This window comes from Artemia franciscana, chromosome 14 (genome assembly GCF_032884065.1).
Source record: "Artemia franciscana chromosome 14, ASM3288406v1, whole genome shotgun sequence".
NCBI classification, from domain to species: Eukaryota; Metazoa; Arthropoda; class Branchiopoda; order Anostraca; family Artemiidae; genus Artemia; species Artemia franciscana.
The window spans coordinates 28,205,205-28,277,293 of record NC_088876.1 but is presented as its reverse complement, the minus strand read 5'-3'; the positions used below and the strand labels follow the sequence as shown (position 1 = coordinate 28,277,293).

Genomic DNA, 72,089 nt, shown 5'->3' with positions numbered 1-72,089 from the left:
TTTCAGTTTTTTTGTTTGTTTTTTTCATTAATTTGAGTAAATAATATTATACTTCATTGATTTAACTAAGATCGTTATGGTTTGTAACCTCAAGTGTACGAAGCCATGTTGATACAAGGCAATATATTAACTGTGGGAAGATAGCTGAATTTTTGAAATTCGCAGTTTGGGCACTTTTAAGGTATAGGATAATTTTAAGGGTAGATCATAGATACAAATGCGCCTCCAAAAAACCCTATGAAGCAAAGCTAATCCCTCCTAGCGGCCCCTAAAGGGAAAAAAGTGTCCCCTCCCTTGAAAAAAGTTTCGAGAAGATATCTAGAATGCCTTGTTTCATACGAGAAAATTCACCTTAAAAGATGTATAAGCGTTTAGAGGGGTGGAGGGGGGGTTGCATGCATCAGGAGAAAATCATAACAAATAAATATAAAGAATTATACGGAACGTCTTAAAAATCTTTGAGGTTCCATGAGTTTATTATTGAAGCCCCTCTCTTTTTTGTAAGCACATGACCTGCAGCCGATCAAATTCGAAATGATGTGTATCAGCCAAGGCCGCATACAGGGGGAAATTACGGGGTTTGAAATTCCCCTCCTGAAATGTTTGTCCGACTCCGAAAAACGTAAGAAAAATGAATACAAACAAACTTTTGATGCGTTTTCAAATTTTTTTGTCCCCCTCCCCTTGAAAAATCATTTTTTAACCCCCTTCCTTTTCACCCTGAAAAAAACCTAGATACGATCCTGGTATCAGTCACAGCCATGAAACTAAAAGTTTATCCTCTTGCTTGGGAACGCTTATTCTAAATATGTGACGATAAAAATAAGAGTTTGGCTTGTTTGAGTGGCATTTGTCAAAAATTCCAAATACCTCATTGTTTTCTCCTTTTCTTTCCCAGGGAACTTTGAAGTCTTCCCATCCCAGTGGAGATTTTCGTATGGGAAGTTTCAATGAGTTAATGCAAAAGGAAAAATTTTCGGAATTTTCGGACAGGGTTCTTAGATTTTTTGAGAACCTGAAATCAAACAGTTCGTGGTAACGAACTGTAGTAAGGAGCGACCCGGCTCAATAGTAACCAAAACTCTAAAAAAAGGAATTTTGATACCAATAGCTACATCAAAAGAATCGCATTTTAATGCTGATTTTAAATATATAAGTTTCATCAAGTTTAGTTTTACCCATCAAAAGTTACGAGCCTGAGAAAATTTGCATTATTTTAGAAAATAGGGGGAAATGCCCCCTAGAAGTAACAGAATCTTAACGAAAATCACACCATCAGATTCAGCGTATCAGAGAACCCTACCGTAGAAGTTTCAAGCTCCTATCTACAAAAATGTGGAATTTTGTATTTTTTGCCAGAAGGCAGATCTTTATTTATTTTTTTTCCCCAGGGGTGATCGTATCGACCCAGTTGTCCTAGAATGTTGCAAGAGGGCTCATTCTAACGGAACTGAAAAGTTCTAGTGCCCTTTTTAAGTGACCAAAAAAATTGGAGGGCACCCACGCTAATTATTTTACCAAAGTCAACGGATCAAAATTCTGAGATAGCCATTTTATTCAGCGTAGTCGAAAAACCTTTTAACTATGTCTTTGGGGACGACTTACTCCCCCACAGTCCCCGTGGGAGGGGCAACAAGTTACAAACTTTGACCAGTGCTTGCATATAGCAATGGTTATTGGGAAGTGTACAGGCGTTTTCAGGAGGATTTTTTTTGTTGGGGGGAGGGGTTGAGAAGAGGGGGATATACTGGGGGAAATTTCCATCGATAATTTGTCATGGGGGAAGAAAATTTCAATGAAGGGAGCGCAGGATTTACTAGTATTATTTAAAAAAACAATGAAAAAATAAATATGAAAAAGTTCTTTCAGCTGGAAGTAAGGAACAGCATTAAAACTTAAAACAAACAGAAATTATTACCCATATGAGGGGCTCACCTCCTAATACCTCGCTCTTTACGATAAAGTATTTTTAGTAATTTCAACTATTTATTCTACGGCTTTTGTGATTCAGGGGTCATTCTTAATGAATTGGGACAAAATTTAAGCTTTAGTGTAAAGAGCGAGGTACTGACGAGGGGGCGAACCCCCTCATATATGTAATAAAATATGAGAATACAAAAGTTCTTTACGTAAGCTAATTTATAAGTTACGTAAATCTTTTACTAATAAAAAGATTGGTAACAAATTAAAAGTTCTAGTTGCCTTTTTAATTAGCCAAAAAATCGGAGGGCAACTAGGCTTCCTCCCTCGCTCTTTTTTTCTCAAAATCATTCGATCAAAATTATGAGAAAGCCATTTAGCCAAAAAAAAATGCAAATTTCGTTTTAATAATTCCTCTGCGGAGAGCCAAAATCAAAACATGCATTGATTCAAAAACGTTCAGAAATTAAATAAAAAAAACAAGTTTTTTTAAACTGAAAGTAAGGAGCGACATTAAAACTTAAAACGAACAGAAATTACTTCGTATATGAAAGAGGCTGCTTCCTCATCAACGCCCCGCTCTTTACGCTAAAGTTTTTTACTGTTTTAAAAAGAAGAATTGAGAGAAAGAGTCAAACTTTAGCGTAAAGAGCGGGGCGTTGATGAGGAAGCAGCCTCTTTCATATACGAAGCAATTTCTGTTCGTTTTAAGTTTTAATGTCGCTCCTTACTTTCAGTTAAAAAAACTTGTTTTTTTTTATTTAATTAACTAAAAGAGCCTGGCGACTTGTTAACGAGAGAAAAAAATTACATCCAATGCAAGTTAAAGGTTATGATTCTAGAACTATCCTTGATCCATTTACATAGTAAAAAATGTTAGGTTAATCCTAAATCAAAGGTGATGTTAATTAGGTAATGTTTGTGCAAGGTTAAGGTCAATTAGGTAATGTTAATTTTGATGTAATTCCTAGGTTTGTGTTAGCTGCCGTTTTAGGAGATTCAAAGTATGTGCAACAGATTATGTTTGCAACAAATTGAGCAAAAACTTCCATTTAAAGGTTAAATTATTTTCAAATGCAACATTAAATGATTTTTGTAGTCTTTAAAAGACCTTTAGATGTTAAATATTATAAGTCGTGTTTGAAACGTCGAAATTTAACAAAGATAGCATCAGGACAAATGGCCAGATTTGTCCTGATGCCCGATGCCAAAGATAGTCCTGATGTCAAAGATTGTCCTGATGCCAAAGATAGTGATATCTTTGTTAAAATTGAAAAAGCCTTGGTTTTAAAGCTTCCGAGGACAAAGAAATGTAAAAAATCACTATGACTTTAAGTTACAAATAAATGGGGGGGGGGGGTAAGTCAGTTCAGTTTTTCAATGAAAATACCATTAAAAGGTATTTGTCAAAGGATTTCCAGAATCTAGCATGGAGGAGCAAAAATCTAGAAGAGTGGGGGGAAAAGGGTCCCTATGTCCCCGCCCCCCTAGTTGACGCCCTTGAATAAACAGGCTCTTAGGTTGTTAAGATACACTCTACTTTTCCAAGGAGCTATTACCTCTCGTGGGCAGTATTCATGAAGCTTGAACTCATAGTTTTATATCCAACTTAAGTATTTTGAGTCCTTCAAAGTATTCCGTTGTTTCAAAGTGCAACATTACGGATATTCACCAAAGTGGTATTCTCATGTGGATCTAAACAGGTGTATGCTCAGACACCTATATTCAGGCAGTTCAAGAAGTTACAGCTAAGCATCCAGCTCTGCACGCTGGAGCTGTATGTCCAAGCTTCCAAATTTTACTTATCATGTTACTTCTTGGGTCACTATATTTATCATTTGCGATTGAGTGGCGCTCGCATTTATTGTCTGACTGGACGGTCATGCCTAAGCAAATGCATACCCAGACATACAAGTTTGGGCATGGAAGTTGTGCTAGACCTGCATGTTAACACCGCTTATATAAATAATAAAAAAATTACCCTAGTTTATTAGCAGTAAAATTAAGTAAGTAACTACATGCTTCATTGATTTATTCGGGCTGGTTACGGTTTGTGACCTCGACAGAAGAAGTCATATTGACACGAGACGTGAGACAATATATTATATGCCAATATATTAACAAGGTGATGTGACATATGCTTGGGAAATTACTTGTTGCAAGCCTGTTATTATTGTCAATTTTTATGAATTTGAACAAAAGCTTTTCACTTTTTTAATCAACTTCAAGATTTGAGACGTTAACTTTGATTCAATGATTACCTGTCTTTGTGCTGATAATAATGAGTAAATTTAATGAAAGATATTAAAATAAAGGCGCGTAACTCAGTTGCTTAACGCAACCTTGTGGTATGCTACCGTCTTGTAATATTCCCATAATTTCACTAAACATTGATTATATTTTGAGTGGTTAAGCGAAGAAAAATATTTTTAAGACGGAGTCAATTACAAATGCACTCTATTGCCTACTCAAAACTCATCATTCTTTTTTAAGGTATGTCCTACCTAGGCTTTCCAGTAGGAGTTTTGTTCGCTAGATGGGCCAACGCTGTAAAGAAAACCAAAAGTTCCTTACCTGAAGCTCAGGTTAATTCTGCTAGAGTGATAAAAATTTTCATATTGTAAATATTCTCACTTGAATATGCAAAATCATAGTGCTGGAAACCTGAACGGGGAGGCTTGGGGTCTAGCCCCAAAACAAACCTTAAAAGTTATTATAATCATATCTGCAATGTCCTGGAATGTTCATTCAAAGTTCTTGTATTTGCTATTTCTAAATACTTACCGTCCCTTAAACTTATCCCAATGAAGCAAGTCCCAAAGTCCGTTCATGGCTTAAAATCAAGCATAATTAGAAAAAAGCGAGAAACAACAGATGAAGTTTGCTGTCTGGTATTTTTTTTCTGCATTATTTAACAATACACACTTTGAGCCATTTCAATAATTTTTTTTCTATTTTTTCAGAATAAAAGGCTGGTTTCATTCGATTATTGGGTAAAATTGTAAATGGTACAAAAGTAGAAGTTAACGAAACTGGCACAACAATTTATTTTCAAGAATTACTATATGGACAAAAAGAGCACAAATTGTAACAGAAGTAAATTGTAGGCATCCTGCTTAGATATCATGCAAATTCTTGCTAAATCTTTATCCTATTGAAAATGTCCAGCCAAAATCTAGGCAAGGACGTAATATCATCTGATCAGCAGAGATGGATCTTTGCTGGCAAACAACTAAAAGGCGGAAGAGCTTTTTTCTCTTGATTCATGCATCCCCCCACCCCTCTAAGAGCTGATACATTTTTTAAAATGAATTTTCTCGTGTAAACCAATGAATACCAGGGTCATATCCAGAATTTTTTCGGGGTGAAGAAAAAGGGGCTTAAAATATGATTTTCTTAGGGGAGGGGGGCAAAAAACTTTGAACCCCGTAATTCCCTCCTGTATGTGGCCTTGGCTGATACAAATCATTTCAAATTTGATCGGCTGTAAGTCATTTGCTTACAAAGAAGAGAGGGGCTTCAATAATAAACTCCTGGAACCTCAAAATTGTTAGGAAGTTCCCTATAATTCTTTATATTTATTTTTTATGATTTTCTCTTGATGCTTGCACCCCCACTACCCTTGTAAGAGCTGATACATCTTTTAAAATGAATTTTCTGGTGTGAACCAAGGAATATTTATATATTCTAGATATCTTCTCGAAACTTTTTTTAAGGGAGGGGAAACTTTTTCCCTTAAAATGCCACGAGGAGGGATTAACATTGCTTCATAGGGCTTTTTACAGGCGCATTTGTATCCAAGATCTCCCCTTAAAATTATCCTATACCTTAAAAGTGCCCAAACTGCGAATTTCGGATTTCCTTTTTTTCGCTTGAAATCGTTGCGGGTAGAAATTCCACAATATATGTCAAATCTTTTGGTTAAAATGCAGCTATCTTCGCTTAGTTAATATATTGCCTTGTATCAACATGACTTGACTTTCCAATTGACTTGACATTGTCCTTTCTGTCCTTGAAGGTCGTTTTACAGCCTCCTCTTTCACATATAATTGGTGTAACTTCTATATGAACTTTAATTTTCTAACAATTGAAGAAAGTATGGCATATTAAGTGACGGAAATTCTTCTTTCCTTCTCTTTAGGGGGCATCCTCTAGGGCAGAGCCGTATACACTGCCTTCAAAGTATACCTTCTGGGTATGAATGCCTAGCCTATTTTTGGTGTGCCGTAACCATCTAGTTTTCTGAAGTGTGATACTGTCGAAGATATTATGTTTGACCTTGAAACTTTGGAGAAGCTTGATCTTGGAGATTCTACGATGGTAAGTGACACTAACAATACGTCGCAGTGATTGTGTTTCTAAGGCAGTGGGGTGACACTGGTGAGCTGTTTTAAAAGTTTAAGATTCATAGGCATAAATGGGGACATTGATAAGTTTTTGTTCCTCAAGATAAGCATCAGAGCTTTGAAACTAGAGTTCACGATTATGTTCCTAGGGTTGGTTGGTACATGGAGCAAAATTAGTTACCCCCCCCCCTCCCAACTAATATATGAGCAAAAAGGCCAAATAAAAGTGAAAATGTTGATCAAAGTGGGCAATTCCCAACCCTTTCCCCAAGACACGGCACCAAGCGCAACCAACCCGGTTGACCACCCCCCTAGGAGTGGCTCTGCGCATCAAGGTGAGGGAAAGTGACCTAATGTCAAGCAGCTGCGACAAAATTTTTATATTTGTTAACGGGAAACAAAAAGGGGTTAGGCTTGAGTCTTTAGTGATTACTGGAAGTCTAAATTTTACTGTTTGGTCAAGGAGGGTGACCCAATCTGATTTATTATTTAAATGTTTTTCGATTCAGGGTGGATTCTATCCGTGGAATTATGTGGTTGCCACGCTCGTCAGAGAATAAGGATGCTGTAATCCCCCCTCCCTCTCGATAAAATACCCTTCCAAACAAAATCCTGTTACGCCCTCTCTTGGGATCCTTTTTTATGCCAATCCCACACTATTCTGTGCACGAAGTGTGAGTCACCTTTATTGAAAACTGTCGCATTGCTTTCATTTTTCTTAATAGATAAACGCAGCAAGCAAAGCAAGACATATGACCTGCTGTGCCTACTTTTTTTTAATAATTAAGTAAAAATAATAAGTTTTTTTTAATTGAAATTAAGCAGCCATATTAAAACTTAAAACGAACAGAAATTATTCTGTATATGAAAGTGGCTGTTCCCTCCTCAACGCCTCGCTCTTTACGCTAAAGTTCATTTTATTGTTTTAAAAAGTAGAGTTGTGACAAAGAGTCGAACTTTAGCGTAATGAGCGAGGTACTGAGGAGGGGATAGCCCCTTTTATATACGGATTAATTTCTGTTCATTTTAAATTATAATATGGTTCCTTAATTTTAGTCAAAACAACTGTTTTTTTATTTAATTTTTGAAAATTTTCAACAAATGCGGGTTCGAATTTGGTTCACCGTACATGAAAAATTTAAACAAAATTTGCTTATTAATTTTGGCAGATTTATTCCGTATATGAAGGGTTGCCCCCTTCTTAATACCTTCCTCTTTACGCTAAAGCTGTTAGCACTTTAACAAAGCTTCCTATTCTAATTAAACAGCCCCGTTTTTCAGTAGCCGTCTTAAAAAGTGGGATAAACAGTCAAACTTTAGCGTAAAGAGCAATGTACTGAGAAGGGGGCAACCCTTCATACATAGAATAATTTCTGCTAGTTTTTGAAATTTAATGTTGCTCCCTATTTTCAGTTAAAAAAACTTGTTTTCTTAAATTTAATTTCTTGTAATTTTTCAAATAATTCCAGTAAATCTAGCTCACCTTCCATGAAATGTATCCTCCCTCTCTCACGGAGAACTCATCTATGAAAATATAATTAAATGTACAGTGCACCCCCTCTCATTTTCCCTCCACATAGTTCCATCCTCGCTGAAAATCCCCTCCCAGTAAAATTCCTTGCGGACGATTTAGCCTGAAAAATTCTCCTTGGTATTCTTTCATTTGAATAAGACTTGAATCTCTAATCTGTTTCTTGATCACTCCAGAAGTGTCTCCTTCCGTGTAAATTATTTCCAGGAAATCAAAACACACGGAAAATAGCCCCCAGATAATTCCCTTATACCATCTCCACATGCAAGATTTGCCAACGAGAGCGTAAGACAATTAAAAAGAATTTGTATAGTAATTCTGTCAAATCCCTTTAGTGTAACATTTCCCTTGGAAATTTCGTCCCCCAGAAATTTCTCTCCCCAAGGAAGATTCTTCAGGTTAAAATCCACCCAAATACAATGTCCCCCCCCCAAAAAAAAAATGTCTCTATAATTCCCAATAACAAATACTATGCGTGAACAATTGGCAACTTTCATAAATTACATAACTTACAGGCCTCTTCCCACGGACCGCGGGGGATCATTTTAAATTTAAAGACAAAGTTATTTGATCTTTCAACTATTTTGAACAAAATGGTTAGCTCAAAATTTTGATCAGATAACTTTGGGGGGAAATGGGCGTGGGAGGGGGGTTTTCGTTCAAATACACCTTCTCCTGATTTTTTAGGACCATTATTTCAATATTATCACCCTGGGGAAAAATAGTAAAAACGCATCCGTGATCTGTCTTCTGGCAAAAATTACACAGGCGTGATTTTCATTAAGGTTCCTTGAATTTTAAGAGATATTTCCTCCCTATTTTAAAAATCAGGCAAATATTCTCAGGATCCTAACATTTGATGGGTAAAACTAAACTTGATGAATCTTGTATATTTGGAATGAGTATAATAAGTTGATTCTTTTGACGTATTTACTTATATATAATTCCGTATTTTAGATTTTCGGTTACTATTGAGCCGAGTCGATCCTCACTTACAGTTTGTTACCACGGACTGTTTCATCAAACTTATAGTGAAAATATTCACTGTAAAAGGAAAGCAATCTCTTACTGGGTTCTTTTGAGGCTCGGGCCTAAGGGATACCCTCTCTCGATAGTCCTGGATTGACCTAATACAAAGCTGTTTTGATTAGTGAAAAAAGAGCTGTTAATTGAAAGATTAATATCAGAGCCACGGTTGGTGTTTTACGGTGAATACATAAAATTACATTACAGTTGCTCTTTACGCTAAAGTCTGACTAAAGTTGCTCTTTACGTTAATGTCACTCCTTATTCTCAGTTAAAAAAAAACTGTTTTTTTTTAATTTCTGAAAGTTTTAAATTAATACATGTTTTGATTTTGGCTCTCCGCACATGAATAATTAAAACGAAATTTGCATGTTATTTTTTTTTATTGGCTAAATGGCTTTCTCATATTTTTGATCGGACGATTTTGAGAAAAAAGGAGCGAGGGTGGAGGCCCAGTTGCCCTCCAATTTTTTTGTTGCTTAAAAAGGCAACTAGAACTTTTGATTTTTTTACCAATGTTTTTATTTGTAAAAACATTTACAGAACTTACGAATTAACTTACGTAACGAACAACTATATTCGTATGTTTTTATTACGTATATGAGGGGGTTTGCACCCTCGTCAATGCCTCGCTCTTTACACTAAAGCATAAATTTTGTCCCAATTCCTTAAGAATAACCCTTGAATCACAAAGGCCGTAGAATAAATAGTTGAAATTACTAAAAATAATTTAGTGTAAAGAGCGAGGTATTAGAAGGAGGTTAACCCTAGATGCGTAATAATTTCTGTTCGTTTTAAGTTTTAATGCTACTCCTTACTTTCAGTTGAAAAAACTTTTCATAATTATTTTTTTAATTGTTTTTTTTTTCAAATAATACTAGAAAATCCCGCACTTCCTTCATGAAAATTCTCTTCCCCCATGACAAATTCCTCCATGAAAAGATCCCCCTATAAACCCCCCTCGACCCCCCCCCCAAAAAAAAAAAACCACCCTGAAAACCTCTGTGCACTTCCCAATAACCATTACTATATAACACTGGTCAAAGTATGTAAATAGCAGCCCCTCCCACGGGGACTGTGGGGGAGTAAGTCGTCCCTAAAGACGTAGTTATTAGGTTTTTCAGTTATGCCGAATAAAATGGCTATCTCATAATTTTGATCTGGTGACTTTGGGAAAAAATTAGCGTTGGAGGGGGCCTAGGTGCCCTCCAGTTTTTTGGTGACTTAAAAAGGGCACTATAACTTTTAATTTCTGTTAGAATGAGCCCACTCGCGACATTCTAGGACCACTGAGTCGACACGATCACTCCTGAAAAAAAAAAAAAATAAACACGCATCCGTGATATGTCTTCTGGCAAAAAAAAAAAAAAATCCACATTTTTATAGATAGGGGCTTGGAACTTCTACAATAGGGTTCTCTGATATGCTAAATCTGATGGTGTGATTTATGTTAAGATTCCGTGACTTTTAGGGGGTGTTTTCCCCTATTTTCTAAAATTAGGCAAATTTTCTCAGGCTCGTAACTTTTGATGGATAAGACTAAACTTGATGAAGCTTATATATAAACAAGTTTGCGTCCTCCAGGAAAACAAGTTTGTGTCCTCCAGTTTTTTTTAAAGATGTGCCAGCGAGAACGTATTCATGATTGTATTTTCCCAGGGGGGAGGGTAAAATAAAAAACTTCGTTTATATTTTTTTGTTACATTTTTACGAGTCAGACAAACTTTTCAGGGGGGGGATGAACTTTTAAGAGTTCAAACCTCCTAGACCCCCCCCCCCTTTGATACGGCCTCGTGTGCCGGTGATATTGATCGTGAGGGGATTTGTTGTTTTACCATATCTTTAGCAAGATCAGCAAGATCAATGAGTTCATAAAGGCAATTTCCCTATTATTCAAATACTGGAAATTTTATACTTCACTATCAACTAGATTCCTTAAATCAAATGACGAATTCCTCCAACAAAAAGAAACTTAACATCAAGCCAAGTTTCTTTTATGAAATAATTTGACAATCTTAAGGTGTCCATTCAACACTTAGTCTCGCCACCTAGGTGGCCGCCACCTGCACCGAATTGAAATTGGTACTAATACTAAATATAAAAAAATGGTCAATGTACCATCATGCCCTTGTATAACCGATTAAAGCAGATAATTGTGTTTAATTTTCCTTTTAAAATTCTAGAAAAACAATTGATACGGTATAATGACCGCCCGTCTAGCTTTGAAATATTTTCAAAACTTTTGCACAAGCAACCTTAAAGGAATTATAGATTCAGTCTTTTGACAGATCAATTGCGAATATATTGAAAAAGAACATGCAAATACAGTTTGCGAATATACCATGCCACAATTCTTCACGCCTTTGTTTTCGATATGGAATTATGCATATTTAAAAGACAGGAAACTAAATGACTCTATTGCGATAACCCAAAGACTCAATGCACTGACATTGACAAAGTAAAGAGTGAACCGCCTTTCATATATTATTTATTTTACTTTCCATTACAACTACTTCGTGCAGAAGGGGTGATCATACAGAATGGGAGGGGTTTAATTTGATTGCAAATAAAAAGTCTTAGTGTCTTTTTAGGGTTGAAAACGGTTGGAGAGGAAAAAGCAACCTCCCATGCCCTCTTTCCCCTGGATACCCTTCTAGCCCCATCATGTCATTGGATCCAAATTTCTAATAGCTGTTTTTCTCAAAATACTCGAAAGGTCTACCCAATAGATTAACCACACTGGGGAAATGTTTAGATTTAAAGATACCTTTAAGTGGAATATTGAAAAGAATATTCAGGATTTTTTATTGAGGGGGGGGGGTGTTTTCTTGGGATTTTAACAAAAAATTACAAACGCATCCAAAACTTGTTTTATGCATTTTTGGTTCTTTTTTATGAGCCAGACAAAAATTTTGCGGGAGAGGGAGGTTTAAAACCCGGTAATACCAAATCCGAAAGTCCAAAGATCGTTGGAGACTGATCCTAGGCACACGCCGTTTAATTGCCCTACATAGAAAGTTATTTTTGTGTTTTTGCTAAATTGGTCGGCTTTCTTTCGTGTTAATAAATCATGATGAAACACGATAAAATACTTTGAAAAGAATTATAATAGGGCTTTTCTGTCCTATCCAACGATCAGTTCTACCGATTTGTATCGTTGATGTATCGCTTGTATCGATACAACGCTGATTATTGTTTTATCGAAGCGAATTTGCCTATTGAAATTAAGAAAAATTATTGTAATTCTCTTTTTTATTATAAGGAGCACAGGAAAAACAATGGAATATCCCGGAATAAAATGAGAAAGAAAATTTTTCCTGGACTTAGATTATGCTGATGACTTAAGCATCCTAGATGAAAGTGGGGAAAAATCAATTAACCTTTAGAGGTTTTGCGAGTTCAGGGGGCTAGAAGAGGTTTGAACATTCATGTTAAGAAGACTAAGTCGCTAAGGCTAAAATAAGTGAAGATGGAAAGGTGACTTTGGATAACGAAAAGATCGATCAAGTGGACAGCTTCACTTACCTTGGTAGTATCAAACAGTTCGTGGTATCGAACTGTAGTGAGGAGCGACTTGGTTCAATAGTAGCCAAAACTCTAAAAAACGGAATTTTGATACCAATAGTTACATCAAAAGAATCGCATTTTAATGCTGATTTTAAATATATAAGCTTCATCAAGTTTACTTGATGAAAAATTACGAGCCTGAGAAGATTTGCCTTATTTTAGAAAATAGGGAGAAACATCCCTTTAAAAGTAATAGAATTCCTAATGAAAATAACATCATCAGATTAAGCGTATCAGAGAACCCTACTACAGAAGATTCTACAAAATCTACAAAATCCTATCTACAAAAATATGGCATTTTGTATTTTTTTTGCCAGAAGACAGATCACGGATGCGTGTTTATTTATTTTTTTTTTCGTTTTGTATATTTTCCCCAGGGGTGATCGTATCGACCCAGTGGTCCTAGAATGTCGCGAGAGGGCTCATTCTAATGGAAATTAAAAGTTCTAGTGCCCTTTTTAAGTGACCCAAAATTAGAGGGCACCTATACCCCCTCCCACGCTCATTTTCTCCCCATAGTTACCAGATAACAATTCTGAGATATCCATTCTATTCAACTTAGTCGAAAACTTAATAACTATGTCTTTGGGGACGACTTAATCCCCCACAGTCCCAGGGAGAGGGGCTGCAAGTTACAAACGTTGACTATTGTTTACATATAGTATTGGTTATTATTAAGTGTATAGACGTTTTCAGGGGGGCTTTTTCGCGTTGGCGTTGGGGTGAGTCGGGGTTACGTGGGAGGATCTATCCCTGGAGGAATTTATCATAAGGGAAGAGAATTTTCATTAAGGGGGTGCATGATTTCCTAGCATTATTTAAAAAAAAACAATGAGAAAATAAATACATTTTTTTCAATTGAAAGTAATGAGCAGCATTAAAATTAAAAACGAACATAAGATATTACGCATATAAGGGGGTTTGTCTCCTCCACAATACCTTGCTCTTTACGCTAGAGTATTTTTTAGTAATTTCAACTATTTATTCTACGGCCTTTGTGATTCGGGGGTCAATCTTAAAGATTTGGGACAAAATTAAAGCTTTAGTGTAAAGAGCGAGGTGCTGACGAAACTAAAAAAAATTCGTTGTATTTATTCATTTGCGGTGAGCCAAAATCAAAACATGCATTAATTAAAAAACGTTCAGAAATTAAATAAAAAAACAAATTTTTTTAACTGCAAATAGGGAGCGACATTAAATCTTAAAACGAACAGAAATTATTTCGTATATGAAAGGGGTTGTCCCCTTTTCAACGCCTCGCTCTTTACGCTAAAGTATTTTTATTGTTTTAAACGGTAGAATTGTGACAAAGAGTCAAACTTTAGCGTAAAGAGTGGGGTGTTGAGGAGGGGACAATCCCTATCATATACGGAATAATTTCTGTTCGTTTTAAGTTTTAATGTCGTTCCTTACTTGTAGTTAAAAAAACTTGTTTTCTTTAGTTAATTATTAGTAAAGACGGTGGAAGCAGTAAAGACGTTAAAAGAAGAATAGCCAAGGCTCAGTGTGTTTTTTTTTACAATTGAAAAAAAAGTTTGGAAAAAAACAAATGATTCATGCTAACGAACTCTAAGTAAGCAGCGATGATGCTCAATAGTAACCGAAACTCTTAGAAACAGAGTCTTGATAACAGTATATACATAAAAAGAACTGAATTTTGATACTTATTCAAAGTATATAAAACTCAATAAGTTTAATGTTGGCTATCAAAAATTACGAACCTGGGAAAATGTGCCAAATTTTTAAAAAGGGGGGGGGGGGTGGAAACACCCCCAAAACATCAACTGATCTTAATGATAATCACACCATTAGATTCAGAATATCAGAAAACCGATTATAGAGGTTTAAAGCTCCTATATACAAAAGTGTGGACTTTGCATTTTTTGCCGGGAGAAAAATCACAGATGCGTGTTTTGTTTTTTTTTCTCCAGGGGTAATAGTATCGAGCCAGTTATCCTAGAAGATCAGGAGATGGCTCATTTGATTGGAAATCAAAAGCTCCAGGGCCCATTTTAAGTGACCACAAATATTAGAGGGCAGCCAGCCCCCCTACCATGCCCCTTTTTCTGCGAAGTCAACTCATTAAAACTATGAGATAGCCATTTTGTTTAAAATAGTCGAAAGGTCTAGTAACTATTTCTATGAGGACTACTTGACCCCCGAAGTCCCCATACATAAAAGTACATAACAAATGTGCTTTAGGAAGAAGCCATCTATTTCTGAAGATTACGTTTTCTGAAGTTTCAACAATTTTTGGAAAGCTACCATACATGAGTCTGAGTAAGTTCAGATTCTTTGGGTATAGTTTGCCAAGTAGGGTAAAGTGTCATCCTAAAGTATGATTCTTCTTATAAATATTTAAGATTTTGCCAAGTTTGTCAACTGGACATATTTTATGTCCAAAGGACCTATTCCTATATATCAGGACACAATTACTTAATAAGGGACATATTTTAGAAATTTTGGATATATAAATGGACACATTTTCAGAGCTTCCACTTCTAACGATATTTGTAACTTTCGTTTTTACAAATGGTCCATCTGTGGTCTTGTTATTTCTGCCACTAGTCGGTTTTAGGATTTACATCAGCCACATTCAAGAACAAAAGTTATGTTCTGTTAAAAGTTGCTGATTCTGTTCAAATTCTTATATTCTTTTGCAAAAATCGTTGAAAATTATCGCGACGCTGCATTTTGATTGTTAGTAATTCCTGTTGTTGCACAGTGAAATAGTTTTTCTTAAAATTACCTACACGTGCGCCAACAGGGAGATGGGGTTGGGTGCTTGCAGCCTAGATTTTGAAAAATTCTTTTTTGTATCTTCGTTAAGATGAATCGGAAAAATAGAAAAAAAACCTTCTCAGCAAAATAGAGAAAAAACCGTAGGCTTAAGAAAGACCTGTTTACCCTTACAAGCCCTACTTTGATTATAAAAATAAAACCGAAAATCCAAACAGTCTTCCTTTGCTCCTTCTGTCTCTCTCTTTTTTTATTTTTTCTTTTTTTTTATGTGTTTGTGCTGTTGCATTGGTGATTTCTCTTTTCATAATATATATATATATATATATATATATATATATATATATATATATATATATATATATCAACTATTTCTGATGAAAAAAAAACAAAAAAACAACCGCTTTGTTCCTGGTGGACATTGCAATGTAATTTGAATAGAACCGAAAATCTAAATTAACCTATATGTATATACATATATATATACGACTATTTCTGATGGGAAAAAAAACCGCTTTGTTCCTGGTGGACATTGCAATGTAATTTGAATTTACTTTAAATTTGATGTGAATTGAATGTGAAACTGGAACTATTTATGAACTAATTCCCTAGTCTAATACACATTATAATGATTATTAAAGTATGAGTAATTTTAAAGACTAGCGAGTAAAATGCTAAAAATATGAGTGTTGAGGCTTCATTCCTCATTAATTCTTATTATATTAGTCATTTGCCTCAATTTTCTCCGATTTGATGATGACTATGCAGAAGTTAACACATTATAGATACTAGTTCACCACATTCACAAAAAATTAATACAAAATTTCGTACTAAGTTAATTTTTGATCGTTCGAGCTGCTAATTCGCTCTCACCTGGAGCAAAAATTTGATTTTTATTAAGTATTACTAACTTTTTGTCAAACCAAGAATGGACCCTTTGTTTTCGTGCTTATATGCCATTGTTACACCAATGTTGACGAAGGTTCTGGAGCAAAAATTTGATTTTTATTAAGTATTACTAACTTTTTGTCAAACCAAGAATGGACCCTTTGTTTTCGTGCTTATATGCCATTGTTACACCAATGTTGACGAAGGTTCGAGAAGATGACACGGGATCTGTTGATTTTACTCAGTAGCTAAGCTCAAAGCCTCCATGAGAGTTTCTCAGTGAGCCATGGTAAGTAAAGCTATCAGTCTTTCTCTAGAAAGTATAGCTGGTAATCTGACTTTATTTAGGTCTATAACTTTAGTTTTGGCCATGTTGATTTTGATACCCAGCAACCAAACATAGTTTTTTGGTGGACAGTTGCTGGATCAGCAATGAAGGTTACTGCGTCATTTGCGCAATTCAGGTCAGACACGTTGATGCCCAAATTACAACACCGTCAAAAATATAGTGCTGGAAATGGACTGAGACTGGAGTTGATTAGTCAGAGGTTTTTGAAATATAATGAAAAAAGAATTTTGATAGCTTCTTTGGTTGTTGTTGGGAAGAGGTGATGAAATGTATTGTTATTTTAACTCTAATTAAACAAGCAGAAATTAAATAAAAATTAATAAAAAAATTGTCTAAGCTTAATATTCACATTTTCAAACACTGTTGGACGAATATGATGTGAAATAAAAATCGTAAATTTCAAAAATTAAAAAACATAGATGGCCTGAAAACCAGTACGGAGGTCCTTGTTTTGACTATCAAGCGTTCAGAACAACCTTTTAGATTTTTTGGGGGATTGTAGACAAGCCATGGGATTGTAGACAAAACATATATAAGTTAATTTAGATTTTCTGTTCTATTTTTATGATCTATTTTTCTAATTGTAGAAAAAGCCAAGACAGATATTCCAATTGAGTGAGGAAAAAAACCTGGCATTAATTGCCCCCCTTAATTCCCAACGTCACCATCTCCCACTTATGCTACACCTCTCATGTCACTCCAGAATGCCGAACTAGAGTCAATCTGTTGGAGGTTCTACCATATTCATCACGCTGGGTTGAGCAAATATATTTGAAAATTAGCAAATATATTTGGTCTTAGGCAAGTTGAACCAAGAATTTAGAATTGAAACATGAGACCAATAATTTCGCCTAGAATCATAGGCAAACAAGTATCTAAAGTCAAAATATTGACTGAAGTCAAAATATTGATTCAATTTATAAACTTAAACATATGCTAGACTAATAAAATAGTTAATTTAATGTTAGTTGAAGACCAAGTTAGACTGAAATTGCAAAGGGGAATACAAGTCCGATCCAGAGCCTAAAAGGGCCTCCTATCTGCCTCGAGGTTATACAAGTGAACTTGCAATTATAAACTAAGACAGTTGGGCTCAGAAAAAATTCAACTGTTTTTGCTTGTGTCTAGAGTTTGACTGTCAATGCTTTTTCACAAGCTCAGGTAGTTTTATCAACAAAAATGCCCAGATTGTCAGTAAAATGGTATTACCCCAGAGTAGGTAGGCGAGGAAAAACAACAAAATAAAAAGGTAAAATCTCATTAATTATAATTATAAATTTGCAAACGGAACCCCTACCGATAATCCACAGACCTCATATGAGGGGGCCACTATCGAAGAAAAAATAGTGAAAAATGAACTTGGCTGAGAATGATGGACTAATCTGATGCAATGAATAGATACTATATGGAAAGTGATTGGAGACAGCGGGCACCCCTCCCCACCTACCATGATGAGAGAGAGAGAGAGAGAGAGAGAGAGAAAGAGAAGGAGAGAGAATCTTGAATGTTATACAGTGGCCATGGGAACCTTAGATGGGAACCCCATATGAAAATGACTATATTTTTGGTATGTGTGTAGCGGCGCTTGAGTAACGGTCTAACCATTCACGGCTTTAAGCATCCGTGCTTTAAGTGGCGAACATGGGCTCGATGGAATCCCATATGAAAATCTAAACCATATGGAAAATCAGCTTCTTGACCCAAACTTCGCGCTAGAGATAATAAAATAATTTTTCTCGTTGCTCTAAAATTTTCCCAGAAATAGATCTTACGTGGAAACAAGCAACAATGCTATGCTCTGAGTAGGGCCGTATCCAGAATCTTCTTTGGAGGGAGGGGGTGTTTTTTGGGGGGGATAATTCTTTTTAACCCATGAAAAATATGTTTATATCGACTCGGGAGGGAATCAAACGCTTCCCCTGGATACGGCCTTGGCTCTGAGAGACAAAATGTCAATAAGATAATTTATTAAGTCAATACAAATTTTCAATACGTATTATCAAAATGTCATCAGACAATAAAACTCGCTCATACCCATAACTTCTACTCTATTTTCGCCGATTCATCACGGTAAAACCGTCCTTTTGTGTAAATACTGAAGGTGTTATTCTGTAACTAATCCATTTGAAATTTCCATTTGCGTCGTTGTAAGCGAGTAATTTTCTAGTGTCTGTTGTATGGCTTTTAAAATCTTGTCACATGTCTTGTACAATGTATTGATATGAAACATATTGCAATTGTGAAAGTTTATGACAAAAGACAAAATATTGCTTCATGCTAAGTTTAAAAAGAGACCAGAAAATTGAAAGCATGAAGTTAACTGTTTATGGTGACGTGACAGCAGTATTATTGTTCAAATCAGCCATTTGATCAAAATCCTGCCGATGAAAAAATTGGTCAACAAAATTGCTGCAAAACCTAACGCGATATATTCGAATCTATCTTTTATTGGTACTTGTGTACCATTCAGAACACACTCAATAAGTGAAGTTAGGTTCTTTCGTAAAACAAACTACGATGCAAGAGCATTTTATGAGAAAATCCGGTTTCATAGCCACAAAGACAAAACTCAATTTAGTTTGCTGCGCATAGTGATGGAAGATAGTGATTGAACATGGATTTTGAAATGAAAATTTGGAATTCGCCAAAGACTGAAAAAGAGGCAATTATATTTTTCCAGGATAAGAGGTTGTTGTCCACAATAAACAGCGCGTCAATGGACACAACATGACTTTATACTCTTACGGGAAGGAACATTTAGATTAGGTCAGGTTTACCTAAGTTTGTTTCACTAAATAACCTAAATTCGCTTATTGAGTGTGTTCTGAATAATACACAAGCACCCTTTTATTTACTAAGGAAATCTAGTTAATTCACAGGAAATTAAATTTTTTCACCGATCACATCAAATGAAAGACGTAGTCTTAGAACCTTGGAAGGGGAATCGGTACTTGTCTGTTATACCGACCACACTCAAGCTCTTGATCTGAGTAAAGCCGGTTTCTCTGTCTGCGTGCGGTTATAATTACCTTAATCTGAGTGAGATAAACTACTGTGTAGGTGTATTTTAGTTAAATATTTGGTACTTAAATATTATTAAATAAAAAAAAAGTTTTTCAACTGAAAGTAAGGAGCGATATTAAAACTTAAAACGAAGAGAAATTGCTCCGTATATGAAAGGGGCTATTCCCTCCTAAGCTCCCCGCTCCTTACGCTAAAGTTTGACCCTTTCTCACAACTCTACTTTTTACAACAATAGAAAAAAAAACTTTAGCGTAAAAGTGGGGGGGGGGCGTTTAGGAGAGAATAGCCCCTTTCATGTACGGAGTAATTTCTGTTAGTTTTAAGTTTTAATGTCGCTCCTTACTTTTGATTTTGGCTCTACGCACATAAATGATTAAAACGGAATTTGCATATTTATTTTTTTGGAGGTGCCCTCCAATTTTTGTGGTCACTTAAAAAGGGCACTAGAACTTTTAATTTCCGTTACAATGAGCACTTTCGCGACATAGGACCAGTGGGTCGAGACGATCACCCCTGGGAAAAAAAACAACAAATAAACAAATAAACACGCGCCCGTGATCGGTCTTCTGGCCAAAAATACAAAATTCCACATTTTTGTAGATAGGCCCTCGAAACTTCTACACTAGGGTTCTCTGGTAAGCTGAATTGGATAGTGTGATGGTAAGCTGAATGTGATGGTGGCAAATTTTCTCAGGCTCGTAACTTTTGATGGAAAAGCTCAAGGAAATGATCTCAGCTCGTAAATTTGATGAAACTTATATATTTAAAATCAGCATAAAAATCAAATTCTTTTGATATATCTATTAGTATCAAAATCCTGAGTTTTCGTTACTATTGAGGCGGGTCGCTCCTTACTGCAATTTCGTTTCCACGAACTGTTTGATACGAGAAACACTCGAGAAGGTAAGTTTGGTTAATGCTAATGAAATATACCCAAGTAAGATAAAAATATAATAGTTTAGAAACAAACTTGGGCTATATATTTGCACATTAGGGGGGGGGGGTAAATCATAGCATATATTAAATACGTAACCTAAACAAATCTATTCTAACCTAACCTAACCAAAATACCAACTAAATATTTAACTAAAATATAGCTTTTCATGGTCAGACTCTATATTTTATCAGTATACATTGCAAACTAATCGGAATGAAAACCGGGTAATGTCTCGGGTGTTTCTCGTATAATGTATAAGTACCAAATATTTAATATACAGAGTTGGTTAAATTAGGTATTTCGTATAATGCGTTCTTGGCGGCCTGCTTTCCACAATTCTTTGTTTTGATTTCCATAATTTGTTACTAAAGTATTATATTTTCATCAGATTTTGGTACTTTTCATTATGATTAACCTAACTTCACTTCTTGAGTGTGGTCGGGACAATAGGCAAGTACCTGGGAATCATTTAACTTGGAATTGAAAGTTTTAGTCTCTTTATTTTATGGTATAAAATAAGAATTACAACATAGCCGTTTAGTTAAAAATAATCAAAAGATCTAATAAGCATTCCTCCGGGGTTCGTATGCCTTCCTGTTGTCCCAGAGGCAATGACCATAAGTTAAGTAAATTTCGATTGATAACAGATAGGTTTTAGTAAAAAAAAAGGTGGGAATGTGTGGTCTTGATTGCCCGGTAAATTTGAAATTCTTAGGGACCGTTCGCAAGGCAGAAGTATCCCACAGCATCCCAAGACTAGGCCTATACGAAAACAACTGCTGTTTTACTGAGTTTTACTGCTGATGATGAACACTGTATATGTGTTCGAAATATCCAGTTAAATAATTTTATATTTCACTGTCAATAAAAAGGTATCATCCCTATTTTGAACTGTTTTACTTTCGTCATGGAAAGGCAGTGTGGTCTTCGAAGTTATCTACGTTATCTCCAATTTCTCGGGAATGCCTTAGAAGATCGAGTTCAATTATTTAAGGAGTCTCGTCCAGGTTATCTAAATAGTACTATTGGGAAAAGGAATGAGAAGCACAACATAACTTCAAATGCCCTGCGGGAGGAATTTTGAATATACTTTTCCTCTACTTCTCTAAAAGTTTTGGCGCTATAAGCCTCCCTTAGACTTTGGATCTATTCTGGGCTAAGCAGCGAGGTAAATCAATAGAAACTATGTATTGCCTGGTTGCCAAAATACCGTGGCTGCAACATTTTGGGGACGACTTAGGGGCATTAAGTTGAAATAGTCAAGAAGTTATGGGGATCAAACGGGCTTGGAATTTGACTTTGGTTGAGGGGCAGAGAAGTTGGGACTAAAGTGTTTTTGTCTCCAAGCCACATAAAAGTTTTGGCATTAAAAGCAACTGTGGGGCCAATTCTTTTTTTCGATTGGCTTAAACTTACGAGGCATGTAAACTTTGACAAAGAAGATTCCTTTGGCTTAGCAAATTAAGAAATAAGTTGGAAAGAATTGATTTTTTTTTAAACTTACAACACATGCACATAGGGACAAGGGAAGTTCGATAACGGCACAAAAAAAAAATAGAAAAAAATTGTTTGTATTGATTCAAGCTACCCAAAATAGGGTGGCATGTCTCCAATTTTGGAGTCATTCTTATTTTGTCTCCAATTGGCTGGGAACTTCCTGGGAATGTATACTGGGCAAAATGCACCTAAGAGGGGAAAGTCCGTGGAAAAGAATTGGGTCGTACTAATTTGTGACACTCCAAGATGAACCATTTTTTTTCTCATTGACATGAAACTTCTAGGTAAAGTAAACTGGAGAAAGGGGGCATTAACAAGAACAAAAAAATGTTGTGTCGATATTTTTACGTAGAAAGTTTGTATTTGTGTTTTTTTCCCCTTTTTTTTTGCTGATCCACTTAAAAACTATGCGGCATGTAGATGGAGCCAAAGAAACCTATATTAAAGCAAAAAGTTTAGGAAACAAATCTGGCTTCATATATTCGGAATGTCCGAATTTGTTTACATTTTAAGACGGCAAAACATAATTATTTTGGATAAATGACCTTGATATGTATTTATTTCAATAAATAAATAGTTGCAACAAAATAGAATATGAAAAGAGTATTTAGCAAACATTGGGTTAATATGGGGGTGTACTCAAGGGTATATACAGGATGGGGGGTTAGGATGGCTCCACCTTAATAGGCGAACTAAAAACTATAAGATTTTCATTCCACAGGATTGAAAATCGACCTCCTCGTCCTCCATTAGTTTGTGGCAAAAATTGTGTTACATCTGATTGAATATTACGTCAATACTTTGTCCAGAATATTTTAAATTTTGTCTCAGCTTTAAATTAAAATCCTACATTTATCATAAATTTTCAGTTTCGATTAATTCCCTAGCTAGAAGATGAACATACCTCTCAGTGCATCTTTTAGGGCCCCGATAGCATCCCAGAGTCTGAGTGGGCTGCCCATCGCAGAAGTCAGTTTTAAAACCCAACAACAATGTGGAAATTTACTTCGATAGTGAGGTGGCTTTGTTGCTTGATTCTATTCAAAAACCAATTTCTATTGAAATAACACCGTATGCTATTAAGGAGGCTTTGTTGAAGCTTAGAAAGAAGAAATTCTCGGCTGGGGTCGACAGTATTAGTCCTGAACATTTTATCGCCGCTAGTGACCTCTATAACCACCTTGCATTACTTTTTCAAATGCTTTTTAAAGTTGGTGTCGTTCCCGACAGTTTATGCATTGGAGTGATTAGCCTTATTCTGATAATGAATAAACCAAAAAAATCTTGTTTGTCATATAGGCCAATGACTGTGTCAAGCGTTTTCACAAAGATATTTGAGCTTCTGATCGTAGACTATTTAAAAGAAAAGTGCATTTTGCCACCATTCCAGTCGGATTTAGGTTGCTTCCATGCCCTTACAAGTCTCTGCAATATACTCAAAGATACAGCAGCATCTTGGAGCACTCTGGTTCTTGGAACGTACGATATTACGAATGCTTTTGGTTCCCTTATTCTCTTGCTGGCCATAATGGAGTTGTAAGGCCTTGGTGTTAGCCTTGATGTTATTTATGTATAGGCATTTAAAAGTTCGTTTAAAGCTGGGACATGTACTTTTGGATAGTGAGCTCCCTGTTGTTGTCAAAATAAAGCAAGGAGCAATCACATTACTGATTATGTACAACAACGCGTCTCGTCTTGCGCAGATTGGCCTACCTAAAAATTGCATTGCAATAGGAATGGATACATCAGAGCTTTGTTATGCGGACGATCTGTTAAATCCGTGCTGGTCAATAGCAAGTCTTCAATGGAGTTTTGATAACCTATCTAATAAATATCTGCAAATAGGACTAAGCATGAATGCTGCGAAGTCCCGAGTCCTCTTCTTTAATTTACACGGTAATTAGGTGCCCGATAGTGGCTGTCTAGGTGATAGTGAGGTGGCACCCCCGCTGTATTACCATATTTAGGTATCCCAATTGGGTCTTCGATTAAAAATACACGAAAGCTTTTACTTCCGAATGCTGGACGCAAACTTAGAATTGCTTAAGCTAGTGTGGTTACATCGCAACTTAATCTGGAACGGAAAGCCCTTTCTCGAATATATAATAAAGTGGCTCTCTCGCATATTCTATATTTGACCCCGTTTTGGGACACTTTTACTAAGTCTAATATGCGAGTGTTGCTGAGATGCTATTTTAAGCGGGCGAAGTTTTTGCTTCAAGCCCCTTGGTGGTTCAAGAATAGGTACATCATTAACCGTTTCGGTGTGGCAGAACCGTTTCAGGCCGGGGATGAAGAATAACCGGTCCTCTCCTCTCCCGTGGAATGGCACACAGTTTTAGATTTGGTATTATTAGTAATTTGTGTTTATCTTTGTGACACGTTTGTTTTGTTTCTTTTGTTGTACTTCATCGTTTCCTTTTTGGTTTATACATGGATAATGAAGAACATTCATTCATTCATTTGAAGCTAATTCCATGTATGCTAATCACCACTTTTACAAAGGCACTCCAGCCCTTGTGCACTAATGGAACCAGATATAGCCCTAGACTGTACATAGAACTTCGTTAATTTAGTTTTTTCTTCTTTTTATGGCACTTGGTATTAACCAAGTGACATATAGCAATCGCCAATTCTGTCGGTCTGTCTGTCGGTCTGTCTGTCGGTCCCGGTTTTGCTACTTTAGGCACTTCCAGGTAAGCTAGGACAATGAAATTTGGCAAGCGTATCAGGGACCGGAGCAGATTAAATTAGAAATAGTCGTTTTCCCGATTTGACCATCTGGGGGGGGGGGGAGTGGGGGGCCGGTTAATTCGCAAAAAATAGAAAAAATGAAGTATTTTTAACTTATGAGCAGGTGATTGGATCTTAATGAAATTTGATGTTTAGAATGATATTGTGTCTCAGAGCTCTTATTTTAAATCCCGCCCGAATCTGATGACACTGGGGGGAGTTGGAGGGGGGAAACCTAAAGTCCCGGTTTTGCTACTTTAGGCACTTCCAGGTAAGCTAGGACGATGAAATTTGGCAAGCGTATCAGGGACCGGACCAGATTAAATTAGAAATAGTCGTTTCCCCAATTTGACCATCTGGGGGGAGTGGGGGCCGGTTAATTCGGAAAAAATAGAAAAAATGAAGTATTTTTAACTTATGAGCGGGTGATTGGATCTTAATGAAATTTGAAGTTTAGAATGATATTGTGTCTCAGAGCTCTTATTTTAAATCCCAACCGGATCTGATGACATTGAGGGGAGTTAGAGGGGGGGGGGGAACCTAAAATCTTGGAAAACACTTAAAGTGGAGGGATCGGGATGAAACTTGATGGGATAAACAAGTGCAAGTCCCAGATACATGATTGAAATAAACGGAACTGATTCGCTCTCTTTGGGGTAGTTGGGGGGGGGGGAGTAATTCTTAAAAATTAGAACAAATGAGGTATTTTCAACTTACGAACGGGTGATCGGATCTCAATGAAATTTGATGTTTTAGAAGGATATCGTGTCTTAGAGCTCTTATTTTAAATCCCGACCGGATCTGGTGACGGGGGCGGGGAATTGGGAGGGGGAAACCTAAAACTTGGAAAACACTTAGAGTGGAGGGATCGGGATGAAACATGGTGGGAAAAATAAATACAAGTCCTAGATAGATGATTGACATAAACGGAACGGATCCGCTCTCTTTGGGGTAGTTGGGGGGGGGGAGGTTATTTCTGAAAATTTAAAAAAATGAGGTATTTTTAACTTACGAACGGGTGATCGGATCTCAATGAAATTTGATATTTAGAAGGATATCGTGGCTCAGAGCTCTTATTTTAAACCCGACCGGATCTGGTGACATTGGGGAGGGGGAGTTGGGAGGGGGAAACCTAAAACTTGGAAAACACATAGTGTGGAGGGATCGGGATGAAACTTGGTGGGAAAAAAAGACGAGTCCTAGATACATGATTGACATAACCAGAACGGATCTGCTCTCTTTGGGGTAGTTGGGGGGGGGTTAATTCTGAAAAATTAGAAGAAATGAGGTATTTTTAACTTACGAACGGGTGATTGGATCTCCATGAAATTTGATATTTAGAAGGATATCGTGTCTCAAAGCTCTTATTTTAAATCCTGACCGGATCTGGTGACATTGGGGGAAGTTTGGGGTGGGGAAACCTAAAATGATGGAAAACGCTTAGATTGGAGGAATTGGGATGAAACTTGGTTGGAAAAATAAGCAGAAGTCTTGCATACGTGATTTACACAATTGGGGAGGGGGGTAATTCTGAAAAATAAGAAAAAATGACTTATTTTTAACTTACGAAGGAGTGATTGGATCTTCATGAAACTTCATATTTAGAAGGACCTCGTAACTCAGATATCTTATTTTAAATCTCAACCGGATCAAGCGTAATTGGGGGGGGGCAGTTGGGGGGGACCGGAAATCTTAGAAAATACTTAAAGCGGTGAGATCAGGATGAAACTGGATGGGAAGAATAGAAACCTGTCTAAGATACGTGACTGACATAACTGGACCGGATCTGCTCTCTTTGGTGGAATTGGGGGGGGGGGGGTAATTATGAAAATTGAGGTATTTGTAACTGACGAAAGGGTGACCAGATCTTAATGAAACTTGATATTTAGAAGGATCTTGTGCTTTAAAGTTCTAATTTCAAATTCCGACCAGATCCTGTGACATTCGGGGGAGTTGGAGGGGGAAACCGGAATTCTTGAAAAACATGAAAATTTTTATCTTACGAATAGATGATCGGATCGTAATGAAATTTGATTTTTAGAAGGAATTCATGTCTCAGAGCTCTTATTTCGAATCCCGACCAGATCTTTTGACATTGGGGCGAGTTGGAGGGGGAAATCTTGGAAAAACACTTGGAGTGGAGGAATCGGGATGAAGCTTGGTGGATAGAATAAACAAATGTCCTTGATAAGTGATTGACAGAATCGTACTGGATTCGCTCTCTCTGGGGGAGTTGGGGGGAGGGGTTCAGTGATTTTGCGAGTTCGGTGCTTCTGGACGTGCTAGGGCGATGGAAATTGGTAGGCGTGTCAGGGAGCTGCACAATTTGACTTGATAAAGTCGTTTTCCCAGATTCGACCATCTGGGGGGCAAAAGGGAGAGGAAAAATTAGAAAAAATTAGGTATTTATAACTTACGAGTGGGTGATCGGATCTTAGTGAATTTTGATATTTAGAAGGACTTTGTGACTCAGAGCTCTCATTTTAAATCTTGACCGGCATTAAGCCTCTTATTTTCCTTTTTAAATCAATCTATTGATTCATAGAATTTTGTTAGAGCTCATACCATATGATCTCTTGGCTCTTAGCTCTTCTCGCCTCGTCACAAGTGCCATATGAGCCCTTAGCTCTTGTTTTAATTGGCTTTATTTTATGAGCCAATTCTGAATGAGAAATAAGCACAAAAAGTAACGCGAACCAATTAAATCAGCAAAGTGTTTATATACCCTCGGGCTATGACTGGCCCCATCAGGGTAGGGGGCTGGAGTGACTTGGTGAAGATGGTGATTTGTATATTTGGAGTCAGCATTAAAACTGTACCGAAAATTTACCCAAATTTCATTAAGCAGAAGATTAAAAAAAAACTTCACAACTATTCTTACAGTTTACCCATATTACAAATATATCAACTAAAAACGAACAGATATCAATATACAAAAATTTCGATATGTGTTTTCAGTGAAAATTAAAGACACATATTAAAACCTAAGACGAGTAGAAATAAAGTTATGTAACACATCTTACAGGCCAAAGAGCCTTTGTTGGAATAGTACAATGTAATATTGTATGTGTATTTCATGATGAATAAATCTTATCTTATCTTAACCTGGAACAAATGAAATGTACGATGAAATAAAAGACAAGAACAACAGATACAAGGATTGCAAAATATATTTGTAATCCATATCCATGTATATATTGCAATCCAGATTACAACAGATACAAGGACTAAACGATCACTTTGCCGTACATCTTTCTAGAAATTCAGCATTAAGCAATGCATTTTTATGTAAGGACTTTTAATTTTTCAATTTAGTTTTCAATTTAGCTTTTTCTCACTTTTTACATTAACAGTGTTCCATCAAAACTTTACAATTGAATCTGTCCCAACAAACATTCCAACAAACAATACTACAAATGAGTAAGTTAAACCTAAAACGAACATAAATTAACAACCTAGTAAATTTAAAGAACATAAATTACTGCTCGTGTCACGAAAAAGCGGTGTTTTCTGCCATTTTGATGCACCAAGCTACAGTTTAACCCCCCCCCCCCCAAAAAAAAATGCCAAGTTGCTAAGGATAATTAACTCTAATTAATTTAATTAGATTATAATTAATTTATTATAATTAATTTAAGGTAATTCTGAGATGCCGAATCGAATCAAAAGCACTGGAAAACAATATATTGAGCTTCCCAGTTGCAGAGAAAGTAATGCCACACGGTAATGCATTCGTTCCTGAATAGTCGCGTAGTCAGTACAAAATAAATGGTTATAATGGACATTTATCTTGATGCTTGATTTAACTAAGTTGACTCATTTGATTTTTCATGAAATTATATTTATTGATGCACAATTGTACATCAGCTATTAGGAAGGAGGGGCGGTGAGCTATCATGTAGGAAGGTGGGGGATGGGGGTTCAGATGCCTAAAAGAGCACATTTCAATGCAAAAATCATCTAACTCACCACGAGCTTTCCGATAAATATAGAAATGGTTGTGATGGTGTTAGGAATTAATCTTCATTCAGGCTAAGCTTGAAGAAGGGTGATGCGGGTTGATACCTCCCTTCTTACAAAGAAAACAAACAAAAAAAAAACAAACTCTGAACTGAATTTTAAAGTTTCATTTAACTAAACTGATTTGCTTCATATTTCATACAACTTTATACGAAGGAGAGGCGGTGGGTCATATTTTAGAAGAGGAAGGGGGTTGGATAGCTAAAGGAATACATCTTAATGCCCCTATATCTGAGCTCCCATTAATCCTTTAGATAAATAATATGAAAAAAACTTCGTTTTCTTAAAGAGTTAAAGAGGCTGCGTCCCAAAGTCGAACCTTAAAACGTACAGGAATTAGGAGAGGCAGTTGGGGGGCTGCCGCCCCCCAAATCCCCCGCTTTTAAAGACTCTTTTGTACAGGTTTTTTTGTTGTGGGGGGCTGCCCTGCCGCCCCCCTGACCCCCCGCTCTTGGCTTCGGAAAGGCCCTCTTTTAATTAACAAAACAAAAAACCTGTACAAAAGAGTCTTTAAAACCGGGGGATTTGGGGGGCGGCAGCCCCCCAACTGCCTCTCCTAATTCCTGTACGTTTTAAGGTTCGACTTTGGGGCGCAGCCTCTTTAACTCTTTAAGAAAACAAAGTTTTTTTCATATTATTTCTGTACGTTTTTCTACAATCCATGGTGGATGTAATTTAATAATTCCTGTACTGCTCGTACAGGAATTAGGACTGCCTCTCCTAATTCCTGTACGTTTTAAGGTTCGACTTTGGGACGCAGCCTCTTTAACTCTTTAAGAAAACGAAGTTTTTCATATTTTGTTAAAAAAAAAACGCCCGATAAGGGACTTGGACCCTTGACCCGAGGATTAAATGTCCCACGCTCTACCGACAGAGCTAACCACCTGCATGTGTGTAAATATAACTTTTAAATAACTTTTAAAAATTTCAAATTAACATGGGCTCTTATGGAGAGAAATGCGTTAATTAAGTAGCTAATGCGTGGTTTCTGGAAAAAAGGGAAGGAGTTATCGGATCGAGCTGAAATTTCGCGGATAAGCTCCTGGGCCATAGGGGACCTTAACTTGTGAATTTCAGCCCGATCGGACAACGTTAAAAGGGTGGGGGTGGGGTTGGGGGGTCGAAACTGTCGGGGGGTTAAGATTTTCCTACGAAACTTTCCAGGAAAATTACTCGGAGAATTCCGCATCGAATGAGTCTTCGTACACCCAGATCCGATGTCGGCTGTGACCTGTAGGCGTCTAGGAAAAAAAAGAAAATGAACATTAAGTGGCTATGCGTGGTTTCTGGAAAACAGGGAAGGAGTTATCGGATCGAGCTGAAATTTCGCGGATAAGCTCCTGGGTCCTAGCGGACCTTAACTTGTGAATTTCAGCCCGATCGGACAACGTTAAAGGGGGGCTGGGGTTGACGGGTCGAAACTTTCTGCCAGATTTTCCCCATGAAGGAAAAGTTGGAGGGGGATGAAATTTGGCAGGTTTCTTAGTTGGAGCTCGGTCTACGAAACGCATCCCTCCCCATCCCTCTGCGACCACTGGAACCGAAGATCGCTTAACATTGTCGTGGGTCGCCTCTTTATAGAGGCACGAGTGTGCCTCCTTGATATGAAATGTTTTTTTTTTGTTTGTGAAAGTGGAAGGTAGAAACTGTTTGTAATTCCTCACTATTCCTTTGAATGTTTCTTTGATTCCTTTGAATGTTTGATTATTCCTTTGAATGTTTCCCCTCCAGTACCAACAATAAAGGCATAGGCCTTTATTGTTGGTACTGGAAGGGGGGGGGTTAAAGTACCCCTCATATTACAGTCAATCTATTTCTCTTTACCGAAAATGCTACATTCACTTATCTACCGGTACAAAGGTGGAAAGAACGAGGTGGGGCATCATGAGCCTTGCCAGAAAATTTCTTGGGGGTGGGGGGCAAGTGATGCATGGAACTTTGTTTTTGGTGATTTTAAATGGTAATATTTTTATTTTGTGTTTATACGCAACGTTTCAACGTATTTAAATATGGGTATATAATATTATTTAAATATCAGAGAGCCCTACTGTAGAGGTGGTGATGGCTTTAACCACGTAGAAGGTCAAAAGTCTCGCAGAATTTGCGTCCACATAACAATAATAGCCTAACCCTTCCATCCAGCCAAATTTCCATAGCGAACATTTTTACTGAGAATTAACTCAACAAATCTACTGTTCATCAAAAATTTATGTGAAATATTTAAAAGTTTGTCCAAAATTTGAATTATAATCCAACATTTTAATCCTTAGCCATAAAAATTGAAAAAAACAGGACGCTATCAGTCAATTAACGATTATTAATATAAACAATTTAACAGCAAAAGTTAGGGGCCTAATGGGGCTGGTAGTCCACATCATATTTTGGTTAAGACTGAGCATGATTTGAAAAACTACTGGAAATTAAATAAAAACACAAGCTTTTTCAACTAAAAATGTGGAGTAATGTTAAAAGTTAAAACGAAGAGAATTTGTTCCGAATATGAGTGGAGCTGCCCTTTAATCCTCTCCTTGCTCTTTGTGCTAAAATTTGACTTTTTGGCCTAATTGTTTAAGAACAATCGCTGAAACACAGGAGCCATTGAATTGGAATAAGAAGCTCTTTTAAAGTGCTAAAGAAACTTCATCATAAAGAGCGAGGGGTTGAGGAGGGGGGCGACTCCCTTAATATATGGAATATTTATCTGTTTTGAGTTTTATTGTTTTTCCTTACTTTCAGCGAAAAAAACTTTTTTCATTGAATTCTCCCAAAAAGCCTTCTTCTATCCAGCTCGATAATCTCTGTGTAAGTGTTCGCAGCTGAATTTGACCGCTTGTTCTGACAATGCGTTGGAATAGGCGTTTTGGGACAAGCTGCAGCATTGCTAAAGACCGATTGGTGTCTTGAATGATAGTTTCAATGTCTTGCCAACATGATTTTTTTGCGGTACCAACACATTTTTTCCACAAGTAAACCCAGTCAGACACGTGAACATTGGTTTATCAAACAGCTCGTGGTAACGAACTGTAAGTAAGGAGCAATCCGGCGCCTTATATACCGAAAACAATGGGCATTGATATATATATTTTGATATATCTATTGGTATCAAAATTTCGTTTTTTAGAGATCGGTTGCTATTATTTTTCTTACTTTTAGTTGAAAAAAACTAGTTCTTTTTTATTTAATTTAAGAAAGGGGTACAATATTTTGCTGGGAGACAAAAGAAAACCAATAACGAGAGCCTGGGAAGAAATATATATATATATATATATATATATAGAAGTTTTCTGTTTAATATAAAAAGAAATCATACAAAATTTTGAAATTGAAAATGCAAAAAATAGCGATTCAACTTGTAGCATTAATTTCCATTATAAATTTTCCTTAACAACCCTGGATCAGCCACATGAAGGCACGGATTAACCAAAAGGCCCACTAGGTCCGAGCCTAGGGGTGCACAATGCCAGGGGGGAATAAATTATCACTGGGTGATTTCTTCTGGACTAATCTGAAAAAACAAAAACTGGACTAATGTGATTTATCGTCAAAATGCTAGATGCGCTCCGCCGCCGCGCTGCCTATTCGCAGAAAAATGATTTTAAAACAACACAGGAATACAGATGTCTGTCAAGAATAGCAGCTGAGAGTTCGGTATCACCTCTCTCACTACTTTTGGTTTATCAGTTCCGTTCTGCTCAGTGCCTCCACTATCCCCAAGTTTTCGGTGATTTCATTGAATATATCGCAAATACAGAGCGGCAGAAATGCCTGGGCCTAGAAGTGCCAAAGTTTTAAATCTGGCCCTGGCCACGTGTTAGAAAAGGGTAATTAGGGCAATTACATGTAAATTATAAACAGAACTATATGCATTTCAGCATTCTGGCGAGGGACAAGGGCCGAAAGGCGCTCACCGCACGCGCATGTCTGCTTCCTTTCCATCCTCTTTCCTGCAGCTTTACTTTCCTTCACCGCAATTGGTAATTACATGTTCGTAAAGCTGTATAAGATGGATGACACCTTCTCCCGATTTCAAGTGCAGAAAAAAACGCTTTGGACAGACGTACATTAGAGAAATGGCTTGGCTTGAAACTGTAAATCTATTTAGAATAAACTCCCTTAGCAGTACTCCCATCAAAGCTGTCTATCCACTCTTTCATTCATTTTGAGACTTCGATCCCTGTTCATGAGAAATTACAATTTTAAACTGATGGCGAATGTGCTATTGGCCATAAATGATGGGAATAAAATGGCAAGGAATTTTGAATTACAACAAATGGAATTATTGGCATTAATAAATGATATGCAACACTGATAATGTCGTCAAATTTTTTACATAAACTTGGGGGTCATACCATTAGTTAATTGGTGCGGGCAGAAACTATTGTGAGAAGAAGGTCAAGTCTACAATAAAATTTCAGAAAAGGGTGCCGCAAAGGTTTTTAAAAGAGCTTTCGTGAGAAGTAATTTCTTTTCAATCTTAGAAAATTTACGATTTATGTAAACTTTTGCAGTCGCGTAGTTTCCTCACAATCCCTGGGGGGGGGGGGCAAAGTTGAAGCCAAATATACTAGATCAAGTGAAAATGACAGTGAAAACTGAAGAATGAGCCATGTACTACCATAAAGGTAAAAATATCATAAATAAAAACTGATCCCGTTTCTGTGGATGTTTGTATTATGCAGGCTTTTTGAACATACCAAAAAAAAAAGATTTTTGAACATACCAAATTTTAGCTGGGGGTAATCTGAGGTATGGGAAGGGGAGTTGGCAAACCAAGGGATGAGAGGGACAGCTGCTCCCCTGTCCAATATTAAATTACCCCCTGAAATTTGCTTTCCAGATTCTGACAGACCGGGCATGACCAGGTTCTGCTCCTGACAGACCCGATTCTGCTCCTTGTTCTGTGGGTGGCTATGCTCACATTTTTCCCTGGTCGTTGCTTTAATACAGAGCACAAGTTTCTTAAGAAAATGGTTTAATTTCAAAATGTCGTTAAAATTTTTAAAAGCAAAGAAAATTTTCTTGGCAAAAAAACTTGCCGTCCATCATCTTAACTTGGCAAGCCATTATTTAGCCGATCTTTAACAACCACTTTTCTTTTGTTTACAGAACATTAAGACCAAGATGGGTAATTTCGTTTTCCATTTATTTATGTCAAGAGAGCTTCCGCGAGTTTTAATCTACGCTCTAGGTAATTGCTTTGGTCTGGCGTTAATTGTTCAAGCTATCTTGTAAGACCTTTAGATTAATAACAAATAGGGTAACGAGCAAACACAACGGGAGCCCTTAAATGTTACCTGACTTCCGTTCGTTTTTATGAGCTGGAAAAGGGTAAAATAAATCGTTGCTTGTTTTTCGAAAGTTTATATGTGAAATTAAATTAGTTGAAGAAAAGGTATAATAATTCAGGTTTCAGAAACTATTTTGTTCTACCCCTACCTGAATGTAGGTGTCGCCTAGAGAAATTTTCCCTTTAATGAATTTTGCCCCCGAAATTTAAAATATATAACGGCCAGATTTTAGCCCCCCAAAAAATACTTTCATGAATAATAGTTTTGAAAGTTCCCCTGTTTTTCAAGGATTTTCGATACACCTCACCCAGCCAAAAAGGCAAAGAAGGAGGGGTTTGTGCCCATGCCCCTCCGTCACAAAAAATTACAATGTTTCCTACGCTGTATTGTACTCCCACGTAATTCACCATTTTCGACTTTTAAATCTTCCCCTCCAAAAAACATTGCCTATACGCCCCACCGAGAGACGTTTTTAAAATCACGACAAAGAAGAAAAATGACCTTCGTGAGTGAAGAATACGAAATTTTTAATTCAAAGATATGTTGGACAAATACTGAGTTAATCATAAGAAATTGTAAGATTCTTAAAAACTAAAAGTAGGGTTATGTACGGATCAAAGGGCCCTTGGGCTAAATACCCCCACCAAACTCCTTATTTTGGTTTCAAATCCTAATCAGACCATAAAATATTTTTTTTATTATTATTAACTACTTGTAATTTTTTTTTCATTATTCTCCCCCCAAATAAAATTCTACATTCACATCTGACTTAAAGGCTTTTTATGCACGTGCGTAGTACGGTCTACAAGTCATTCCTGAATGACCTGATATGTTTGTGCTTGTCAGAATTGGATAAGGAAGCTTCCTTCATAGTGTTGAACTAAAGTAGGCTAAGGTAAAGAGAAAAAGGAAGGGAATAGAATAGCAGTTAAATCCCATTGTCGAAGGGATTACATAAGTAATTGAGTGTACTCAAAGACTCGTCTTCAATTTCTGTTTTGAATTTTAAGCATAAGAAGTGTTTGAGTGGACGCAAGACGCAAGCGCTTTTGTAACAATAGTACAATTAAAATATACAAAACATTACTTAATGTAAATAAGAGGCATTTACATGACACGGCTTAAAAGAACGCATATAAGGAAGTGTCACTTAGTGGAACACTTACGATCCTATCAAAGCTCCGCAGAATATTTTTTAAGTCCTGTTAAACATATTTGAGAAAAGTGGCCTCTTGAAGTTCAATGTTGCCTTGCTTAGCCACGTTGATTTGGAAAGTATCGCTTATGAAATGCCCCAGAGTTAATTTGCATCACAGTAAGTAGCCTACAGGTACAGTTGACGATTTTTCAGTCGAAAGTTTTAATTTAAGAAGTAAAACATTCGGTGATACCGATATAACTTTTGGTAGTTGTTAATTATTCAGAATACCCTCAAAAATGTTGGTTTGTTAATCTTTAAAAACCAGTTTCATATTTCATAGCCAAAAGACGTGGGTGACAGAATGAATTGGATTTATACAATTTGGACTGTATACTTGCACATTAGAGGGAGTGGGGGTAAAGTATTTGGATAGCGTGAAGTTTGAAAACAATTCTTTCTTCGTAAGACGTAGAATAATTGTAGCTAACTCATTTTGCATGTAGACCCGCTATACTTTACCCCCAACCCCCTAATGTGCAAATATATAACCCAAATTATACAAGTCCAATTTGTTCTGTCCCCCGTCACTTGTCTTTTGGCTATGAAATATGAAACTGGTTTTCTCAGATCTTACATTCAGATCAAGAACTTGAGTGTGTCCTGAATAATTAACAAGTACCAAACTTCTTATAATATTTTAATATTACTAAAATTTAACTATGCAAAAGCTTATGCCCTCCCTCGTCAAATTAATGGTAACCGCCTAATAAAGGCAATTAATTAATTAATCTATTTAACGTCACAATTAATTTTTGCAAAGTTGTTTATTTTAGTCTATCAATCAGTTGAATTAATGTCATAATTTTGCCGCGAGGACCAAGTTTTATCTATATTAATTAAATTAAAACTTTTTCCGAAAATGAATATTCTAAATGAAAGTAAAAAGCCACATTAAACTAAATATGAGCAAAAATAAATTCAAAGAATTTTTCAAACGTAAAGCTACCATAAATCACTATTGTTAAAAAATGAAACCCAAAACGAATAGAAATTACAATAAATATCCAATTCAAACTCAAAACGAGCAGAAACTATTTCAGCGCCTTCTAAAGATCAGAAAATAATTTGCGCTTTAATGAAAACAAAATATATTTTGAACATTTTATCTTCTATAATTATAAACTTATTAAGACTCGGAGGAATAACACTGGATAAACTATATATTAACTGTCAATTCGTATTCATTTGTTATTTTCTGTAATCTTGGTCATGGTGCTGATTATTATTTTTTTTTATGTAATGAGAGATTAAAACACTTTGTTCGAAACAAATTACGTTTTGGTGTTTAGGAGGCACAGAGAATGTGTGCCCTACTCCTCTTTGTGGTAGTTTCTACTCATTTTGAGTTTGAAATGGTTATTTATTGTAATTTATTTTTGTTTTGGGTTTCATTTACTTATTGATAGTGATTTGTGGCAGCTTCACGCTCGAAAAACTATTTGACTTTATTTCTTATCACCTTTGGTTCAATATATCTCTTTATTTTCTTTGAAACACTTCTATTTTGGAAAGACTTGTTTAATATTAATTTCTGTTCATTTTTTTTTACACAGTCCTTTTTCATTGGTTAAGAAAATAATATTTTAAATCTTTTTTGTTTTGTCTACAAGAAAAATAAATATTTCAACAAAACTGGGTGTTGAAACTAAAGTTTTTTTCTAATAATTAGACGGTCTAAAATCACATATCTTACTCAGAAGGAAGGGGTTGCCCACTTTCCATCATCTATGGCTACATCTCGGAGTGTCACTTTATCCACCACTTGGGTTAGAGTCCAGAGTTTTGCCAAGTCACTTTTATGAACCTGTCTCCATTTACTAGAACTAGTGTAAAAATAACAACAATACTAATAATAATAATAACAAGGAAAAAAATAGACACATCAGGCTACAAAGACTAAAGTATGATTTTTTTGGGTTTCGAGGGAGGGGCTGAAAACCTTTCGACCATAGTAACTACCATGTTGTGTTTTTCTTATATGGCATCATTTCCAAGGTTTAGCAAAAAAACAGGTTTTGTGAAACAAAATGTAGTTTACTTTCCATCAAGACGAATTTTGTCATAGCACGTAGAGATGAGAATTGAATATGAAATGATCCCTTAAAGAGCTCTATAGAATATCCCAGGGTCCAAGTGCAGAGGAATAAAAAGTGAAACATTGTGATACACGGGCTAAAACAATGGCTCACAGCCATTCGTGATATTTGAATTTTATTATTCAAAATTTTACGTGCATTCACAAGGGAGCTTAAAAGGTCATTTGGTCTCTGTGTCTATCTTTGTGTGTTTGTTAACACCTTTCCATGGTACTTGGAATTTACCAAGTGACATGTAGCGATCGTAATTTCTGTCGGTCTGTCCGTCTGTCTGCCTGTCGGTCCCACTTTTGCTAGTTTGGGCACTTCCAGATAAGCTAAGACGATGAAAGCTGGCATGCGTATCAGGGACCAGACCAAATTAAATTTTGAATAGTCGCTTCCCTGGTTCGGCCATCTGGGGGAGAGTGGAGGGGCGGTTATTCGGAAAAATTAGAAAAAATGAGGTATTTTAACTTACGAACGGGTGACTGTATCTTAACGAAATTTAATATTTAGAAGGAGGTCATGCTTCAGAGCACTTATTTTAAATCTCGATGGGATCCAGTGACATTGGGGGAAGTTGGAGGGGGAGACCGGAAATCTTGGAAAACGCTTAGACTGGAGAGACCGGGATGAAACTTGGTGGGAAGAATAAGCACAAGTCCTAGATACGCCATTGACATGAACAGAACGGATCCGTTCTTTGTGGAGGAGTTGGGGAGAGGTATTTCGGTTAATTTGGAAAATTAGAAAAAATGAGGTGTTTTTAACTTACGAACGAGTGATCGGATCTTAACAAAATTGGATATTTAGAAGAACCTCGTAACTCAGAGCTCTTATTTTAAATCCCGACCGGTTCCGATGACACAGGGGGAGTTGTGTTATTGGAATGTTGTGTGAAATTGGAAATTTTGGAAAACGGTTAGGGTGGAGAGATCGGAATTAAACCTGGTGGGAAGAGTAAGCGCATGTCGTAGATACGTGATTGACGTAATCAGACTGCATCTATTCTCTTTGGGAGAGTTGGGGTGGTCCAGTGCTTTGGCGAGTTCGATGCTTCTAAACGAGCTAGGACGATGAAAATTGGTAGGCGTGTCAGAGAGCTGCACAGATTGACTTGATAACAGTCATTTTTCCCGATTCGACCATCTGGGGGGCTGAAGGGAGAGGCAAATTAGAAAGGATGAGGTATTTTTAACTTACGAATGAGTGATCGGATCTTAATGAATTTTTATATTTTGAAGAACCTTGTGTCTCAGAGCTCTTATTTCAAATCTCGACCGGCATTAAGCCCCTGATTTTCTTTTAATTCAATCTATTGATTCTTAGAATTTTGTTAGAGCTCATGCCATATGAAGTCTTGGCTCTTCCAACCTCGTCGCAAGTGCCATATGAGCTCTTGGCTCTTGTTTACATTATGTGATGTCACTGCAGTTGTCATCCTAGCACAACAATGAGGAATAAGGACAGGGTAATGGATAAGTGTAAACCCACAACCATTTTGCAGCAGTGAAATAGTCCCTGCCTTTCAAACCTTCCATTTCCCATACAATACAATAATAACACAACCATCTACAAATCCTACAAAGGCTCCGTGGCCTGTAATAGCTGTCTCCTAAAACCTGGCCTTAGAAATAACTTATGCAGACAGTGTAATATCTTTCTAAGTCTTTCTAATTCAAAGGCCATATGTTTCTACCTTAAGGAAAAGAAAAATGCAGAATTTGCTTTCGCTTGGGTAAATTTGACTTAACAAATTATAGAACATGTTTGATTAATTTCATGGTCAGGCTCCACTTGTATTCAACTTCATTGTTTCTTCTAGCCCTAAGAATAGACCAAAACGCTTATTTCGGTAGATATACAAAACGGGGTGTTTAGCGGGGTGTAGAACATTACTTAAACAGCCTAAACTAAACGCTGCCACTTAATTCTTAACAACAAGTTTACTATTGTATAATAAAATTTAATCGTTAAAGCAATAAATGTACAAACGAAAACTATGGCCATTAGAAAAACAATCACAGTACAAAGCTAGAAGCAAACTTTATATTGACCTCAAGGTGGGACTGTATCGAAACTCACCCACTCCCTTTTTTGGAATCGGTGGTGAGAGTTGAACATCACTGGGTGTAGCAAAATGCCTCGGTGGTAGTACTCGACCAAACGAGCTGACTGGTTCAGAAACCTCACTTTGATTCAAGGTGACCGGGCTTGAACCCGGCCACTGCACGTTTTTTGAACTGGCTTCCTGATTTTGTGTAAAGTCTTTAGGTTCTTGCAGTCTCAAATGAGCTGCATAAGAAGATACTGCAAATAATGCAGCACGTTGTTGCATTTCTAGGAATTGGTTGGCGTAAAACATTGGACCATTAATACTAGGGTATAGTATAGGTGGTACTTGCCAACTCTGTATACCCACGGGGTTAAACAAATTATTAAATGGTGGTAATTGAGGCGATGAATTTAATTCTTCTTCTTGTTTATCAGAAATTGGTGATGCGTTTTGCTCATGGTCAGAATCAACATCTATTTCTTCTTCATCTAATTTATCGTCTTTCTCATCACCTACGTTTTCATCATCTGAATCAGAATCTGAATCATCTGCCATAATACTTGCTATTGTAAAACTTTTCTTTGGTCTTCCTTTGTCTTGAGTATTTACCTGCAAGAATACAAAAACTTTAAAAGACGTTTGCTACAATAAAACGATAAGTTGAAATAGTTATTTTTTGCGTGAAAAAGATATGGTTGCTTCATTTTATTTATTGAAGTCATAATTATTTACGGAGCACATATTTAGACTGCGCAAGCGCCAAACACATTGAAAATCGTGACTTCAAACAAGGGAGAGCAGCGCATATTTAGAAACAGAAAACATACTAAGTTTGTTGAAAAATTTACATGAATTGCTGAGAAGATTATGTTATAATAACTGTGGAAGGGAACATTAAAAATCAGACTTTCTTTATGTTCAATTCTATTGAGGTCCAATTTTTTATTAGTTTTGGTTTTATCAAAGTAAACGAGGGTCTTATAATTCCATGTTCAAAAGTGTGTTTTAGTTCCATTAAATTTTGGGACGTATTTTTGTAAGCTAACTATATTATTCCCTATTTATGGAGAGACAAAGAGCCCTACCTTTTAAAACTTGAATGGTTTCGTAACCTTATTAAACTCGAAATATTTCAAATGATCAGCCTTAGTAATCGAACTAACAGAGTTTTAATCACAATATCTTATCAGGTAAACTCAGTCACTATGTGGTCTCCTTTTGATAAATTAAAAAAAATATTTAAAATAAATCAAAATAACCTATTATTATCAATCGAACATTAAAATGAGTTGGAGGTTATATTGACTAGCAATACAAACAAGATTTTAGTCTGTAGCCTGGTAATGCAAATCTTTACTGGGAAATGCCTTTTGGCCACCCGTAATATCAATTTGGTAATCCTAAGAACCGTGGAAAGTATCGTGATGGACTGGACTTGAATACGGTTTATCATAAACTTTGCGGCACCAAGGACACGGATTTTGGAGTCCCTCAGCAAAAAGATCTCACAACACAACGCGGATTCTGGAGTAAAACCAAATAATTATACAACCAAACGATCACAAACAAGCTAATGAAAAAAACAACAACAAAAGAGTCATTTTACCAATCTACCGACAACAACAAAAAGAAATTGTTATTGTTGTTCAACAACAACAAAAATATTTTCTCATTTCAAATTATGTTACCCTCCTTTGCGTAAAAGTTGAATCGCAATAGCTAACGCGAAAACAAAAAAAAACGCGAGTCCGCGTTAGGCCTTGGGGAACAAACAAAAAAGAAAAAAAATATGCAAAATCAGAAGTCAGTGACGATTATTGTTTAAATGCTTCTAACCAGGCTGTCCAAAACCAAATACATTCGATTCATTTTTTACCTATTTTTACTGAAATACATTCTCTATGTTCTGTAGCCGTGCCCAATCATTGTAAATTGTTTGAAATTGCCACAAATTTAAACAACCCTTTATTCGCTCGAAATTAAAAAACAACCCTTACAGTATATTTTCTCTCCAACATAGTAATTTTAGTTCTAAAATTCCTAAGTTTCAAATTATAATGGAAAAGCTCTTAGAAGCATATATAAAGGTAAAGAGGTGTGTGTGAACATGAAATAAAAAGGCCCGTACATTATCTACCCTGGTTGCTGTAATTTCTTTTCAAAACATTAAATAAATTTATCCTGAAGCAAACATGCAATAAGATTCACCATTTCATTTTGAATTTTTATTTGTACTTTGCTAGGTAAAAAGCAAAGGCAAAAAAGTAAAATCTTGTGCGAATTTGTTTTTGTGCACTTGAACTCAAATTGCACTAAAATTTTACTCCCAAAATTAGGTGCAGCTAAATATTTCTTTCCTTACAGCGACAGCCAAATATACGAAATTTACGTGGCCGGCCTGCAGGAGTGGACACCATAACGAGTACCCCCGTAACGAGCACGATATATATGTATATATATATATATATATATATATATATATATACTAGCCTATATGCTTGGAGAAACAACAAGGCCTGCTCCAAGATTTTGAAAAGCTGAGTAGTCTAGATAGGAGGGTCAAACTGACTTCGGGTATCATCTTACTATAATTAATGTCAGTAAGTGTAATATTTCTGAATACTAGTAGAAAAACAAATGATTTGTACTCGGTATTTTAATCCTGTCAATGTAATAAATTTGAATGAAGAGATTTTATGTATCGCATAGTTTACATTTTTTCCCTTTAGAAGTTATCACATAGAGCCTAATTTCCGTAAAAGTTTAGCATGGGTGCCTTTTCAAGCTGATTAGAGAGTAGCCAACGCTCTACCCGTTCTGTGCCCCGATTTGCTCCCCATAGCCATCAAACATCCCTCGTCAAAAGTTCAAGATAGACTTTTGCAATCAGTAAGGTCTAAAATGTGTGCCTTGGGAGGCAACCTGATAAATTTAGTTCTAGGATAAGGAACCCCAGCTCATATCTATCTCAGTCAGCTAGCTTTCTGAGATTGCAGATACAAGACAACTACTTCAAGAATTTGCTCTAATAGAAAGTTGAAAATATTATAACAATTTAAAGAGAACTCACAGTTCCAAATGATCCCCCCCATACCTTGAGGGGCGTTCAATTTGATTTCACGAGGGCATTTGTTTTTAGATTAATAATTATTTGCATGCAAATTACCGTTATCATAATATCGCTTCGAAACTTCCCTCATGCCGACGGAAACTTAAGTACAATCCATACAAATGCCATAATCTTTGTCATACGTGTATTCTTACTGACAAAATAGGCTCAATTGTACTGCCATTATACAGATTTTATTTACAGTGCACCAATATTCGGAAGTTTGGCCAGTCTCAGCTTCCTGATGTACATCTCGGAGAGCCATTCGATCCACTATGCATAGCATACTCCCTCTTCACCACGCTTCTTCTGTCAAATGCATTGTAAACATCACACCACGCTTGGAACCTTTCTGCCACGCGTGGTGCAGGTCAACCGGTGTACCGGATTTTAATTTGAGTGACACCCCGCAAATATATATATTTTTTAATTTAGTTTAGTTTCCTTATTTTGTAAACCTATTCAATATATTTTTAGATAATATAACTATTGTTTAAACCTCATTTAGGGCTGTGAAATCATTGGTGTTTGGGAGGAGGTGGGGGTGGCTTCCAAGATAGCATACCACTGCTCATCAAAGTTTTAGAAAAACGACAACAAGAAAGGTTTAGGAAAGCATCGTCAGAAGTAAAAATACTTCAGGAAATACTGCCAGATCAGGTATTTTACAGTAACTATTTGAATGGGAAGAAGACACATTTTGGTAGAGAAGGGCTATGTCTGAAAAAAGGGCTACTGTTGAATCATATGGAAAATATACAGGGGAGCATATATGTCCGCGCACACCAAAATGAATGATGAATTTGTCCTTATGTTACATTTGGCACGTAAATCTAATGTATGAAATGGTCCTTTCCTTGATTCATGTTAAGCGGTCCGATAAACATTTTAACAGAAGAAAAACACATAGAAAAGTCTTTAGATTAGAAAAGGTTTTGCCCAAACCTCTTGAGACTCAATATGCACATTTACTATGAACACACTTTTATAATTAGCTTTGTTTACTGTTTATTATCTAAGTTAACTATCTTTAAACATTAGAGATGGCAAATTACTTGCAGGAAAATAGATATACTGCTAAAATATAGTTGCACTATATATTGACAAGACATTATTTTATGAAAACGAAAAAATAGACAAACCCCTTGGAAAGCTTTCACAATCGCAGATATCTATATAATAACCAGATTTTCATTTAGAACGAGGGGAGTTTATAAACCGCGTCAAGTTTGAAAATAGCAGCTTGAAAGAGACCGACGGCAATAACAAGATGAGTAGTTTTTACAAATGAGACAATATTTCTAAATTATAAAAGCTGTAAAAGATGTGTTTTGGATTTGGGTATAGGTATTTCTGAATCGCCATTTACACTGATACGCAGAAATTCAGTTTGTTTTTTGTTATGGGCATTTCTATGCCACAAGCGCACCTGGATCGTGGTTGCAGCATCCACATCCGCAACCTAGTATCCTAAAGGACGAACTGTAACTCATAGTAATCTATGATTTAAAAACATGGTTTGAAAAATCACGAATAAACTCGATAACATACCAGACGAATACCAGTCATTCATGGTTGGCATAAGAAAATTAAAATAAAAAATCACAACAAAACAGAGGCCAGGTATTTTTTGAACAATCTGAGCAAATTAAAGAGAGTTTAACTGTAAGAAAGTGCATTTGTTCACCTATATACACCTATGAATTGCAATGGATCAGTTAAAGAATCAAGCAATATTTCCACCAATCCTTTGCCTTTTTATTAGGAGCCTAGTTTAAATTTAGGTTTGTGAAAAAAAATAAACAAGCCAGCCAATAACCAGTGGTGTCATCTCAAGGGGGAGGGAGGGGCAGTTTTCCCCCAATAATTTGGAGGAAAAATTATTATATAGCCCATGCCCCTTGACTCTCTAGATAAAGACCCTTCTTGCCCCCTCCCAATAAAAGTACTGGAGCTACACCCCTGCCAGTAACATGGCCAAGACTGTTTATTAATATTGCTGAATTCCCGACAGATACATGATAATCCCTTGCTTCTGCTGGGATTAAAATCCTTCTTAGATTTATGTCCAACACACAGACATGCATATTAATCTCAAAAATGGTTAATTGTGCTTAGCTTGATATGAAAGATTTGCTCTCATAGTTCTTATATAAAAATACCCCCTGATCACATTTATTTCGATTACTTTCATATTGGTAGTGAACACAAGAAAGCCATGCCATCATTGTATATTGTATGCTTTGTTGTGATAACTAACTTCGAATTATAGAAAGAGAAGAGGGTACTGAACTTTCCTCCAACTTCTCAGGGAGCGAATTTCCAGCATTTTTATTCTGGGGTGGGGAGAGGGGTTCATATCCGGATAGTCAAGGGGCATGGGATATATATTATATTTTTTCTCCAAATAATTGGGGGGAACTGCCCCCACCCCAAAAGACACCCCTGCCACTAATTCTACTGAGTATTAGTTACGGACGTTTCTGAATAGTTAAATCAAATTTGCTGTTAAATTTCGAATAAAAAAGTTATCTTAGAATATGAATAGCTTTAGTGTTTTTTTTTCCTATAGGTTTACACTTCTGATGTACTGCAGTAATCCTAGCTACCCTATCTTCCAACTTATAACTAATACCCCGTATTATTCTCAATCAACTCACTTGAATATACCTGTTCAAGAGGCTGGAGTGAAGAATCCTCCCTCCTCCTTCAATGAACATCAAATATTATATTTAAAGTATTGACCTTTTGATTGCATTATAAAAGCCATGTATAATGCACATAACCTACATGCTGTATGTACCGCTAAGCGTCAATCCACCCCGATAAAAGAGTTGGAACCATCCACAGAAAGAACGCGTGGTTTACATCCCTTCAATTATGGAGATTTTTGCTTTCTAAAACGTTAAAGATCTTTTTCAAAAAGAAATTTCTTGTTATGACTTTTTGGTAGACTATAGTCCAAAAATTAAATGGCCATTGAAACTTTTTCAAGCAATAATAATAATTTTGTGTTGATTTAATTCACAAAAGGGTTATTATAAAGGAGCTTTATTAAATTAATAAAGCAAGGAATTAGATATTGAATCCCCCCCAGTTTTCAGTGATTCCCTGGAACAACTTCCTCGATCGATCTATACCTCTTTTAGGATCGTTTGGCCTAATCCCAGTTGTTGTTTTTTTTTCTGATTGATATATTTCCAGGAGAGCTTTCATCCCTTAATATGTTACTCCTACTTGCTGTTCTGAAAGGAAATTTTAAGTTTCAAATAAGCTACTGACGTCAAGACGAAAAATGCTTCTTACCTTCTGTATTGAATCCTCTTGCTCTTGACCTAACCTTTGGAAATGACTTGGTGGTGAAAAACATGTACTTGACGTTGAAGCTACTGGGGAGGATACTGATGTCATTTGGAAACCCATATCAGCTGACACTGGAGGCAGAATACCTGAACTTTGAGGGAACATTGGAATAGGTGGGGGCAAGGAGAAACCAGACACTGGTGGTGAGAAGGGAGGTATCATTCCGTGTCCAAAATTGTAGGAAGGTGCTGGTTGCTGAGCTGCTTGTGTCATACGGTTCAGACTAGCCAGTGCAGCCAGTTCTGTTTCAAGAAAGTCTTTGTCACACTTTTTTAGCTTAAATCTTTTTCTTCGACGCAAAAGTGAACCGTTTTCAAACATATTTATCGCTGATGGATGAAGTGTCCAGTATGCCCCCTTTCCAGGGCGATCATGCCTTCGAGGTACTTTCAAAAAACAGTCATTAAATGAAAGGTTATGTCGCAATGAATTTTGCCACCTTTGTGTGTTTTTTCTGTAATATGGAAAGCGATCCATTATATATTTATAAATATCAGCAAGCGGTAACATTTTCTCAGGAGATTGTAGAATTGCCATTGCAGTTAAAGCAATATATGAATACGGCGGCTTCTGATCACCATAACTTTCCCGACACGGTCTAGGCATATTCTCACAGCTTTATCTTCACTTCACTAAGACTGAATAAATACTCCAAGTATAAAACCGAAGCAGAACAAACACCATCAGTAAAGAAGATTAAAGCAACATGCCCAGCAGGGTGCCACTGGTTCCCTCCCTTGTATAAATGCAAACAACCAATGATGTTGAAGATGATGCTTAGAAACGGCCAATGAACAACCACGTTTTGAAAGATCTTTAACAGTGCCCGTTTACAACATGGATAGATGAGGAATTATTTACACAATTTGTATGCTTACAGCCAAGTATGGAAAAAGACGGCAAGATAATACTCATTTGGTATGCATTATTCAACACGTTCTACCAGGTGAGATAAGATTCTAGAAGAGCAGTCATTTTTATTTATGACAATTGTTACTTCAAATTGGTGTGGTGCCGATACGATCGCCGTTTCGAAATAAAAAAGATTGCTGCTTTTTAATTAAAGTAATAAATAAACTGTATTTGCGTGAGGTATGAGGCTACCTAATTATGCAAGGAACTGAAAAGCGCAATCATAATATCCTTTAAATTCGGCGGTATTTTTATCATAGTGTTTTAAGACTTGGAAAGTTGAAAAATACCGTTGTTAAGAACTGTTTTTCATAGCTTGAGAACCTAATTTATTTAATAATAGCTCCAGGTATAACTTTGCATGCTGTTCAATTTCCATAGCATTGGAATATACAAATTCGTGACTCCAGCCATTAATTTTGGTGATCTAATAAGGTATATAAAATAATAGTTTATACAGTGACCCTGTTCAGTTTAAATTATATTTTGGCTGGATTAAATTTGGCCAACTGAACAAAAAAGAAAATATATCCGTCTTATTTTCTATCTCAGGGCTTTCAAACCTTCTATAAGAAAAAGAAAGGGGAAAATAATTCAGAATAAACAGTTCTCGTGGGACATTTTGATTGCGTTAGTATAAATAAGCTTTCCGTATTGTAGAATTGTAGATGCATACGAGGCCTTATTAAAATTTGGCTGGCCCTCTAGGGGCCAGCCACAAATTTGTGGCTTCTTTTGTAGTGGGATAGCAAACGAAGCTGCTGGTCAGGGAGAATACACTTCATTGATGGCCATATCAAATTGTATTTATTATTGAAAGAGCATTAAAATCTAAAAATAGCTCCATATCTTTCGATTCAGCTTTAAGCAATCATATTTTTTAGAATCCAAACCATTATGTTCTATTTGATGAAACGATTCTAATTAGCAATGACCTAGGAATCAAACAAACTGTCCGCGAGGCAATCGAAATCAAACGAAATTTAAATAATAATACATCCCTAAATAGAGACCCGGGTGAATGCACAGCCCTATGTACACAAAATTAATTATAGAAAATAATCTAATTCAAAACAAAACAAAATAGGAACCAATAAAAACAAGCCCAATTCTAAAAGAACTACAAAATTAGCTGCAAAGAAGGCAAACATTGCAATAAGAAATTATTCCAATTTTTAATAAATACAGTTTGTGAAATGAATGAACCTTTTTAGCTTGTAAAATGTTAGCTTTTATCACACAATTTTGGCTGAACTTTTCGTTAAGAAGTAATGATGCGTAGGTCATGTAAAAAAAAAATGGATTTTAACCGAGAACTTTTATCGTGTGTTATTATTTATTATCTTCTTTGTTAAAGACAGCCATTAGATATAGGGCCGAAATATTCAAATACGTATTGTTCATTCACTGTATTAGGAAAAAAAGTCCTCATTATTCTCTCTTCTGTATTTGAAGTATAATTTCAATTGGGCAGTATGAAATAAGTTTCTCAATAGTTTAATTCAATAAATTAAATTAAAATGTGTTCACAACGCACACGAAAATAAATATTCAAATCTTGATAAAAATAAAGATCTTAAAGAAACAAAAACAGGATAAGAGCTCATTAGACTCCAATCTTTGCAAAATTTTGTAAATAATCTTTGCAAGAAGGTTGGGGTTCATCAACAGTGAACTACTAACACTGAGATATCGATTACGAGTTCATGGCGAGAGGAACGCAGTTTAGAAAATCATATGTCTAGCGAGAAAAAAGTGCCATTTATAACTGATTTAAGAATAAAAATTATAATTTCATGGAGTAGCACAGTGAGTAGATTTTTTGCCAAAAAAGTACATTAAAATATTGCAGCTATTTTCTGTCATGTTTATAACATCTATTTCATGATTATTTGCATAGTATTTGCAGATGGATATTTGGCGTGTACGAGGTCCTTGAGAGCCATATATGGACAATAGAAGCTTCAGTAGATTTCCTACAACTATAAACTGTTTATTTGTCAATGACAACACACTTGAAAATTCCATTCAATATCACCGAATTGGCAAATTGAAGGCGATAGAGGGTTTGTAAAACCTTTCCAAAATAGTTGGTTTATAGTCAAAAGCATAGTGAGACCCCATTTTTCCATTCAACCGACGAATAGAGCAGACTGCGGGGCGGCATTAGAACCTTATGAGGAAACGACCCCTTCAAGAATTAACTCTATAGGGAGCAACACCATTAACATACCTCTACCTGTTTCTTGAATTCAAAAGAAAATCCTTAAACAACTCCTGTATACCCCGCCGATGTGTTTACTCAAGTATTATAGCTAGAGTTTGGTACGGGTTGGGTAAACACTATTGTCACGTTAAGATGTCTCCAAGTTTATGTTTGTCAGGAGTGATGAAGAGGATAATCCCTCGGGAGGCTTGTATAAATAGGGCGATGCTTTTGGTATAGAAGCAACGTAAATGGAATACCTTAATTTTGAATGGATATCATTCTCAGAGACACTATTTTGGGGAGACTACCTTGCTTTGACAATAAAGAAACAATTGACAATTATCAGGTAAGAGATGCTCTGAAAAGAGATGAGTCAGTATCATGTTATCTAGTTCCCTTATGACAAAATTGTAGCACCAGTATCTTCGCATCCTCACACCAGAAGTCCTGCCGTCCATCGTAGTAAATTCATCCACCGGCAGTGGAGGAAATCAGGTTTAAAAGTTTGAGCTTTTCTAGATTTTCGAGAGACGAATTCGATCTCCTGTCTCATCGTGACAAAATCATTGAATAAAAAAAGTTCATTACCGGCACAGGTCAATAACGACCCTTTAATCTGAGTGGAAAATATATCTTGGCCGTTCCCTATTAACATCACAAACTGGCATCCTTGACCGGCAGGCTCTGGCTTGAAGCAGAAATTTACGCTCAGGAATCAACGTTTCAGGATAGGGGGGAGGTTATCAAAAAATATATTTTGTTGTTTTATATGGTAGTTATTTAAGAGTGTTTTCGATAATCACTTTCGGCGCAAAAAAATTAATGGATTAATGGTCATCTTTTTTTAATTAATGGATCCTCAGTTGAGCTAATCCATTTGCAAAATTTTTCTTTGAAGCATTCAGTAAGGCGTCCAGGTTCTTCAGGAGATTTTTTTTTTTTTTTTTTTTTTTTTTTTTGAGGGGGTCCAATTATTTTCAGTTTATCAAATGGCCCAAAACATTTCAAAAGAAAAAGTAAGACATTTTGTGTTAGATTTCGTCAGAAAAGTTTCCTTTAAGCACTTCATTTGTAGATAGGTATTGAAAGTACTGAAGTTTTGTTTTTAAACGTTTCACAAATTTTGCTCTCAATCAGACATGTCAGCTGAATTTCATACAGTGACATTGCTGTGTGACTTTCAGCAAAATACAGTCTTTTCCCAGAAGTTAGAGCAATAAAAAAGGATTTATTCCGCGTCTTCAATGCTTCCGATTAGTTTAAAATAAAACAATCGCACGAACAGATGCACTACCAATTTCTGCTATATGTACATCAGAGTGCATATCAAACATGTCAAAACAATTTCTTTCCAGGGGGAGATTTAAGGAATTTTTCTGTTATTTTTACGCCAATTAATGATTAGGAGAAACATTTTTTTTAGTTTTCAGAAAAAAAATATTATTTTTACCTCCATCTTTACGACCAACTTACGAGTAAGAAAAACATTTTCAGGGGGACGAAGGTTCACACTTGGTAAATCAAATAATAAATTTGATTAAATTATTAATGGGTGACGCTATTAGCTTTCGCCATTTGTGCATCCGAGTCTATATTAACTTTTGAACGTAAACATATTTAATGATATTTTTTGGTCAAAATACGTGCGGGCCTTCGGACGTTCATCGGTAAATTTCACCGGTAAATGTAAACTTCACTGGTTAATGAGGGGGGATGCTCCCTGACCAAAACCTCACTTGCCACGCTGAAGCTTTTCAGCAGTTTGAAAAAAGTTGCTTATTTTTTAATTAAAATACGCGTGTGTTTCAGAAGTCGTTTTTGAAGAATTGGGAAACAATTTAAATTTTAGCTTAAAGAGCAAGGTTTTTGGAGGGAAAATCCCCCCTCATATAGGTAATATTTTCTGTTAGTTTTAAGTTCAAATGTTGCTCCTTATTTTCCGTTGAATTTTTTTTTATTTAGTTTCTGATTATTTTTTAATAACGTCAGGATATCTGGTTCCAACTCCACGGAGAAATGTCTCTCCCCCTGAAACTATTCTATTAACATACTATTAACGTACGGGCCTGGAATATCTTCTTGCACAGGTGTATATCTCTTATAGTTACAATTATAACAGCATCATGCTAAACAGATTTTAGTTGGGATTTCTTTTTTTTATTCATCTATTTGTGTAGCAATTTTATATGGAGAGGATTGCATCTCCTCACCTATAAAAATCAGAGAGAAAAAGAGGGATTACTGACATATTGTTCCCTGCAAAAAAGTGGTGTTTATTAAGTGGTGAGATATCAACAATATCTCAGAAGCGGCTGAGGGTGTTGAGTTGAAACTATCAGGGCATGTATAAAACTGCCAAAAGGGCAAAAGGCCTCCTTTTTTAGATGCCTCCTCCGTCAACATTGATTAAACTTCTAAAATATTCACTGTAATCAAAATAGACGAAACATCTAATAACTATGACTATAGGGATGCTAAGCCCTCACACTCCCCAGGGGAAAGGGTTGTAAATAATACTAACTGCTTATTGCTCACATACAGGATTTATCATTGGAAAAAGTGTGAATTTTCGATCCTGACTGTCTCAGAAAAGGATAAGGGGATTAAGGTGAAACTTCAGAGGGTATTGAGAAGGAGGTTAAACTAAATCAAAAGACATTATGTACATCCAGGGTATCCAAAGGGCGTACCTACAATTATCTCAGGAGCAGCTAAGGGTATTACTTTGAAATTTTTAGGAACACTGTTGCTACTGCTGCTCTGACTGCAGTATTGCGACTGCGAGTATTTTTGACTGCGACTGTTTGCGACTTAGGCTACCACTACCTACGACTGGGATTATGACCACTTGTGTCTGTGACTGCTTGCGACGGCTACTTCGACTACTTTTAACGGTGACTAAAATTGTAACTGGTTCCAATGTGACCGTGGCTGTGACTACTTATATCTGTGACTATTATTACTTGCGACTTTGACTACCTGCGAATGTAACAATTTATGACTGCAAATACAAACAACTGTGACTACTTGTGACTATGACTAAGGCTACTTATGATTGTGACTGTGATTACTTTTGACTAAGACTGTTTCAGAATTTGACTACTTGCACTTGTGACTATTTACGACTGCGACGACTTTCGACCGTGAAGACTTGCAACAATGATTATTGCAACCGAGGCTTCTTACGACTGCAAATACTCGCAACTGCGGCTACTTGCGACTGCGAAAACTTATGACTGCGATTGCAACTACTTGTGACTGTGAATATGAATGGAATTCGTCTACGATTGCAGCTATTTTTGACTGTGACTATTTTCAGCTGCGAGTGTAACTATTTGTGGCTACGAGTGCGACAACTTAAGAATGTGAATGTGACAATCCATGACCACAACTGCTATTACTTACGACTGTGACTAGTACTGTCGTTACTACTGCTACTAGTAATGCTACTGCTACTGCGCAAAAAGGCTTAGCTTCAAAAGTTCTGTCCTAAAAGCCTTTGCCTTTTAGGAGACTCAGGATCAAAAATGCCCATTTTTCCCAATAGACAGCCTTACATATACACGATGGGTAGCCTGTATAACTGAAAGAACTTCCCTCGGGTGCTGGGGATAAGGTTTGTGATCCCCACAGGCTTAATTATTTAACGTTTTGACTATTTTGAACGTGAGGGTTATTCCGAAATTTTGACTACATTTCCTTGGTGAGGACAGCTAAAAGAGGTATGGGAGAAAATGGTTGCGCTGTGAACACTTTACAACGTCCTCCACAACATGCCTTTAGATTTTAAACACAATGCCTTCGGTTGTTCCTAAGATATTTCAAATAAGCCTTTTTGAACACACCCAGGATCAAATTTCCCCCTTTTTCTAATGATAAATCCTGCATGTAAGGAATTACGTGATTTACAATCCATGTCCCGGGGCTGACAAGTAACTTGTCATAGTAACTTGACTTTTTGACTATTTTGAACAAAATTCTTTTTCAATGTCGATGAGTGATGAGAGAAGGGATAATTAAAAAAGGGCAAAGGAGGGGGCCCAGAAAGTTTAATCTTGGTACCCTCAACCGGGTCTTAGATATTTCTGATACCCCTTTTGACGACCAACATGCACATAGTGTTTTGATTGTGATTGACACTCCTTTCAATAGTTGTAGGGCTTATGTAATCCCCAAAGGCGTTGTCATTTGACCCTTAGACAATTTTGAACAAGATGACTGTTTCGAACTTTTGGTCGATTTTCTTAGGGAGGGGAGCAGAAAAGGTCGTCGGTGGGGGATGGTTTTCCTCCAACCACTTTTCAAACTAGATGCACATAGTGCTTTTTTATTTGTTTTGCGCACCCTTCAACATTCTCTAAAGTTTCACCATAATACCCGTAGTCTTCTCGGGTACGCCCAAAATCAAACACTTCCTCTTTTCCTTTTGGTTAATTTAAAAAAAAAATCTAAGAGATGAGTTTTTCAAAGAAAAGTAAAGAGCTGTATCAAACCAGAAATGAGCAAAAACAAAGTCAAATAATCTTATGGTGTAAAATTACCACAAATCACCATCAATAAATAAATGAAACCCAAAACGAGTTAAAATTAACATGAGTAAGGTCAACTTGGCAGTTTGATATACACATTCTGACATTTATTCCTTAAAGTCTTAATAATTTTTTTTTTTATTTATTAGAGTTAAAATAGTGAAAACATCTAAGATGTATTTTGTTTCCAGGAAAGTGCAAATTGTGTTCTGGTTTTCAGAAGGCACGGGGGGGGGGGGGCGTTAGCCTTACTCATGTTAACTTCTTCTCGTTTTGAGTTTGACTCAATTATTTATTTGACAGCCTCGGTTTTGACAGCCTTATCCTTGAAGGTGGTTGCGAGGAGCTTATTGTCCACCCATCACTTGTGACTCTTAGAGAGGGCATTAGAACTTTAATTTCCAGTCGAATGAGTTCATTTCGAAGTTTTTGCGATAACTTTATACAAAGTGCCTTGGTGAAAAAACACATAATAATAATAATAATAATAATAATAATAATAATAATAATAATAATAATAATAATAATAATAATAATAATACATTGTGTCCATATCGCTCTTTACGTAGACAGTGCTTTTGGGCTGCCCATATTAAATGCTGCATGAAAATAAAAGGCAAATTGGATAATTTACAATCATTGGCCTTGAGGCTGTGGGGGACATGACATTTTTTGAGACATAGCTGTTAGACTTTTGACTAGTTTGTAACAAAATAAAAATTTCAAAAATATTATCAGAGTTGAGCAGAGGGTGTACCTAAAAAGGGCAAGAAGGGGGTGGTGGTTGCCTTTAATCCCTTCAAAAAGCCAAAATCTAGCTTTTTTTAAATTTTAATGAGTGAATCCCTTCAAAAAGCCAAAATCTAGCTTTTTTTTAAATTTTAATGAGTGTTTTCATTAAAATTTTAAAAATTTTAATGAGTGGGGAGGAGGCATTTTCACTTTCTAATATCCTATCAACATACTTTGAAAGTTTCAACTCAATACCCTCACCTGTTCCTTCGATATCGCTGATATTCCCTTTCGACAAATAGCAATCACATTGTGTGTTTTGATTGTGTTCGGTGTCCCTTTCAAAATTTCCTTAAAATATATAGCAGACGACAACATCCCTTCTTTTCCTAATAAAAACTTTTATTTTAACAATGGTTACAACTTACACAATTTACAACCCTTGTTCCAGAAGCTATATGGGGTATGGCCAATCCCAAAGGTACAGTTATTTGATCTTCAGACTATTTTGAAAAAAAAAAAATGTTTATCTACAAATTCTGACTGGATTGCATTTGGTAAAAAATGGATCTGGGTGGAGGGATCGTTGCCCTCCGATTACCTTCAACTCTTAAAAAGGCACTAGAACTTTTGATTTTCAATCGAATGAGCCCCCTCCGAATTTTATGAGACCACTCCTTCCATGTGAAGTGCCTCTGGTAAAAAAAATTAATAATAATAGGGTACACTGAAGCCTTATGGTCTTATAGGCAACGCTAAAACGTTGGCTCTGTTTCATTTTAAAATTCTATATTTTCAAAGAGTTCGTAAATGGTAATGAACTGGAAGTAAGGAGCGATACGGCTCAATAATAGCCAAAGCTCTAAAAAACTAAATTTTGATACTAGTAGATATAAAGAAAATTGGATTACGTTTGATTTCAAATATATAAGTTTCATTAAGTTTAGTCTTACCCATCAAAAGCTACGAGCCTAAGAAAACTTGCCTAATTTTCGAAAAAAGAGGGAAACATCCCTTAAAAGTCGTAGAATCATAATGAAGTATACCATCAGATTCAGCGTACCAGAAAATCGTAATGCAGAGGTTTCAAGCTCCTATCTACAAAAATGGGGAATTTTGCTTGTTTTTGCCAGAAGAAGATTTTTGGAACATTTTTTGGAGGTGGGGGTGGGGTTCTGATAGGGGTATTTCAATGGGGAGAATTTTCCAAAGGGAGGGATGTTTCCAGGAGGTGAATTCTCCAGGGAAAATCTTACACTGGGGGAACTTGCCAGAATTCTTAGGCGAAATTCTTCTTATTTCTTGTTTTCTCTTTGCCGAGAAAAATTTTTACCAGGATTGAATTGTCTAGAGGATATATACGTGGAGAGGAGGTATTTTTCCATGGAGATGGAGTCAGTTTTTCTGGTGTTATTTAAACAATCACAAATTAAATTTAAAAAAAGCAAGTTTTTTTTCAACTAAAAGTAAGGAGTAAAAGTAAAAAGGACAGACATTATTACATTTATGAGAGGGTTTGCTCCTCCTCAACAACTCGCTCTCAATGCTAAAAATTTTTAGTACTTTAAAAAGCTCCTTATTGTTCTAATTAAAGAACCTTGTGTTTCAGGAGTTGCTCTTAAAGAATTGGGACAGAATTTAAACTTTAGCGTAATGAGCAAGTTGTTGAGGAGAAGCAACCCCACCTCCTCATTTAAGTAATAATTTCTGTTCATTCTGATGTTGATCCTTGGTTTCAGTTGAAAAAACTTGTTTTGTTATTTAATTATAAAAGAGGTAAAGGCTCAAGTTGAAGCTCAAATTAAAAAAGAAACTATTGCTTCATAGCTCATGCAACGAATAGCCTATACATAAACTACCTAAAAAAAAACAAAGAACAACAGACGAAAAAATATTTCCCTATTTTACAGGACTTAGAAAAAAAACCAAGCGTTTTGCTGAAAACATAAAATCATGCATAAATGATGTTATTTTACATATAGAAAAGTCCTTAAGCAGATTTTCCCTGTTACAAATAGAAGGATAATCTTTAGATATCTCCTTAACCTTCCAAAGGCCATGCTAACGATAATTTCAATATGCAATTAAAACTGTGTTAAAAAAATGAAGCAAAAAAAATTAAAGAATCATCTCTGTAAGGCCGTATCCAGGGGGAAGTACCTGCTTTGAACCCATCCCCAGTCGAATTTTTTTCTAGCTTGTTAAAACGTAGCAATAATGCAAAAGTGTAGGATTTTTTATGGGTTTTTTTAAAAAAAATTTGTAAAACCCCCTGAAAAAAGTACACCCTCCCCGAAGAAAAACCCTGGACACGCCCTTGCATGTCAGAAAGGCATCTGGTGCATTTTCATTTATTTTCAATTTTCAACTCATTTCCAAATGCCCAGCCAACCAGAATCCAATCTCAGCAGTATCAATACATAAAGTATTATGCCTCCATTATTTACTGATATTCTTTTGACCCTCTGGTGGTAGCCATAACTAAAGCAAAGCACGCGCTTTTAGAAAACAAGGCAGCCAGGGGCATTGAATAGAATATAAACAGATGCAAAATGAAGCGACGGAGATAGCTATTAAACACAATTAGTTTTGGATGATTCGCTCAGCGAAACTGAAATAATGCACTCATTAAAGAATTTGGCCCCAGGTTCTATCGAGTGAATTATCTAAATTCCTTGGCTTATTATAATTTGCCGCTTTTAATTTATTTCTTTGTATGAATTAAAACTACTTATTTTCTTAGATGGAGTGAGAGTTCTTCTTTGGGGTTTTACTCTTAAGTTTTATGGTGCCTGGGGCGAGGTTTTGGCTGCGGCAATTTAAAGATATCAAGTGAGATTAAATAAGAAACAAAATGAGTATGAATGAGAAAGTAAGAGTGAGTCTGTGTGTGAGTGTAAGCTAGTGAGTGAGGATGAGTAAGTGTGTGTTAGTGAGTGTGAGATTGTGTGAACCACCCTGTGAGTGTAAAACATTATATACCACAAAAAAATAAAAAGTAATATCAAGTACTAAAGTTATTCTGTATATCAGAGGGGCTGCCAACCTTCAACCTTCGCTATATACGCTAAAGTTCTGCTGTTCCTTAGAAATATATCTTATTCTAATTAAACGGCTGAGAAGCTGTTCTGAAAGAATTAGGACAAAAAGTAATCTTGAGCGTAAAGAGAGACGTGTAGAGGAGGAGGCAAAAACCCCTCATTTACGGCAGAATTTGGGCTCGTTTTAAGTTTTGAGGTTGCTTTTTATTTACATATAAAAAATGACGTTTTCGCTTAATTTCTGTTTGTTTTTAATACCATATCCAGGGTTATCTTATATACAAAGAGGACTACCGGTACCGACTCCTTGAACATGAGTCTCTACACCGAATTCTAGTTTTTGTACAGCAATGCTTAGAGAAAAAGAGCTCTTTTAGTGTCTTTGATTTTGAAACAAGTATAGTTTTCCAAAAAAAGCCTTAATCTCAGCAATATGAAGGGAGCTTTCGCCCCTCCGGGCCTCATACGGTATACACACACAAACATATATATATATATATATATATATATATATATATATATATATATATATATATATATATATATATATATATATATATATATATATATATATATATATATATATATATATATATATATATATATATATATATATTGACATCCTCACCTTTGTCCCGGTAGGCATGGAAATTTAATATTTCATTTTATATAAAGAAAATCGTGTGTAGTAAGAAGGCACTGACAACCCTTGGCACCAAAAGCTTGAACATTTTGGATATTCGACTTTAAGCTTAGAACAATTGAAGAAATAGACGATTTTCATGGAATTCATTGAAAATTTAGTCTAATTTAAGTAATTCTAATGTACCTTATAAAAATGGATTTAAGCATCGGAAAATGTTACCTAAAAAGAAGGTTGTAAGCACAGTAAGAATTGTGAACTACGATAATTACGTCAATCACCATTTTGTATATGAAGAAGCAGTGTTGGTCAAAAACTGTACTTTACTTTTAACATTATGTTTGGGTACTTAAAGAGCACGTATATATACACATTTCCTTTCAAAAGCGCCCTTAAACAGCTCTCTATGATATTCCTTTGTCCGGCTTGCGGCAAAGAAAAAACAGTCCAGAAAGTGCCACCCAAGCAAAAAAGTGATTTTCGCTGTCAAGCCAGTGGGCTGTAAGTTTGGTCTTCGGCAATAGTGATTTCAATTGCGTATTTTTCATTTGGACCCGACGGCATTTTGATGGGTTGTATGCTATTTTTCAAAATTCCCATAAATTGTTTTTGAAAGTAGCATTTTTATATTATCTAGCTATATAACTTATATTATCAAATGTGTTTCTGCTATTGCATTCCCTTCTAAATTGATCCCGTTAACGATTCTGGATTAGATTACTTGTTACTTTAAAATACAATTTTATTAATAAACACATTTCATAACACGCTGGTGCAAAGAATTTTGCTGAAAATTACTAAACCTGAGATGTGTTCTAATCTGGTTTTAAAACTCAGGCCATTGGGGGTCATGCTTTAGACTCGCTTTACACACTCAGAGTTTCGGAGGCTTATAGTTAGTCGACTAAACCACCATTGAATTAAGATCAACAAGCCCTAGCTGCAATAGTTCAATATATTGTCGATTCATTCGTCGTCCCTTGTGTTGTTCATAGTTTCAGTGAAAAACAAGGATAAGCTGCTTTTCTGTTTCCATTCCATCCTGTTGATAATGAGTTGTAGGAAACAAATTAAATACAAGGTAGCAGTGTTTTAACGCCACCACGGTTTTCCACCACCTTTTAATTCAGGTAGGTCAAAGTAGACATAGATATAGACATAGACACAGATATAGACAAAAGTATAGACATAGAGATAGACTAACCTAACCTTTCTATTCTGACCCAACTAATCTTCTTGATGATGCAAGATTTCCTGGATGGTGGCAAACATGCGGTGGCGGAAAACCGTGGTGGTGTTAAAACACCCAATTCAAATACAACCTTAATTTTTAATGTTCTTGAATTCCCAAAATAACTTTTCAAATATTGACATGAATTTTATCATTTTACGATGCAATAAACACCAAGACAGGGGCCCTAATTCAAGAAAATGTAGGAGAGGAGCAAGGATGTTTTCTATTTAATTTTCAACGGAGCAAAAAAAACTGTTTTAAAAGTCTATGAGGACATTTCTTACAAATTCTTTAATGAAAACAAAAAACATATATTTTTACTAGGAGGGGAGCGGAGTAATCACCAATGATCTCATATTTGGTGCTCCTGCATCGAAGGGTTGGCTCTTGGGCACCTGGTCTGCATCTCAGTGTACCACTTGCCCCGCCACTTGCGGCATGCTTCTGCGACACTGTACCTTTTCTTCATCATCCATAACGCATTTTCACCATGCGTGGCACACTTCCGCCTCGCAAGACATGCACTATCTGGTGTAAACTATTTTCGAGAGTATATGACCCCTTGATGAATACCAAAGTGAATTAGAAACCGACAAGAGAAGAAATTTTCTTCTAAAATTTTTAATTTAATGTAAGATACTGAGGACTAGCTTAGTATACACTATATAGACTAGTTATACTTTCTAAACCTAAATAAATGAAATTATTGTGTCCTTTTGGCAAAAGTGGTTATTTTAACTTCAGCACAGTTTGAAGTGAAGGCATAAAACAATTTCAAATAATATTTATATTTGAATTTTAAAAATATTTTGTGGTACATTCTGGTTATGACTTTGAGGGCCTGTGTTCAGTTAAATCTATGTGTACCTCTATACGGGAGGAACCCCTAAATACCTGTCTTTGCGCTACCTACCAAAACAGATTGTCAGATCTCAATAAAAAAGGGTGGAAAATAACAACTATTGTATTTATTCTGCTATCTCAGGGTCCAGATTCGATCTTACCGTTATGAATAATGAAGAAAGGGAAGAAAATATTGAGGCTTTTGAAATTTAAAATTTTTTAAGCTAATTACTTCAAAAATTTTGAGGTTTTTTACTCCCGCCCACAAACACGCATATAAACTCTACTAATCTGCAATTCAGTAACTCTTCAGCGACAATGCAACCCTGCTACCATTAGTTTTACTAGATAAACGGTATGCAGTGACGCTTCAATTTTTTAACAAAATATCTATTTCTAGGGACAAATGCCCCACCATATACTAGCAAGACCCCCGAAACAGGAAGGCTATTAAAATAGCCATTTGACAGTTCCAAGACAGCTTAGAGTTTTCTCGACTGTATTTTGGCCCTTTCAAAAATTTCACTGTTATTCTGCGGCGCAAACATGGTTGCTTTGTTACACCGGTACCTGTACGTACTCAGAGAGGGGATCTAGGGGTATGCCCCCAGCCAGACCCCTAAGAGTGATCAAAAGAAAAATATCAATTTTTCAGAATATTTTGGTTCGTCTTACTTAAATTGTCAAATAAATGTTCCTGTTTTTATTATTGTGCCTTAGATAATTTCAACGACCACACTGACTTTCCATGACGATAAACAAAAGTTCAAATAGGGATAAATTCTTTTAATAGACAGTAATATATTTACAAAATAATACTAGATATTTCGGTCACATATTCAGTGACAGTCGTCAGTAGTAATACTAAAACAAAACTGTAAAATTGTTTTATTTTAGTATTACTACTGATGAAGGTCACTATATATGTGACCAAAGTATCTATTATTTTTTTGTAAAATTTATCGCTGTCTATTTGATCTTTTATTTATCGTTATTGTGCCTCTCCCAGAAACAAAACTTCTGTGTATATGCCTATTTTACTATTACTAATCCGATACTACTACTAGTAACAACTCGCCGCAGAACCAAGCCGTCTAAGGCTAACGCAGCTACGCACGCTCTTCCTCCATTCCAATCTTTTCAAAGCCTCCCTCTTTACACCCTCCCAGGAAGTTCCCATTTCCCTTAAATCTTTTTTCATGACATCCTCCCAGCCTAATTGCGGACGACCTGCTCTTCGTTTAGCCCTAGATGGTTAGCCGAATAGGACAATCTTCTGCAATACATCAAATGATATAGTGTGAAACCCCTTTGTTTTAATGTACTAACTTTTAACTTTATCTAGCAGAGCAGGGGATAAAATTACTTCATTGCAGTTCCCTTCACTGTAAACAAACGAGGTAGGTAGTAGTAAAATGGTAAAAGTAATTCACACTTTGACAATAAAGGACATTTTGGGCGTCAAGCAGTCTACGAATGACAATCCCAACCAACAGAAGAATGTACATAACTGCCCTTTAAAATGGGTTTTCACCTTTACCACCCGGGGTAGCCTGTAATTTTAGGTTGTAAAACATACCTGAAATGAATTATAATATAAGTACTGTCAATATAAGTTTTTGCAGGCGATAGGTGAATAGCATGGATTTAACTAAATGGATTTTATGGATTGAGGATGGATATTCGCACAAATTCTGTGCTATTTGCATAGATGAATAGGCAAAAAACACTATTAACCACCTCATACTATTAAAGTCTCACCGTAGCATTAGCTGCCTCAATTAAAGCACCTGCAAACCCATCACTTCCAGCTCCCCCCCCCACTGTTCAAGCCAAGAGGGGGATCGTTCCTTAGGCCAAAAGTTTGGATTTGTATTGGAAATTCAGCTTTGAAATTGAAGACTCTGGAGTTGAACTTTGAAGGCTTTTTTTTTCTTTTTTTTTGTAAAACGGGGATAAGAAAACTCCTTTTTGCCTTATGGGTATTTAAGGTTCCCACTCAATTATTTTAAAATCTTAGAACTGTGAATTTTCCCACCTAAAATGGCTTCTATTAACAGCATAATTTATGTGAACAAAGGACCTGTTTGGCGACAGGCATAAAAAAAATATATAAAAATCACGGTTAAGGCCATATCCAAATTTTCGTTAGGGAGGGGAGCTACAAAAAAACAGCCAAGATTAATTTATGTGCATTTTTTTACTTTTTTACGAGTCAGAGGAAATTCCAGGGGGCTCGGGGCTCGAACTCGTTACCCTCCTTGATATGCCTGTGATCTTGGCAAATACTTCTCGTGAGAACAAAAAAAAATATTTTTCCCCTTCACCCAAATACAAAGCCCAGAGCACCCTCCCCAACCAAACACAAGTTTTTTCTGAGAGTTCCAACTTGATCCCCTCAGTGGTCAGGCAAAATAGAGTGCAATTACAAAACTATCTATAAAATCCATGATTCTTCAATGAAAACTACTGCCTCTATGCAAGCCTTATGATGATTTCTCCATGTATGAAAGGGTCTGTTCCCTCCACAATGCCCCGCTCTTTACGCTTAAGTTGACTCTTTCTCTAAAAGCTTCTTTTTAAAACAGTAAAAATCTTCAGCGTAAAGAGGGGGGCGTTGAAGAGGGAATAGCCCCTTTCATATAAGAAGTAATTTCTGTTCGTTTTAAGTTTTAATGTCGCTCCTTACTTTCAGTTAAAAAAACTTGCTTTTTTATTTAATTTCTGAACGTTTTTGAATTAATGCATGTTTTGATTTTGGCTCTCTGCACGTGAATAATTAAACAAAAATTTGTACATTAATGTACAAAAACTTGTTGCCCTCCAATTTTTTGGTTACTTAAAAAGGCAACTAAAACTTTTAATTTTTTATGAGCGTTTATATTAGTAAAAAATGCATAGCTTAAGAATTAACTTACGGAACAAATTTGTATATTCGTATGTTTTTATTACGTTTATGAGGGGTTTCTCCCTCACGACAATACCTCACTCTTTATGCTAAAGCATAAATTTTGTCCCAGTTCATTAAGAATGACCCCTGAATTACAAAGGCTGTAGAATAAATAGTTAAAATTACTAAAAATACTTTAGCGTAAATAGCGAGGTATTAGGAAGAGGTGAAACCCTCATATGGGTGATAATTTCTGTTCGTTTTCAGTTTCAATGCTGCTCCTTACTTCCAGTTGAAAAAACTTTTTCATATTTATTTTTTCATTGTTTTTTATATAATGCTGGAAAATTCTGCCTTTTGCTGTAAATCCTGAAATTCCATGGGGAAATTCTCTTCCCCCATGACAAATTCCTCCATGGAAAGATCCCCCACTTAACCCCCTCCCCTCAACCCCTCCCCCTCAACCAATAAAAAATCCCCTGAAAATGTCTGTACTCTTCCCAATAACCATTACTATGTGTAAACACCGATCAAAGTTTGTAACTTGCAGCCCCTCCTACAGGGACTGTAGAGGAGTAAGTCGTCCCCAAAGACATTAGGTTTTTCGACAATGCTGAATAAATGGCTATCTCGGAATTCTGATCCGGTAACTTTTGGGAATAAATGAGCGTGGGAGGGGGCCTAGGTGCCCTCCAATTTTTGGTCACTTAAAAAGGGCACTAAAACTTTTAATGCCCGTTAGAATGAGCACTTCGGCGACATTTTAGGACCACTGGGTCGATACGATCACCCCTGGGGAAAAAAAAAATAAACACGTATCCGTGATCTGTCTTCTGGCAAAAAAATTACAAACTTTCATATTTGTAGATACGAGCTTGAAACCTCTACACTAGAGTTCTCTGATATGCTAAATCCGATGGGGTGATTTTCTTTAAGATTTCATGACTTTTAGGGGGTGCTTCCTCGTATTTTCTCAGGCTCGTAACTTTTGATGGGTAAGACTAAACTTGATGAAACTTATATATTTAAAATCAGCATATTTAATAGCTATTGGTATCAAAATTCCGTTATTTAGACTTTCGGTTGCTATTGAGCCGGGTTGCACCTTACTACAGTTCGTTACCACGAACTGCTTGAAAAAAAAACACTTGCCTTTAGATGTCCTACATATGAAAAAAAAACACCCACTCTCTTCTGAGGATCAAGACTTGATTAATTATTACCGACTTTACGCATATTTAACCTAAACTCTCTTGTTAGAGATAGGAAATCTGCTGACCCTTCAAGGCCCATTGTTGTCTCTTTGGAGATGCCTCAGGTACCCGCCGCATAACATATGGTAAATGCTTCAGATTAATAATCATTTGGATGTAACAGGCACTTACAAATCCTATAAACTGAAATGGTAATGAATTTCTTAGGATTCATCTCTTGTAACATTTTTTAAGGTATTTGAGTTCTGCTTTTTTATATAGTTATTTTAGAAGTTGAATTATTTTGTTTTTAAATAGTTGAACTATTTTTAACCCAAGCAGACAAATATGTAGGTAGTCATTTAGTACCTGCTTGCTGAATTGTTGAAAAAAATTGAATTATTTCTAACCCAGTATGGGAAGTCTGCAGGTACTTATTCAGTATATGTTTACTGAACTATTTTTTTAGCCCAAGCAGGCAAGTGCGCTGGTACTCATTTGGATAAATTCAAAAAATCAAAAGACAGGCCAATTGGGGAAACGATGTTGATAATTCAATGCAAAGCCTAGAAAATAAAGCAATTTCAGAGATGAAAACGGCCGAAAGCTTCATTGCATAGGTGCTTCCAAAAAAAAAAAATGTAAAAAAGTGATTCAAAAGGAGTCGAATTATCAAATATAAAGATATTTTGAGATGCAGAAATGTACTTACTCTTCATGATTTATTCATTTAAATCTGTTTTTCTCAACTCACTGACTTTTTTTGTCGTATTTTGTTTGTTTTTCACATAAAAAGGTTGAATTTGTGTGCCATTTTTTGACCACTTCTGAATGTTCTGTTATTTTTAAATTTTGCCAGTATGTATACTTCCAATGACAGTGCAATAATTCAAAATCAAAAGGCCCTGACGACATATGATCAGTTTTAGATAAACCAAGTTTTGCTCTCAGAGCGGACTAAAGACTTTTTGGTCTTAGGGAAGAATAAAAGTCGAAAATAATAAATACAAAATTTTTTAAGGAAAATCAATTTTCAAAATATACTAAAAAGTAGAAAATAGCATTTTCTAGAGAATTTAGGAATAAAATTGGACACCAGTGGGGTAAGACGGATTAGGCCTTGTACAACTTGATTATTCAAGTTATTCGCTCAATTATCCTTTTTTTTACGTATTTATAACCTATATCAATTTGGCATTTAAAACTGATCGTGGGAATGATGTTGATAATTCGTGAAACTATGTTATGTAAAAGTAAATCCGTTTCGCGTCCCTCGTTTTCACTTATAGATGCCCAAAAAGAATATTTTCTACTTTTTAGTTGATTTTGAAACAATCTTAAAAAATATTTATTATTTAATATGCAACTATTTTTTTAAAACGGACGCAACCATAAGAATTTTTTTTGTTTCCTGCGTAATCCGGAATGCCTTTACCGGTAGTCAAAATCATTTACCCTCAACCAAAGATCTCAGAAACAATGAAGAATACATAGTAATTTTCTTAAAACACCAGTTAACCCTAACATGTGCAGAAGATATTTGGATTTGATTTATTTCCTGCGTCAAGAATTTTTTAATTCTTTGTGTTTGAGCCGACAATCTCGATTAACCCTATAATGGCCTTTAGTTTTGAATACCTTTTTGATATCTTCAAATTTTTCACACCAAATTGGATTCGTATCTAAAACGTTCCCTATTCGATTCGCCTCGTGTCTATCATTATTCTTAATACCGCCTGCTAATGAAATGAACCCTGAAGAAAGGTTTTTGAAAATCTTCACACCTTTCCTAGACCCCCATAGGTGGACCAAGTTAGACCCGATATTTTCTGATGAATTGACGAAAATAATATAAATTCACCTGGATATAATTGTATGATTTAGACTAGATGGACTTAATTGAGAAAAAGCATGGCATATGGAAACCACAACCATAAAGAAAAGAGCTTTTAGTGGCAATTTAAGTATACAAAATTACCTAGAAATTACCAATTTCCATGGTTGTGAGCTATATGCTTCGTTCATTATGCTATAATATGCCAAATATAATTGTTTTTCTGACTTTCATTGTGCGGAATTGAAGAAGAATGAATAACAAAAGAGAACAAGAAAATAATGCTACCCTATATTTTTGTATTAAAAAGTGTGCTTAAATCCCATTGGCTCATTTTGGCGACACTTTTGTAAGCCAATCATATTAATCGTTTATGGAATATGCAAAAGTGAAGCTAAGATATCTCATTGTTTTTCCGTTAATGTATTCAACTGCTGGTGCTATGAGAAATTTTTGGCCACTAAAAAAGCAGGTGAAACCTGATTGATTCTTCTGTACGAAATTTTAACCCAGAAAAAAGTTAAGTCACAAAGTAAACTCTCTATTTATCTGTATGATATCGTCCATCCTGATCTGACTTGCTGTTCTGTTCTATCACCATAAATTAAGGACGTATTGTTTCTATCAAAACTCAGATAGTTATTTCATATTTATTCTAAGGCAAGTGCCGTTTTTGGTCTTGAAGTAGAAGACGTTTAGTTTTGGAGTGGTTGAGTTACTTGTGAGGGTGAGGGGGGGGGGAGTTCAAATTCTTAGAGTTTAATTTAGTGGAGCACTGAGTTCTTTGGAAGGTGAGCTGGATTTATTGAAATGGGTGTTTCATCAGCTATTTGAGTTAATTTTGGCGGGGTTGTGATATTTGGACTTGGGCTGTATGCGCATATTAAGCAAAATGGTGCTTCCTATTATACTTATGCCAAGGTAAATTAAAAGAAAAAATATCTTTGTAGCTCCAGCTCTAGGGCCCCTTCCAAGGGTGAAACTCAAAAGAAGGATTTACAAAAAGGAGATAAAATCCCCTTAAACATGAAAAGACGCATATCAGTTCTTTTTGGTTGTTTTAGTGATTGATAAAGATTAGTGTTAAATCTCTATGTTCTTGTATGTTTTTGAGAGATTATTCTAAAAATTATTTCTTCTGAGGGCCACTTCAAATCAATGAATCAATCAGTTTCAATCAATCAATTAAGGGAAAAATTAAAAAAACTTGACTTGGCAACATTTAGGGCGAGGAAATCAGCATCGAACCAAAGAGCGACTCCCTCAAAAAGGTCCACTAATTTGGGAAGCATCTTAGACTCAGTTCCTACTATAGTACTAACGGCGCTGTCAAAGCGAAAGCAACGAGAGTGTCCTCATCCTGCGATAGTGACGGAATTTTTTAGCATGAAAGATTCAGGATGACATTGGCAACAGCGTACTGCAGGCTTCTGTTTCTTAACTGCAACTATAAAGTCATTAACATAAATCAAAAACAGAAACGGTCCAATAACAGAGCCTTGAGGAACACCAAACTCAACTTCAGACGAAAAGTGGGAAAGGGAATCTACGGAAATACGGAATTGGATTAAAGGCCTCTATGGGAGGTTGAACTGTCATGGTAGGTTGCACCGTCGTGGTAGGCTGAACCGTCATCTTTGGCGAAAATCGAACATTAGTCGTTCAACAAAACTGCAGATTTTCAACGCCCTCGTCGGTTCTGTAATGCTTTACGGAGCTGAAACATGGCATGCATCAACCGCAACACTAAAGGCCATCGATGTATTTCAGACAAAGAGCCTGAGAGGGATCAAAGGTGTAAGGTGATAGGATTTCATGAGTAATGTTAAGCTGCTGCAGCTCACCAAGCAGTCTCGGTTTTCTATCCAAACAGTTGAGCGTACCTTACGATGGCTCGGGCACCTATTTTGAATGCCACTTTACTTACCCGCAAAAATGATTTTTGACTTTTAACGTACAGAAGCTGGTTGGAAGCGATCCTACGGGGGCCGGTTGAAAGCAACCCAATGGCCGACCGAAGAAGCGATGGTCCGATAGCCTGTCCAAGTTTTTGACGATGTCAAACGTCAGACCGAGTGACGCGCAAACGCTCGCACTGGACCAAAGCGGATGGAGGAGGCAGATGTCACTCCCTAAGCCGAGCAGCGCCCCGCAGGAGACGCAAGTCAAGTAAGTAAATCATAACTTAGAGCTTGCTAAAAAAATGTGTGATGATAAGATCTATAATAGATAAGCAAACCAATTATAGAATATATTTAAGAAAGTAATTTATTTTATTGAATTCCAACGAGAATGAAGTATTTACTCTGAGCTTTATATGGAAGATAGAAAATTAGATTCATAAATCTTTGTTAAGCCGATAGGGTTTCTGAAGATCCTTGAGCAAGATATAAGTAAGAAACTTAATTCTTTCTATTGTCTGATACTAATTAAAGCAAAAACATTGTATAAGCTGTGTACTATTATAAGAGCTGACGTATCGACTGCTAAGAATGCAAGTGTACTTAAGTGTACTTAAGTACTTAAGTGTAAAATGTAATTATACATTTAAAAGCGTTTAAGTGTAATTAAATATTATTTAAAATACAATTAAATAGTATTTAAATGTAACTAAAATGTAATTTAATAGTAATAGCAAATATAATTTAATAGTATTTAGATGTAAAATGTAATTGTACATCTAATAGTACTTAAATGTAATTAAATATTATTAAAAATGTAATTAAGTAGTACTTAAATACAAGTAAAATGTAATTTAACCTTAATAGTAAATATAATCTTATAGTATTTAAATGTAAAATGTAAGTTGGCATTTAATAGTATTTAAATTAGATCAAATATTATTTAAAATGTAATTAAATAGTATATAAATGAAATTAAAATGTAATTTACTATTAATAGTAAATTTAATTTAATAGTATTTATATGTGTTTAAAATGTAATTTAGTAGTATCAGCCAAAAAAGTATACTTTTAGATAAGTATATTGAAAGAAAAGGGTGCATAAAGGAGAAAAACAAACTTGAGATTACAGCCTACTCGTAGATCGAAACTTCTCGAACGCAGTTGAAAAGTTTTTTTTTTTAAGTACTGTAGTTTTAATCAATCAACAGCGAATTCCTCGCAGAAATTCAATTGGCATTAAAAGTGTACCTGGTTATAATAAGCATATAGGTGTCTTGCAGATTAAATTAAAAAAAAATTTTAATTTAATAAATAATTCAATAAATTGAATAATTTAATAATTTTTAAATAAATAATTTTTAGTTTGACGTTAAAATTTAGAATGAGCAGGGATTATTCCGTATATAAGGTGATTGTCCCCTCCTAAACCCTTTGGTCTTTATGGTAAAGTTTTATGGTGTTTTAAAATGCTTATTATTTCACTTCAAGAGCCCTTGCGTTTGAGCAATAACCCTTACAAAATTGGGACTAAAAGTTAAACTATAGCGTAAAGAGTGAGGTGTTGAAAAGGGAAGAGCCCTCTCATATATGGAATAATTTCTTTTCGTTCTAAGTTTTAATGTCGCTTTTTTCTTTCACGAGAAGGAAAAGCTATTTTTTTAATTGGATTTCTATTCGTTTTCGGTAGCATACCCAAGGTTCATCTAAACGTAAGGAGGGCTATTGCCCCCTAAAACACAGCTCTTCAAATTTAAACTTTACTTTGGCACTGCATTGCTTTGAAGAAAACACCACATTCAGTGTATTTGGTATTTTGAAGTATAAATCGTCCAAAATAAGCAGTCGTTTCCTCTATATCAGGAGAGTTTTTATTTATTTCTCATTTAGCACTCCTTTCTGTACATTCTAAAAATGGTTATTATTTCTAATAATTCCATCAACAGGCAGTAAAAGTGAACTTAGAATTATACTGAGCATCAAATTTCTAATACTAGCTTAATATATACAAAAAAGCTAGAATTTCTGTATATACCGATTTTAAAAATTTTGCTTAAAATTTATACTATTTCCAAAATAGTTTATATTAAGATTAACAATTTGATCTAATCTTATTATTTTTACTAAATATGTTGTTGTAAATCCACAAATCTTTAAATTCACAGATCTTCCTTAGACTTTGCACTAACTTTACAAAATAGTTCGTTGAAAATTTATCAACGCAAGTACTTTTTTTTTTATCAGGTAATTCTTTATTTTTTGCAAACCGAGATATAATATAAGCTTTACATTTTTTTTGCATAGACTAACTTAAATATTTCAAAGTAAACTTGGTTAATTTACTAATCTTATTTGCAAACTTACTGAATTTGTGAAAAATCTGTTTTAGTGACGTTATGGCCATGTTGATTACTGCTACTAAATTCACAAAAACATGGGTTTCCATGGAGACATGAAATTTTGCTGTAAAACTTCAAAACAAAATTTACAGTACATCATGGTTTCAGTAGTAGCTGCAACCTAGTAGAGAGCGAACCACAGCCTATAATAACAAAAAGTTGAAAAACGTGTTTTGGAAAAAAAAAACACCCAATGGGAAACATTGCCGTATGACACTAATTCAGGAATGTTTACTCTTATTTTGGTCAGTCCCTAAAGTAAAGCTTATTGTGAAAACAAATTTATGATGAGACGAAGAAAAGCCTGAAACCCCCTAAAATACGGAGTTAGGTCAAAGTGAAAAGTTCGCCATTGTAATCAGAATGGTCGAAAACCTAGTTCCCCATCTTTAAGATGTAAAAAAAAGGTGCTAAGGCGCTTTCACTGCTTGCTAAGGCTTTTCCTAAGGCTGCTTTGACATGATAGTCCTTAAATAGGATAGAAAAAATATACATTTACCCTTTTGAATCTCTTCTGAGACCGTAGCATCTTTGGAGTTGAGAAAGCTACTAAACTTTGAAAACTGATCAGAAAATACTCAAAAATCAGTGTACAATTTTGTTTTTAAACTACAAAAAACATGAAAAAATAACAGTGCATGATATAAAATGCGACATTTCTATTCTTTCAGCAGCAATAGCTAATAATTTTTAGATACCATGACATAGTGTCACGGAATTTCCTTCAATCAAAAACATACATTTACCCTTTTGTCTCTCTTTAGAGACCCTAGTATCTTCGTAAGGAGGCTCCGTTAAGAAAACTATAGTTCCAAACCAGATTATAGGCTTCGTTGCGAACTCAAAGGTGTGCCGACTGTTATAAATTTAAACCTAACAATGCATGTATGGATAGAATGTGGACAGAAATAAAATTGTATTCACATGGTCATTTGACGTGGTTTAGAACATTGACGCAAACCTATTATGCCAGTGGTTATTTTTGGTTAAGAAATTTGCATGTGTGAGAAAAAAAAAAAACAGTTTAGTTAAAAATGATGGTTTCTTCCAGCCAATCAACTGATCCTGATCTCATTATTTTGACCATTCATTAGGGCCTCAAACCGCGATCAGAATATTATACATGCTGTAAAAATTATTCAGAAGTTTTACCGATAGGCAGCGAAGGTGAACTTACGAAGTGTACTAATAATCGTAACAAAGTAACTATATTTTAATGCAGATTTTCAGTAGTTTTACGAGAAAGTAGCAGATTTACAGTATTAGGTTGACCTCATTACTAAAATATGGTTATGCATCAATTCTTCACGCTAAAATTTGACTATTTCTCTTAACTCTACTTTTTAAAACAGCCAGAAACTTTAGCGTAAAGAGCGGGGTATTGAGGAGGAAAAGCCCCTGTTTTGATAACTGTTTAATAACTCAAACAATTCGTGGTAACGAACTGTAGTAAGGAGCGACTCGGCTCACTAGTAACTAAAACTCTAAAAGCTGGAATTTCGAAACCAATAGTTACATCAAAAGAATCTCATTTTTATGCTAATTTTCAATATATAAGTTTCATCAAGTTTAGTATTACCCATCAAAAGTTACGAGCCTGATAAAATTTGCCTTATTTTAGAAAATAGGGGAAAACACCCCTAAAAGTCATAATATTTTTACAAAAATCACACAGATTCAGTGTATCAGAGACCCTAATTTAGAACTTTCAAGCTTCTATCTACAAAAATGTGGAATTTTGTATTTTTGCCAAAAGACAGATCACGGATATGTGTTTATTCCTTTGTTTTTTTTTCTTCTTCTTCTTCCCCAGGGGTGATCGTATCGACACAGTGGTCCTAGAATGTCGCAAAAGGGCTAATTCTGACAAAAATGAAAAGTTCGAGTGCCCTTTTTAAGTGACCAAAACAACTCGAGGGCACCTAGGCCCCCTTTCCCACGCACACTTTTTTCCAAAGTCACCGGATCAAAATTCTGAGATATCCATTCTGTTCAGCTTAATCGAAAATCTAATAGCTATGTCCTTAGGGACGACTTAATCTCCCATAATCCCCAGG

The 72,089-nt window shown here is 35.8% G+C and overlaps 1 protein-coding gene across 1 annotated transcript; it reads right to left on the bottom strand.

Moving 5' to 3' along the window:
• Window positions 1–39,089: 39,089 nt before the first annotated feature.
• On the bottom strand, window positions 39,090–46,352 carry LOC136035532 (protein lin-31-like). Its single transcript, XM_065717379.1, has 2 exons — window positions 45,616–46,352; window positions 39,090–39,809 (listed from the first exon to the last, which is right to left on the bottom strand). The coding sequence occupies exons 1-2, from the start codon at window positions 46,276–46,278 to the stop codon at window positions 39,192–39,194; spliced, it is 1,281 nt and encodes a 426-aa protein (XP_065573451.1). The 5' UTR covers window positions 46,279–46,352; the 3' UTR covers window positions 39,090–39,191.
• Window positions 46,353–72,089: the final 25,737 nt, after the last annotated feature.

Excerpts from the sequence above, each read along its gene's own strand:
- LOC136035532 (XM_065717379.1), bottom strand. The coding sequence starts at position 46,278 with ATGCCTAGACCGTGTCGGGAAAGTTATGGTGATCAGAAGCCGCCGTAT. Across the intron at positions 39,810-45,615 it reads AAGAGGATTCAATACAGAAG|GTAAATACTCAAGACAAAGG; the intron begins GTAAGAAGCATT and ends GTATTCTTGCAG.